Source organism: Microtus pennsylvanicus, chromosome 12, assembly GCF_037038515.1.
Source record: "Microtus pennsylvanicus isolate mMicPen1 chromosome 12, mMicPen1.hap1, whole genome shotgun sequence".
Taxonomy (NCBI): Eukaryota; Metazoa; Chordata; class Mammalia; order Rodentia; family Cricetidae; genus Microtus; species Microtus pennsylvanicus.
Window position 1 is genome coordinate 54,447,452 of NC_134590.1, and position 72,089 is coordinate 54,519,540.

General features: G+C 40.1%; 1 protein-coding gene across 4 annotated transcripts; it reads right to left on the bottom strand.

The window, feature by feature from the left end:
* Window positions 1-4,477: 4,477 nt before the first annotated feature.
* On the bottom strand, window positions 4,478-57,772 carry Cpeb2 (cytoplasmic polyadenylation element binding protein 2). Of its 4 annotated transcripts, XM_075943676.1 has the most exons (12): window positions 55,926-57,772; window positions 53,426-53,707; window positions 52,581-52,670; window positions 44,329-44,419; window positions 32,705-32,755; window positions 24,981-25,004; window positions 16,554-16,724; window positions 15,372-15,461; window positions 12,626-12,744; window positions 12,383-12,497; window positions 9,909-10,090; window positions 4,478-8,460 (listed from the first exon to the last, which is right to left on the bottom strand). In XM_075943676.1, exons 1-12 carry the CDS (start codon window positions 57,561-57,563, stop codon window positions 8,233-8,235), a joined length of 3,081 nt encoding a protein of 1,026 aa, XP_075799791.1. In that variant the 5' UTR covers window positions 57,564-57,772; the 3' UTR covers window positions 4,478-8,232. The 4 variants fall into 4 exon arrangements, with proteins under 4 accessions (XP_075799791.1, XP_075799793.1, XP_075799792.1 ...); XM_075943678.1 differs by lacking the exon at window positions 52,581-52,670; XM_075943677.1 differs by lacking the exon at window positions 24,981-25,004.
* Between the last annotated feature and the right edge of the window lie 14,317 nt (window positions 57,773-72,089).

Genomic DNA, 72,089 nt, shown 5'->3' on the forward strand with positions numbered 1-72,089 from the left:
AACATGAGCTAATAGGCCAAACAGTATTGCAAATAATATAGTTTCTGTGTGATTATAGTGTCTGGGCAGCTGGGAATGAACAAACAGCCTCCTACTACAGGTAAACAATTCTTTTTTGTTTGTTTTTTGAGACAGGGTTTCTTTGTAGCTAGTCCTAAAACTAGCTCTATAGACCAGGCTGGTCTTGAACTCACAGAGATCTGCCTGCCTCTGTCTCTGGGATTAAACATGTGCACTACCACCACCCGGCAGTATTATTATTATGTTTCATTTTTACAAACTATATAAACCTGACTATCTCGATTTTAGGGTTTAAGTTTACGTGTATATTTTATATTTGTATATGTGCATGCGTGGGGTAGAGGGAAGGAAGGGTGGAGGCCTGAAGAGGTTGTTGGATCCCCCAGTGCTGTGCTGAGCTTTCTGATATGTGTGAAAGGGAACCCAACTCTAGCCTCAGGAAGAGTATCAAGTGCTTTGAATAGGTGAGCATCTCTCAAGGGGGGCCCCTCTATCTTTAAGGTTCTGTGAATGCTACATATATTATACACATTCAGAGTTTTATATGATCCTCGGCCCATCCATGACCACTTCACTTCCACCCCAAGGTCTGAACCAAGCAATAACTCCCCAGACTTTGGAAAACTCCATTCTGTTGTGTCTGTAAAAGTCACTACTTTTGGTACATTGTATTATGGAATACTTTCTTGGTTTTGAGCCACTGAGTTATTTTTCTTAGTGCAATGTCTTCAGCGTTCACCTGCGTTATAGAACGTGTCAGGATGTCCTTCTGAGAGGAGTAACATTCCTTGCACAGTTAATATCCCAAGTGTTTTGCTGATTTTCCATTGACAGACACAAGTAGCTTCCCTCTGTGTACTGTGACTAGTCTGCTATCATCGTAAACACATAGACTAGGGGCTGGGTACTCACTTGGAGGAAGCTCCCATTTCCTGGCAAGAGTTTTAAAATACAGTGTGAATTGATGTTGAGTGATATCATACAATTCTAAAAATGAAAGAAGTCTTGAAGATCTGGAATTCAGGTCTCCCCCTAAAAAAAAATCTGAGACCTGGGTTTTGAATTTCTTCCCCCTCTCTCTTGTCTTATTATCGGAGCAAGCATTTGCTTTTCCATCTTCCTTAAACTACACTTCATTAGCAAGATATAAAACACGTAGATGTGAGTGGAGAGAAATGCGTCAGGATGCTCACAAGATGAGCCCTGTGGCCTGAGCTGTGCAAGCCTGGTACATCCGAGAGGAAAACATGCTGATCGTAGGAAGTCAGTCATAACTGAGGGGCTGGGAGACAGCTCAGCTGTCCTCTGTTTGACCTCAGGAACCCACATAAGCAGAAGTGCAGTGTGACAATGTGTGTACTCCCCATACCTCATACACCACACACACACACACACACACACACACACACACACACACACACACACACACACACTAAAAACAGTATCTTGAACTCAACTGAGCAAGGTAAGTTTGGTCCTTAGTGATGAGGAAGTAAACTATGCAACCATGTGAAAGAGGCAGAACCTAAAAGATTAAAGTGGTCACCTAACTGAAATAGAAATTTTACTTTGTAATGATACATTAGTTGGCCATCTTTGCCCATGACTGAGACCTAGCACCATCTTTATTTCCTAAATATATCCCTTCCTTCTGGCCTTCAAATACATGTTTTTCTTTTTATTTGTATGTGGAGAGGGAGGACACATACACACACAGAGAGAGGAGAGAGAGAAAGGAGAGAGAGAGAGAGAGAGAGAGAGAGAGAGAGAGAGAGAGAGAGAGAGAGAGAAAGAAAGAGAGAAAGAGAGAGAGAGAATACGTAGGAAGAGGGTATTATATTATCCCTGGAGTTACAGGCACTTAGACCTGACCTGAGTGCTGGGAACTGAACTCTGGTCCTCTGGAAGAGCGAGGAGTGTTTTTAACTGCTAAGTCATCTCTCTAGCCCCATATAGATAGTTTAGAAAGGTTTGTTTGGTGTTAAACTTCTCATCCTCCTCCCCCCCACGGTGTGTGTTGTATATGTGCAGGTCAGCGGTTAGTCTCAGGTGTCTCCAGCTAATTTTTTGATAGATCTCCAAGTGAACATGGAGCTCACAACTGACTAGACTGTCTGACCAATATGCTCCAGGGCTCCTCCCCATTTCCATTCCACTTCCCGCAGAACTATGGTTACAGATGCTTGCCATCATAGCTGGTCTGTACGTGGGTGCTAGGGTTACGGATGCCTGCCATCATGGCTGGTCTGTACGTGGGTGCTAGGGTTATGGATGCCTGCCATCATGGCTGGTCTGTACGTGAGTGCTAGAGCTACAGATGGCTTGCCATCATGGCTGGTCTGTACGTGGGTGCTAGGGCTACAGATGCTTGCCATCATAGCTGGTCTGTACGTAGGTGCTAGGGTTACGGATGCCTGCCATCATGGCTGGTCTGTACGTGGGTGCTAGGGTTATGGATGCCTGCCATCATGGCTGGTTTGTATGTGGTTGCTATGGTTACAGATGCCTGCCATTGTGACTGGTCTGTACGTGGGTGCTAGGGATCCGAGCTTAGGTATTTATGTTTACACAGCTGGTACTCTACCCTCTGAACCATCTTGGGCCCAACTACATTTTTTAAAATAATGCAAAAATTTAAGACATATTCTTCAACATGAATTTAATGAAGTCAAATTGTTTCAAGAAGCAGTTCTCTTTCCCACCAACCCTATTTTCTAACTTGTTTTATCTTCTGTAGTGTATTCCTTTGTGTTTGAACTAAACTGAATTTTCACTTCTACAGAGGGCTATATAAAGGGGAACGGTGGCAAGGATCCTACTTTGTAAGTGTCCAGTCCTTGGGTTGTATTAGAAACGAATTCTTTTGTAGCTGAGTGCCGTGGCTCACACTTGTAATTGAAGCTCCTTGGAGGCTGATTTCTAAGACAGCCTGATTTGGGGAAACTGTCTCAAAAAGACCAAACAATTCTTTTGTTAAGTGAAAGAGGAGCCTAGCAAGTTAGATGATGTGTCAGCATCAGAGAAGCCAAGACAATGTAACACTTGCTATAATTTAAAATACCACAGAATAGATGAGAATCTTTGGATTTTATAAGATTTCAAATAGAAAAACCAGGAGCCTGTGTTGAGATAGAACTAAGTGCAAATCCACGTTTTATTTGGGAGGCTATGGCAATGATGTAGGCTATGGGTGATGGTGGTGATGATGATGTAGGGGCCATAATGCTGACTAACACATTTAGGGGGATTGATCATATTGTAGAATATGGGAAAATGTTAACTTTTACATCTTAAAAAACGTATGTATGGAGATTTTGTCACATGTATGTATGTGCATTTATTGCATGCCTGGTGCCTTTGGAAGCCAGAAGAGGTTGAAGGATACCGAGGCCAGAATTACATATGGTTATGAGTAGCCAGGCTTGGAATGAATATGGGTCTTCTAGAAGAGCAGCCAGTGCTCTTAACCATTGAGCCAGTTCTCCAGCCCAATTTTATTTTTAAATATAACCATTATTTTTGAATATCCATACATGTATGCAATGCATTTTGGATCATATTCACCCCTACACTCCCCTCCATCTTGTCCTGGATCACCCTCCATTCCCTTTTTCTTTTTTTTTTTTGTAACCCACTGAGCCCAGCCAGTTCTGCCTCTATGTACATGATGTAGCCATGGAGTATAAAGTATGGGCAACCTACCAGGACCACAACCTTGAACTGATATTCCCTCCCCCTCCCTCGTGCTGGGTGGGAGACTGTGTGCATGGCCCCTCCCACTGGAAAGCTGACTGGCTTGATCTTGTGCAGGGCTTGTGCCTTCAGCAGCAGGCCCTATGGGTTCATGAGTCCAACAGTCCTCTCTCCAAAAGACAGTTGGACCCCAGTTCTCTCAAACCTCTGGCTCTTACAGATTTCTAAAATATATTTTCATTCTTATTCGTGTGTGTCTGTGTGTTCCATATGTGTTCAGGCACCTGCAGAGGCCAGAATCACTAAAGTGGCATCATTAGACCTACTTTCCATTAATTAACTTCGTTTTTAAACATTTATTTACAGGTCTGGTTTTAAATGCATGTGCATGCCAGTGTCCCAGCTCCTGTGGATCTGGAATTACAGGTAGTCGTTAGCTGCCCAACTTGATGTTGGGAGCCAAACTGGAGTCCTCTGGAAGAACATCAGTGTTCTTGACCTTTGCACTGTCTAGGCAGCCTTGAGTACTGCATCAAGTCAGATGAGGTGACACTTCTGGGGGCACTGTGAGAGATTTCTAAGGTGTGCGAGGGCTAGGTGCAGGAAAGGGCACGAATGCAAAGCGGCTTCCAGGCTTAAATACCGAGGAATTCTGCATAGTCCCAGCTGTATGCGGCACTGTGGAGTGGCCTCTGAGCAAACCACCACTTTCCCTGTCCCAGGCAGTGTGTAAGATGCGAACTATAAAATAAGGTTCCACAGCTATGCCAATAACTTAATAGTTTATTAGTCAGTCAACAATATTACAAATATTTAAAAATTACTTAATATAAATAGTTGGCAGCAAACTATTCCATTACAGAGTTAAATTACCAGTACAACAGACAGACTGGAGATTTAGACACCTGGAAGATAACAATAAAATAAACTAAATTATTTAACAAAAATTTTAAGCTGAAGGCGTTTTACCTAGTGTCCATAAAAGCATGGGTTCTCTTTTTATTTAGAAAAAAATAAAAAACGGCTTTAACACCCCATTAGGAATATAAAATAAAATCAACTGAAAATATTAATTTGCATATCAAAGAACCATTTATAGTTACAATCCAAACACTCCATAAACCACTTGTGCGATTCTATACAGAAACTGGGAATTAGAAACTAGTTGCTTTAATATTACAAAGATTTCAGCTCCAAAAATAATTCAACATAAAATAAACTTTAGCAATTAGTGTCATAAAATTATATATTTTCACATAAAAATACAAAATAATATTAATGACAAGAATATGAAAAATTATTCCAAGTATTTTACTACTATTAAAATAAAATAAAACCCAAAAAAACAAAATAGAAATATGCATGAAAAAAGTCTCTCCTTTTGTTAGCAAAACACTATCCAAAATAACTACAATCATTTACATCAGTACAAAGATTTCTGGGTTTAAAAAATAGTTGCAATGACAAAAGGGGCATCTTTTCTGACAGTAAAAAATGACACTGTGGATAAAGTCTGCAAAATATGCAATGAAAAAAATAAATTTGCATTAAAAAGGTTTACACTGTATCTTTATACAAACATTAGAAACAGTATTGCACATCACAACACAGAATCGAGGTTAGTCAGCCTTCCAAAGTGTGTTATATTCAAGTTTTGCGGCATCTGTGAGGAGAGGCTCGTGCAGCCAGATGCAACAGGGATAAAATATCAAGTGTTTTCCATACACAAATATATAAATGCTAAATGTCTCCTTCTTAACAAAAAGGGTGGACTTTTAAAGTACTTTTTCCTCCACAGTCATTCATACTTTTGGGCAGCAATATGAACATTTAGGGAACACAAATGAAGAAGCTTTGAAATACAAAAATACAATCAAAATTAATAATTTTCTACAAAAATAGTAAAATAAATATGATCTGTAAATTAAAAAAACTCTAATACAGTGTTCAACAGTTAGAAAATAAGAATGTAGTACATAAAAGGAAAAATAATCCCCAAACAGAAAAAGAAACAAATTAGAGGTAGGGGTGAGGCAGGGGGAACAAAATATTAGACCAATAAGCTCTGTCCTAACAGAAACGAAGGTGACACAAACCAGCATTTCTGTCGCGGTCACCCTGGTGGGAAAGGGCACCATTTCGTTTCCCTTCATTTCAAAGTTGATTCTGTTTAAGAAGGGAAAATGATTTTCGGTGTCTCCAATTATCACACAATTTATTTTAGAGTTCATTATTTAATACATGAAAAGGCTCTTCAATTTTAAACATTAAGCAGAAATTATGAAAATAAAGTTTAAAAATCTGCGAAATTAAATATCTAAATAATTAACATTGCAAAACTACTGATTTCTTTTCTAAATTCCAAAAATTGAGGTATAGCAAAGGAGATGTCATCAGTCAAAAAAAGTGTGCCATAAAATAGCTGACTGTTGGAAAAATCTCTCACAGAGATATAAAAATAGTGCATAACAAATGTCAAAATGGATCAAGGTCTGGCAGGGCGAGGGTAGAAAAGAATGCTCCAGACACTCTGGAGGGTCATGGGAGTAACAAGTAGGGACACTGACAAATAAACTAGTAAAGAGCTCCTCTGAAAACAGCATCAACTTCAAACATTAAAAACTTGAGCCACAACCACAATAAAACAGCAGAGTTAGACATGAACCACGTATTTTTACAGTACAAAAAAGCATACCATTGACAACCAATGTTGAGATCAGCACTTTGCTCATGTGAAGGATTGTCCCAAGGGCTTGCTGCACAGACTATACCCTTGTAATTTTCTCTCTTTAGAGTCAAAAATCTTAGTTCTGCATTAAAATAAAAACAAAACCAAAACCAAAACCATTTACCATTGTGGGGTGCTTTGCTTCCACTGCAGAGTAACTCCTACATCATCAACACAGGGCTAGCTGCAGCTAGGATGCTCTAAAGAGGAAAACCACCACGAACCATGTTCTAGGTCAGAACTGTGCATGTTTCCACGCAACTCCCTCAACAAAGAAAAAAGAAAAAAAAACTGCAAGCAAAGTCATTACTGAAATTCCTTCATCAAAGTTTTAAAAAAGCAATTCTTAACCATTAAGAATAACAATGCTCCATGCAACAGTGACCCCAGTTTAGACAGAAGACCCCATATACATAGGTCAAACATATAAGCAAATTGAAGCCAGATTTCACCACTGTCTTAAAGGTAAATTTTATGCAACTAGCCATCTGGTATATTTTCCCATCTCCATTTTGACTTCACTAGAGTTCTGTGTTCTTCTATAAAACCCTCTTTTTAAGTATGGGCTTCTCATGGGTCTCACATTCGGTGACTGGTTAGCAGTGTGCTGGCCATCTTTGGTTTTTAAAGGATATCTTAACCATGAACTATCAAAGGGGCTAAAATCAACTTTCTTTAAAATTCCTGTGTTTTTCTTTTATTCAATCTTTAATCTATACTATATCACTGCACATGAATTAGAACCGCACATCACAAAATTGCACAGGGATTACAAATATTACATCCAGTCTGCATAAAATCGAATTCCACTACTGACCAGATCACAAAATGGCTGCACTCTCTAATCTAAAACTAATTTGCATATTGTACACAAGTAGGACAACATTTTTAACTTGAAGTCACAAGAATGCATGCAAGTTTGCTGTTTTGTAAAGAAACAAATTTTATAATTTGTCCATGCTACCTAGATTCAAGAGAGCTTTTTGAACATTTGCAATACCTCACCTCATTAGTTAATGTCCTAGTGCATGCATATGGTGGACACAGGTTAAGTAAACATGCATTGTTTCACATTCTAAACTATGGCAGTTTCGGCCATATTGTGCTGCCTGCATTTCATCCGCAATGCAGTGTGTCTCTAACGTTTTCAATCCCGTATTAATAGGTGACATTTACACATAACACCTATATAGCAGCAAAGCTAATACAGCTTGTGATTAAAAATGTTTAAAAATAGCTAATAAATCAGATTATCTTGAGGTATTATTTCTTGCAAGTCAAAATGGAGAGCAACAAAATCAACCCTAATTTTTAGTTTATGTACACACTGAAAACAGCAACAATAAAAATAAGCATTTGTAGCAGACATATTCCATCTTCACTATTATTTTGCTACCTTTGGTAAAGTACTGGGGCAGATCTTGAAGTTAAAAACCCATGTTAAGAAATAAGTGCACGCTTCACCCACTATATAGCAGCAGACTGTGTTGCCCCTACGCAAAACATTCTCATATCTAATTTTAACTTTACATATAAAAATAACTTGGAGAAAATACAAAAAAACATTTTATTTTAACATGAAAATATCACAAAAATTAGTAAGCCTGAGATGTAGGGTTTTGGTGAAAAACAAGAGGCTTGTAGTGTTTGGCTGCTGATAACGATGCATGTATTGAGAGCTGGGTGAGAAGCAGAAGAATGCACTTATCTCTTCTGCAGGTCAGTATCTTCAGCACAGTAAGCCACATGCACCCTTCCTTTCCTTGGTAGATGGAGGCCAGTTTGCTCGCTTAATTCCAGCGGAAGTGGATCTGACGTGGGCGATCAGCACCTTCCTTCACCAATGGCTTATGGAACTCACGTCCTGCACGAGAGTGGATATTTGCCCAACAAAACTCACAGTAATACTGCAGGCAAGTGACATTGGCACAAAAAAAGGGGGCAAATTTTCCACCACAGCGTGCGCCCTGGCATTCATCACACATCTGGTCATCCAGCACATATGGCTTTACCTCCACCTACAAAGACAAGAGGTAAAAAAAAAAAAAAAATCTGGCATCTGCTTCAGAAAAAAAAATTGGAATGATTTTAAATGTTTATAGTGTTTTAGAGAAAAGTAGCAGTGTCTTAGGGAAGCCGCTTTCCCCCACTGGAGGGGAAATGAAAGCCAGCTTGCTTCTGTGCTGAGTACATTTGTGTATCGTGTTTCAGGTTCATAATTGGCTGTGAGCTTAAGTGGTTAAACACTAATTCACTGATTTCAACATGTTTCCCTCAGAGGTCACGGAGAGCTATTTAATCCTATTTTCCAAAGAGAGAAAAACACTTTAAAAACTAAAGATCGAAGATATTCTAGTCTCACTTTTGTATCTTTAGAACACCTGTATGCTAGCATTAGTCTTTTCAAATTGTGAGCAAAATTCATAAGGGATTATCATGGGAGACTCATTTCTTGCCAGATTTTCCTCTCATTACGGTATCATCTGTAGCTGGTGAAACTCAATAGCCACCAAGACTGCAGCAGCCTTCTTTCTTTTCGCAGGCCAGGCTGCACCTTGCTTGCAGTAGCTGCTGCAAACAAGTCAGAACTGTGGCTAATCTGATCCAGGGCATGTCCAGACCTCATTATAAACTCATAAGATATAAAGCCCCACTGTGAAGGACTGATTGAGCAGATGATGTCAGGTTTGAGGGGACTCTCTTGACCTGTTTCCACATCTGTGAGAATGCAGACTCTGCTGGAGTTGGGAAGACTGAACACAGGGAAGGTGTAAGACCTGGGAATCGCTACACTGTGGATCAGTGTTGGCTGCTTTACTGCAGCAGCCTTGCCTTCTTGTAACTGAGGAACACCCTAGGCTGTTGTCTCTGGCTGGCTGGCTGGTGTCACTGTTTTAGAATCGTTACTGATGTACAATTCACAGATTTTGGTGTGAAACTGATATGTAAATGAGCAGCTTTTCTCCTATTTTAGATGACAATCAGAGCTCACAAGTATTCAGGAGGACGGCTTTCAGCTGTCATTCACAGACTTCTATATACAGACCCAATCTATGCGCTAATAAACCAGTGTTTTCAATTTTAGGTCAAATGACTTACAGAAATATACACAGTTTCTGAATTTTAGTTTTTATAAATGAAAACTAGCTCTTAACTAGCACTTCCTGTGGTTCCAGGCACTCTGTCTTGAGCACAAGGTTGTATAAACTGCTCCACAGCTAGACGGATAGCTGGGACCAATAGGCTGCTAAAAACTTCTGACATGGCTTTAAAATCACATCTATACTTAATGGCTCTTATGTAATGCTTCAAGTTTAAAATACATTAAGAACTTTGTATTTCAAGGATATAGTGCTAGGAGATAAAGGAAGATAAAAGTGTTTGAGCCATGTTATCAACTCCTTACGATAAAAAGCACCTATACGTATTAAGTGAGACACGGAAGACTTCCCGCTATGTAACTTACGCGTTTATCAATATCACCATGCTGAAGCTGAACAAATCGAGCACTGATGGCAGCAATATAGCTCTGCTGATTGGAGAAAGCAACTCGCCCAGCACCTTTTGGGTATTTTAGTTCTGGATCCGTATCAATTCCTGCGTAACACACACCACCATACAGCCGGTCCATGATCATAGCAAGTTCCACTTCAAAAGAAAAGACACTCAGGTTGAAGGTGAGAAGACAGTAAATCAACAGTGAGTTAAGAGAACACTAACACAAAGCAGCTGTTAAGAGAAAGCCTGGGAGCCAGAGCTTTGCATGGGCTGGCAGGCATTCGACACCTGAGTTACATCTTAACCCTCACAAACAGACTAATAACCCCAAACCACTTCTTACTGTAGAGTTACACGCATTACCACCACACGCACTGTCTAATAATCTGGTGTGAGACAGAGTTTCATGTTCTTTCCTTAAAATCCAGCTGTTTCACCTGCCTATTCATCTCATACACTTTCTTCAGGGAAGGACACTGCTTTGGCACCTCCTCTCTCCCACAGCTCAGCTTTCTTCTCAAACTCATTTCTCTTCCTACAAGAGAATCTTGTTCTCTCTAACAGAGCATTCAGGTTGGAAGGGAAACACAGTATGGTGAGGGAGGCCAGACCAGCTCAATCACCCTGGTGACCAATGGGGAACAGATTTTGTAGCCAGATTGACCCCCTACCTATCTGTACAACCCTTAACGATTCGATTATCATCCTGTGACTTCACTTTAATTGATCTTTTCAAGATCAACTTTCCCATCTCTAAGTCCAATGCTCAATCTTCTTGCTGGAAGCACTGATCATAGCTAATCTATTACTTTGCCTGGAATTTTTTTTGCATATGAATTGCAAGGCATTTGATTCTGCTGATAATTCACTTCACTGACGACTTCTTACCCTCACTTTTCAACGTCAGAGCAACGTCAGGCTCTGTACCTTTGTCTACACTTGGGTTTGGGTGATCCCATTCTATGTCACGTGTTTGAATACCACCTGTGGACCTGAAGTTGTATCTGAATTCCATACTCACAAACAACCATCCACCAGGCAATTTCAAGTGATACTGCAATACAGAGCATGCTAAAAAGAACCACACATGAACACATTCTTCCTCTACTTAATAAAACATGATCTGATGAGTTTTCATTGACTCAACTGGGTAAGCAACAGAGTTTCTGCCTTCATTCTTCATTTTCACTATACAGATAATTTCACAGACTTGCTTTTCAGAACATAGTGACAATCCAATTTGCCCACTTCCATCAGTCAGGTCTGCTTTAAAATCCAGCATTTTTCATTTGGTTAACGGAAACAAGCTTATCTGCTTGTCTTCATCCAATCCTTCCTCTCCCATTTATTTCCAAAACACTAGAAATTTATTTTTTAAACACTTTACTAGATGCCACATTGTTTAGTTGAAATTTCCACTGCAGATTTCTGAATGGGGCCATGAACTTATATTCATAGCCCAAATCCCAATCTCCTTTAACCTGCCTCTCCTTGGTTGTTTCCCATAGCTAGTTACAAGCCACCACCAACCACCCAACAGCACTTTCTGCCTAAGGATTCAAATATCAGACCAACTGGTTCTTTCTCTACCCCCACTAGCAATCCCATACAAGAGGCCCGTACCTGGCCTACCATTATTTATTTGCTCAATCTCTTCTTCTTCATGAATCATCAGCTTATCTGATCTTTCCAAAAACAGGCCTATGTGATTATGTATCTCTTCGGCTTAAAAAACCCTCATGTTTTAATGATCAACATCAATTAGTCTATTAGATTTGCATGATCTAACTTCTGTTGATTTCTTCCAATATCATTCTGTATCTCTTCCATAATAACTCTATGCACCCTAGGTCATCCAGTTATGCCTTATGCAGTCCCCCCATGAATATCCTCTGCTGCTCTGCACTTGACTTCCAAATGTGCCGTTCACTCTGTCATTGAAACACACGCTTCACAATGCTCCCGTTGTCCAAACTCTCTTTAGTTTTTAAAATCAGCTTAAATATTTTTAAGATATCACACCATAGTATATTCCAAATATGGACATACCGCATTCATATATTTATAAATATATGAATATATAAACACACATGCATTCCTACTCCAATCATCTTTCTTCATCAGCGTTTATGCGTGTAACGTTAATTTGTATCTCCCTGACTTGAGGAGGCTGCTTTCAGAGACAGCAGTCACTAGCTCCTTCAGATGGTGTGACTCTACATAGCATGCACATTCAGAAAATACTCACACATATAATTACACCCCACCTGACAGTCTGCAGAGTTTTGGTTACTAGCTACTGAGAAACAGAACTTTGTAACTCATTCATTTAAAATACTAAGTTCAGTTAGTAACTCAAATGCAGAAAAATGCGTACTTCCTTAGATACCAAAATCAACAAAAAGAGAAGACAAATTTGTATGACTTAGGGAGTCTACTTACCAGCCCTTAATGGCCTAGGAACACCTCCAACAAAAATTGTTTTTCTGGGATCCAAAGGCTGAGAACCATCCATGACGAAATCACTATCACTTAAATTCCAAGGACGGATTTGAACCTGTGGAGAAAATTATTTATTTTACTGTTTAAAATTGTTAGTGCAGTCTTAATTTTTAAAGCAGTAATTTAAAAATACTGTTTGAACAGCCTTCTTTATAGGCCACAGTTCATGTGCTGTTTACTTACAGGCTTGTCCTTGATCGTAGGGCTGGAAACACACAAGTAGAGCTTTCCATCTTCTTCAATGCAAGCATCAATGAGTGCCTGAACTGAGCTCTCTTCTTGAAAGAGGAGGAATGCATAGCCTGGAATAACCATAAAAAATGATGCATGTCAAGTTAAGTGACTTTACCTCAATATAAGTACTGTTAAGATACATAAAGCCAATCAAATAGGTTTGAATCATTCTGTTTTCCAGAGAACATACTATCCCATCTCTCTCTCTCTCTCCTCTCCTCCATCTCTCTGTCTCTTTCTCCTCCCCCCTCTCTTTAACACACACACACACCAATATTGCAGGGCAGAGGCACAAAACTTCATGACGAGAGAACACTGTACAGAGAGGTCCTGGAACAGACAGTACTGTGGGACTGGGAAGAGGATGAGGAATAACAGAAGCAGCGAGAGAGATGTGAGATCAGGTGGGACAGATGCAGGTTTGCCTTTACCCCAGCAGTGAAGTGTTTAGGAACTGGTTGTGCTTTCAGAGACTGCTGTGTCCAGACCACGGCAACAAGTGAGAGAACACAGCATGTAGCTGCGGAAGAGTGGTGGGAGCAATCCAGGTGGGGATGGGTGGCAGCTCAGAGGTGCCTTATCCAGACTTGTTAATCCTCCCAGCCATGAGACTTTTTCTAGACCTGTTTTAAACTAAAAGTTCTTCAATGTATCCCTCTTTACTCTTTACTATGGCTAATTTGCTGTTTGTAGTTCTGAATGAGCAATAACATCAGCTCTTCTTTACCCTTTCTTCCTATTGTTGGGAACACAACCTCCTTTCCCCAGGAAACGTATCCTTGATGACATGACTTGTACAGGAGCATAGGCATGGCAGGGACTTCTGTGTAGTGATGAGCCACAGAATTATCCTCGCAGTAAGTGGTCCAAGCAACTACATTTATTCCTCACATTTTTTACCCTTTTAAAAAATTATTTTTAGCTAGTTGACTAAGAAACAGGTTTCCTTAGCGCAGTTCACACACATTTGGGCATTGCTGACGGCTATGCCTCCAAAGCCCTTACTTCTCTCTCTGCTCTCACCCCACTCCAGCCCTTCCACCAGGGCTCCTCCTTTCACCCCAATGCGCTCTACCATCCTTTCCCTTAGCTCCCCTGACGCCTCTTTCCCTTTCCCGTCTCATGGCCCCTTTCTGGTTTTCTGACTGCAATACGCACTCGTTTCCACATAAATATAGAGATACTAAAAATCAGAAACTAGATCTACATATGAAGGAGACAGTGGCATTTGTCTTTCTTGCTGAGTAACCTCACTTAATATATTTTTTACTTCCACATATTTTTCCAAAATTTTCTTAATTTAACTTTTCTTTCTGGTTGAATAAAAGTCTACTGTGTACTTGAATGTCATTTTCATTATCTCTCCGCCAGGTGAGAGGGAGCCAGACTAATTCCCTTTCTCAGCCCTCATAAACAGAGCAGCAGTAAACAAGAACGTGCAAGCTGTCTGAGGCTTAGACAAAGCCCTCTGGGTGCATGCCAGGCAGTGGCACAACTGGATCAAATGATAACTCTACTTTTTATGTTTTGAGAAATCTCTGCACTCATTTCCTTGGTGGCTGCCCTGAATGTGCTCTGTCACCAACATGAGTGGGCTCTTCTTTCCCACATCCCTACAAGCATTTGCTTCTTTTCTTGAAGATAGTCGTTCTTTATTAGAGTGAGATGAGATCTCAAAGTAGTTTTAATTTGCATTTCTCTGATGATTAAATTGCTGCATGCTTTGTAAGTTACTTATTGTTCATTTGTACTTTTTTTTAAAAAAAATCTATTCACTTCCTAAGTCCATATTTTGGTTTGGTCATGTGCTTTCTTGTTGGTCTGTTGAGTTCTCTGTGTATTTATTCATGATATTAATCCCACATCACAGGTAAAGTTGTGAAGATTTTCCTTCCATTCTCTAGCTGAAGGCCATCCCTTCACTTGGTTGTTTCCTTCACCATACAGGATTTTTTTTTTTTAATTTCATTAGGATGGTGGCCTATTTCCTGAGCAACTGAAGTCTCATTGACAAAGTCTGCACCCATGCTCCTAGGCCGATGTGTTTTGCTCCTTCTTCCTCTGGTGGTTTACTCTTTTATAAACACTTGACAGTGAGTTACAAATGCTCCCAGTGCTGTGTCACATCATCACCTGCTTGTGTATTTCTTGGAAATTATGTAAAAGGTTTTATCTTATAAAATGTAAACGAATCACTTCATGTGTATCTTGATCTCATAGAATGGAAAATAAGTTTGAATCCATGTGACTTTAGACTAATGCTTTAGGCAGAGACATATTCAAACATATACTCATTTGAATTTATTAAATCATTAGAAAGTTTTGAGGAAAGTGTATCAAATCTTATGACTCCTTAACAGCTTCAAGTGAAACTGGAGCAGTTCTTAAAATCGCTCTGCCTCACTCCACTCAGACTGACGGTCTCTACAAAGATTAATTTTAAAACAGCTTTTATTGATTATCTGTATGGAGATCAGAAAAGAACTTTCAGGAACCCGTTCTCTCCTTCTAGGGTAGAACTTAGGGTTGTGTGGCGAAAGCCCTCACTGGATAAGCCATCTGCTCAGTCCATAAATCATTAGTATTTATAGACAGGTACTTATGCTCAATTCTAAAAGAAGGCCCCAAATAAGTAATTGATATTATTTCTTTTGCTCTCATACAACTTCGCAAATATTAGTAATAAACCTCTTACCTTTTGGTGGAAAGTAGGATTTGCTTTCTGCTTTATGGGGCCAGTCTACTACCAAAGGTCCAAATCTTCTGAAGCTGGCAGTGATCTCATCTTAGAAAAGTATAGCATGTGCATCACAAGTTAGTTCTTAGGATTCATTCCAAGAAACCCTGTTTCTAAGTACCTGGAAGACTTATGTCTAAAGAGTCAAATACCTTAAGATTAACTCTAATGTAAAAAGAAAACAGATCTTTACTAAAACACTATATAAAATTTCACTGTTGTAGTCAAAATAAATTCATTTTTAAGCAGCACACTAGCTAGACTAAGGTATCCAATGTGGATTCTATTATTTCATACATCACCTGAATACTAACAACTTTATATATAGTATACCCAATCAGACTAGCGCTGGGCTGAAACATGCCATTATTATCAAGTTAATTAAAACAGCTATTGGTGTTCACAAGTGAAACCATGTTCATGTTAGGATAAGGTCTACTGAAACAAGACTAGCTATAATGTCAGTAAAACATGCCACTGCTAATATAACCCAGGAAATTTCATTGACATTCAAATACTGTACGTTCAATTTCAATGATATAGTCTATGTTAAGCTGATGAATATGCAGAATATATTTGCAAATATATGAACAATAACTGAAAATATTCTCTAAATGTATCAATATCTTCTCTGTAGGCTATTAACAAATGGGTAGATTTCTCATGACATTATGAGCATAGTTTAAATATTTTTTAACCTCTACCTTAAGTTATTTTTCTGTATTATTACATATTAACTAACATTTGCATAGTACTAATTTCCTATTTTATGTTTTATTTCCACTTCCTTATTGGATTTCACACTGTGTTTCTGTATCTTTAAGTAAATTGATAAATTTCAAGAAATTTAACCTTTGATTTTTGCACACTACAGATAGAGATTCATAGCTGGTTCCATCTATTGCACTGTGTATGTGTGCATAGGAATGCCACGTGTGTGTTACAGTCACACAGATATTGGCATGTGTGTTCCGCATTAAACATTAGGATATGGGCTAGAACATAGAGACCTTCAAAAAATGCGCACAGTGATGATGCATATGCTAAAAATATCATTAGAACTTCAAAGTACTTGTTCAAATAATTCAACTCAAAAATTCCTTTTTACTACATTTTGTTTTTAAGGTTTGATGAACTTACCTTCATCAATATCTGGAGGAAGCCCACCAACAAAAACTTTTCGAGAGAAGCGTTCTATTCGTTCTCCATTTTGATGAGCTGAATAACATGTGGGTGAATTTAAAACACCAACTTGATCACTGTGACCATCATCCAACAAGCTATCATCTATTGGAAACAGGGACGATCGACCTAAAATACAAGGGCAGATATAAACTCAATCTCTTATAGTAAAAATGACAAAACAAAGGCAAGCAAAAAGATGCCACATGTAAGGGGTTAGACACTAAGCTGACAGTGTCATAGAAATGACAGGAAATACAGACGGCAGAACAGCAAGGTTCAAGAGAGAAGTGACTCAAGTAAGGCCTAGAGATAAACAGTCACTGAGCTGAGGAAGTGGGTCAGGAACAGAGGCTTGTCCATCCCCAGCAACAAAAGCAAAAGAAATAGAGTCACATGACAATCACTACAGCACAAAAGAGACAATAAAGTTGCTAGCTCATTTCAGATGTTTATGGATAGCAGAAAGAGCCTAATGTATAGGAAACAGGCCTGATGTCTAACTAAATTCTTTAGACACTCGTGGTAAAAAGGAAACAGTGTAAATTAAATAGGCAAGAGGACAGTACGAAAAAAAAAATCACCACCACCACCAACAAAATAACTCCAAAAAAAACACTTAAGATGCTATAGTAAGCAGCAAGCCATATGTGTCTATAGGTCTTGAAGTAATTTATCACATATGACAATCATACCACTATGCAGAAGGGACTTACGCACATGTGGGAGGTAAAGAACAGCATCTAAGTTCCTATCTGAGCCCACTCTTCAGGAATGCATCCTTTTAAGGGCATGTCTTGTTTAACCCTATTAATTAACGCTGACGCCCTGTATGCTCACACACAAAATATCGTACCTTGCCCTCAAGAAATGCACACATAGGCAAGGCAAGATCTCTACATGTAAGGATGGCATCTATCTCTAAAAAGATCTCTACATGTAAGGATGGCATCTATCTCTAAGAAATCCTACAAATGCTTCAAAGGCAGTAGACTAGGCGGAAGCAGTAGTGTAGTGAATACCATGGTAAGTTCTTCAATCTCCAAGGGTACTAGGTAACAACTGACTGAAACATGCCAGACATAATAAAGGAAAAGCCCTTAGAGGTTAGCAGAATTTACCCTTTAAGACCATATTTTATTGAGTAGGTGGGAAAAAAAAAACAGCAAACAAACATCTAGGTGCAGAAGCCCCAGCAAGAATGTGACATGCTGACTGAGGACTGAGGAAGACAAATAAGCAGCTGAGATTAGGGGAGGCAAGAAAGGCAAGAAAACAAGGATGAGAAATGAAAGAGAAACAACAGTGGACAGGAAGTAGCCAAAGAAAGTCCCACGTTGACTGAATATAAAGAAGTAAATGTCAGATACAGGTACAAGGAAAGGACATGGGTGAAACCACATATAAAGCTGCAAATGCTTCGGAGTGGAGAAAAAAGGGAACTGCCTTTCAAGTAAACAGCTTTCCAAGGAAGAGAATGGAAATATCAGTGATGAAAACTCCAGGAAAAAATGAGGAGGGCAGCTCCTTGGCAAATACAGAAGGCACGGAACTTCCACTACAGAAAGGATGAGAAAGAAAGCCAGAAGCCCAAACAGGACCATGACATAAGCATCAGAGAGGTCAAGAGGGAAAAAGGAAAAGGTAAGCAAATTGGTATGATAATTTCAAGAAATAAAAACTGTTTGAGGGTATCCCAACATTTGTTGGTAGCAATCTTAAGAAGCTGGGTGGCTGCCACATGTAGTGATATGTTATATTGTACATGTTTAGTACAATACAGATATCAAATGAAGCTTAGTCTTCAGAAATTTATTAGAGAAGGGAAAAGGCTAACAATGCAGACAAACTGTTCTTTGAAGATTAAATCAAGGATATATTTTTAGAACAAAGAGACAAGTGTACACTCTAATAACATATACCTAAATCTAGAAATAAATGCTTAATTAAAATATGATTAACAAGTTACCATCTAGAAATATCTGACTCATGATTATGTGATATAAATAAACAAGTTAGGATTATGGCATCTTGTGGAGAATTGGATGGGGAAGAAGGGGAGAGCTACATACCTATAAAAATAAACAAGCTAGTCTAAAATGGAGTCACCAGGGGGAAAAGCCACACAGGCTAAAGATTCTACAAAGCTGACTGACTGAGTATGGAGAGCTGGAATAGACTCTACAAACCTAAACTAATTATATGCATCAGACAGCATCTGATGCTGTCTACAGCAGACATCTCTCACTTTGCTGTAAAATACCTTTTGACACAGCAACAGTAAAGGCCCACTAAGGAAAACTAGTTTCTTCTTGTCAAGAAGATGGAATCTCTGGCCTGGGTGAAGAACTACCTCCAAGATACCCAAAACATAAACAAGTTAATCCAATTGTGCCACCTGTCTAAAGTTCACCCCTCAGTAGGTAGGTTTACTTCAGGCTAACACTAAAGAGACTGGTGGACTAATCAGCCTTTTAATGAGATAATAAACTTTTCCTTCCCAGAATCGCTTCCCCCAATCCCTTATGGGATGTCATCAAGTTTGTCTGGGTTTGTGCAGCAGACTCAAAAGTGTAACCATTGCAATTTTTTTTTCTTTTTTCCCACTGCCCGCCAGATCCAAATATGCCTTTTCTGGTACTTGGGGTTAATTACACTTTCTCTGCACTTAGTTCTGTCCCCACTAAGTGCTTGTCCACTCCTTACTGCATTAACTAAAGATCCTGGCTATTTCCCTTCTCCACTTCTCTTCCATTGGGCAGTTGCTGAGATTATGGCTTGCCTTCCCTAGGGATTTTTTTTTAAACTCCAATGAAATTGTCCTCTTTGAATAAATCTTGCTTTTGCTTGATTTTCCATTTTTTATTTGGTCTTTAATTCTTTAGTCTTCAGACAAAACAAACTTATTCCTGTACCCCTACAAAATACCACTGCCTGATTACTGCCACCAATTTACTTGACTTCCTTAGTTCTCTGACTATGAAAGCCATATAAGGTCTCCCACACTAGCCCATACCAGTTGAGGCAATCTCAATTAGTGTTCCTGGGCTTTACCCATTCATATTTGGTTCCTAAATAAACTATCTCATTCTCCTTTTGAGGTGAGAACTGTATTTGCTGCAGACACTAACTAGAAATATGTTGGATATAACTATGTAAAATTTATAAGCTATAACAACAGGAAGAAAGAACCTCCAGGAAACAGGAACTACTCCACAGATGATTTCAATTGAAACAAGACGTTCTGAAAGAGACCTATGTTGAGTAACAGTTTAAATTCCAAAATTTTCTGTTATTAGAAATAGGGGACAGTAAGAAATAAATATCTATATTTTCTTTGTGATCAATGGAAAAGTTCTTCAACAAAAACATTATAGATCAAATATCCTTTCTCTGAAATACTTGGGCAAGGAATGGTTCTTGTTTTGTTATTTCTTAGAATTTGAATTTTCTGACTAAGAGTACCCATCTTGTCTGTCTCCCTCCCTCCCTTTCTTCTCTCTCCATCTGCCCTTTTTCCTCCCTCCCTCCCTTCATCCTTCCTTCCTTTTTTTCCCTCAATAAAATGACCACCAACAATATCCATTAAATATTAATAAACTGTGAATTAATCACTCAACTTACCTTACTTTAATTGAATAATTTTATATTTTAAAAAGAGTTAGATGAGTAGGGGAACAATTGCTTAGATTTTAGGGAAATTAAGATGACTATCCAAATGCTGGACTGAACTTAAGACATGCTAATATTTTGCACACAGTATCATTTTGAAGTATTTTTATACAAAATTAGCAATCCATAAATACAATAAAAATTATAAAAGAATTTTCTTGGGAAAAAACACAGATCACAAATATTTAGAATCTAAACAGTAATAAGAGGTGACCCAAAGTGACTTAAGATATTTCCTAACTATAACGTGGTACATATACTTCATGGTAAATGCGCTGCAACCTTACCATTCACTCAGTAACTAAGTGTTGTGTTGCTCTAACTGTGTACAGAATGTACAATCCATTAACTAAAGCTCCGACGAACAAAGGAAGCAACAGAATGGCTGAGAATATTTCACATACTGGCCACATTCATAAGAATCTTCATTTTTAGAAAACAATGATTGCTTTCTTTCAAAAGGTCATAAAAACAATGAATTTTAATACTTACTTGAAAGAGTAATAATATATAGATCATTGATTTAAAAATATAAGTATATGAAAATATACTCCAAGTTTATCATTCTTATTAGGGAAATGCAAGCTGGATGCTCAATGATATTGGTACTAATGTTGATGGCCGTCTCCCTGCTCCCATCTCATCCACCTGTGTGGGCAGTGTGTGCGCAACACATACGCGCACGGCAGGGAAGCTGATGCTGATGCTTTGCTAGCGTACTCAGGTTTGGTTCTACTTGAGTTTTCAGATTTTGAATTTATTCTAGAATGTAAGAATAGACATTTCTCAACATATCAATGAGGAGATATGGAAGGGAAACATATCTGTACAAATCAATCAATTTATAGTTTGACTCTAAGCACGATTCTTTGACTTTTATAGATTGTTCCATAATCTTATTTATAGAATGTTGTGAAATTTTAAAAATACGAAAGCACAGAAATTTAAAATTAATGGGAACCTGAATATTCTTCCTATCTTCTAGGATGGAAGCAGTAAATACCCTCTAGTATGATACAAGTTTCCTTTTTTTTTTTTTATCAGTACTTTTGAGTACTGCCAATTCGAGCAACCAGTCCTTTACCTGGTATGTTTCTTCAAAGAAGGACAAAAATCTACTACTTAATGTACAATGATTATTTTAAGATATTTTGCCCCAATAATAGTTTGCCCCCTTTCTTACTTGCCTTAAAATTAAGTACACTAGAATTTTGTTTTCTTTAAAAATTGGTTTGGCAGGGTACAGCTTGTAGAACAGCCTCTTTGGAGCTGTAAATTACATTTTACAGACAGTATACTCTACTACAATTCAACTCCACTATCATGTAGCTCCAGGGTAGGAAACAAACTAAACAAGACAAACAAACAAACAAAAATAGTAGATAATGCCAGTGCTGCTGTGGAATCTAAACACCGCAGAAACACGAGGCTGTGCCCTCAGGCCAAGGCAGGGCATCTAGGCAGCTACTATAGGGATGTTTTTTCATGCTTTAGGGACTCCGGTCCTTTCTCTGATAACTATTATAATTACTTATCAAAGATGTGGGAAGGTAGGGCATGAATACACATTTTCCATTCCAGTTCAACTTTAAATAAGCAATGCCTTCTATATTAAACTGTCAGTTATGAACAGTGGCACCGGATTGGCTCCACACTGTGAACATACCAAACCTCAGCAACTTCCAAAACTCACTCCCTCTAACATTATTTCTCATATCCTCTCATTCCATATGCAAGCTACCAACTTTGGGATTAATTTCTAAAGAAAAAATGCTTCCTGAAGCTTAGTAAATTAGTTAAAATAAGTTCTTTATTTCTACTATTCAAACTATCCTATATGGTTTTTTTTTTCTTTCTGGAAAACAATAGCTGTTTATTCTTCTATTAGAAAGAGGAATTGTCCTAACTCTTTGGTTGGTTTCCAGGAACCTATTCTTATACTGGGTTGCCTTGCCAAGCAAGGCAAGGAGCTTAGTCCTACCTCAACTTGATATGCCATGCTTTGTTGACACCCATGGGAGGTCTGCCCCTTTCTGAGCAGAAACAAGGAGGAGTGGACTGGGGGGGATCTTGGAGGAGGGAATAGGGGGGAAACTGCGGTAGGGGTTTAGGATGCAAAATAAATGAATAAATTTAATTAATAATAATAAAAAGGAGGGATTATGACAGAAGTAGAAAATTCTGAATGACAAGAGTTTAACTAGTCCTATACACGTTTAGCACAATCCCGACCATATTCCATCCCAGACCAGTATGCTCATTCTCAGAGGGGGATGGAAAAAACACTGAAGAGAATAGTAACTACAAAAGAAAAGCAATTTTCCTGATGTCAAGTAGTTTCCATGTGCCCTGTTCTTTCTTAATGCTGCAGAGCTTCCCATGGCCCCAGGCTCCTGACATTCAGAGAAAGGAATCTTGGTTTTGCTCGATTACTTCTGGTATAATTATACTTTGATCATCTCTAAGGCTTATTTCATAAATCAATATCTAGAGCCGGCTTGATGTAAAGTTCTTATTGACACTATTAAGGAACTGGAAATATATCAAAGACATTTGGCAGTAATTTAGTTTAACTATAGTCAAGTGGGAAGTCTTTAAAACAAAAAGTACTGCCCTATGCTTCACTAAGAGGTCAATCAAAGGTGGAAGGAAGAAACCAGTTCTTTCTAAAATCAAATGGCTACTGGAAGCCAGACTGCCCTCTGACATTTGATGCTGCCCCACCCCCAATGTGCTGGTGCCAACCAGGACTTGGTTTTGGCCAATCGTGCCAACTCATTTTGACACATCCCTCAAGAACAGAGAGGCTTTATTTATTCTAACAAAAAAGAAAGACCAAAATGAACATACACCATTTTACTAGCCCATCAAATCCATAGCACAAGTTCATAATAGGGGATTCCTGGTTGGCTAGGTTTAGAGATTGGTCCTGTATCAGCATGAGGGGAAAATGAAGAGAAAATAGAAAGACAGCCAGGGAAGCATCTCTACTTCTTTCTGTGCTGTTCTTCTGATATGCAGGTTTTTCCTGTAAAATATTTCTATTATTGACCAAGCTAGCTACTACCAAATGCAAATAAAATCTTATAGCAGCTAGACTTCAAGACTAAACCTTTCTATCTGGCCATTCAAACTGAACTGTGGCAGCAGATTTATGCTCCATTACAGCTGTGCTCACAACTTGAGGGAAAAGGCTGCAGCTCCCTTTCTACTGCACCAGCTGTGTGCAGAGGCTGCCAGCTCAGGACAAGGAGAGGACATGGAGTTTACACCTGCCTGTGGTGTGCCTAGGTGGCTCTGAAATGGGGCGCCTCTCTTTACAGCTCCCCAAGGAGACACAGCTAGGCAGGTAACCAGTCTCTATCCGAGCAGCAAGGAATTAAATGTCCGTTTTCCTTCTTTGGGTAATAGTCTGCAGTTACTGAGATGAGCTATAATAAGAAAATCCCTGACCCTGATACCTTGCCTTTAAAAATTTAGCATATTATATTTATACAGAGTATGCCCAACTGACAAGTTACTAGAGATAAAGGAAAAATGTTTCAGACATGAAAGGAATTACTGAAAAATCACAAATTGGTAGATAGTTATTTTCAAGACAATCAAAGTTCCACACTTGATTGTGAAGTGAACTAGGTCACAGATCTAAAAATTGGTATGAACACTGTAACCTTCCCACTCTCTTCTCAGCTCCCTATGAACAGCCTTTAGAAAGTAAATCAGCCTCACTCTCTTCCAGTTTTTTGAAAAGTAAAGAATCCAGAGATTCAGTCAAGTATTTGGAGATACTAGCAATAAAATTGAAATATGGACTTTGAATTACTGCTTGTGAACTTGAAGTATTAGCATTGGTTGTCAGTGATGGTAACGGGTTTTGCTTTTGTGTTTTTAGGGAAGGTACTGGTCAACAAATAAGGACACTACCACACACGTGTATATTATAACCAAGGACACGGCTATTACTGTATATCTTCCTTGGCTTCAGGAAAATTCTAGAGGTGAGAGCAAATGCTTTTTATTCAGTGTGCAGAACTATAGAAATATCAGGTAATTTTGCTTCTTTTCATGTTGGCTTGGGCAAAGTTTCCGTCACAGAAGGTGTTCCTGTGTTCTGAGCGAGTTCAGTGGTAGCCCCATACTATAGTCTCGTCCCTTGGCCCCAAAAAGAATGCTCAAGGAAATCCTGTTACGACGGAGGAGGTGGAAAAGGACAGTGGTGTGCAGGCTAGACAAAGGGGCTGACAGGATCACAGCTTCACAGAAACATTGGCTACGTGGTTTCTGCCAATGACAGTATCTACTTACACAGGTGTCATTTCCAACTGGATCAAACAAAAATCACAATCATTGATAAGACAATTGGTTATACAGTAGAAAAATCACATCACATGTCACTCTGGTTAATACTAAAAAACTTATTTCTTAGGCAGATAAAACAACTTTATTTTAGAAGATATAGATATAATTTTTAATAAGAGTTAAAATTTTGACAGTTTAAGGAGGATAAATTTTATTTAATGACCATTAGTATGAAAATACACCATTGTAGGTTAAGAATTAGAATCTGAAAAGTTGGTAAGTTCTCACAACAATATGTGATTCCTCTAGGAGCTTTCAGACATTGCATAAAGAATTCTGAAATCAGTAATTATGACATTGATCAATACAGCTCGATTAAAAACAGATGAACTATAGCAAACAGAAATGAATTACCTCGTCTTCGCCCATAACTCCTTGCTGCATGCAAACAAAGGACAAATTGTAAAATGTTAGAACTAAAAATAAGCCCACACATACAAATACCATGATATGAAAAGTCATGTGGGCATTTAGATACTCTATTTTAAGACATGAGAATGTCAGCAATTAAAATGTGCATATTTTATCATTATAATTATACATACATACAGACATACATGTGATATGTCAGATATATCCTTTTATAAATATTTTGTACACATGAAATCTGAGTCATCCAAAGCTGTAAAATTTATCCTAGTTCACATTTAAAACTCACAAGTACTTGTTTCACCTCATCATTACAGAAAGGCGTAACAATTTACAGCTAAATTCCCAAATCGCTTTCTCAATGAATGAAACTATCTTGAATTAAATTCCCATTTTTCTTTTGATAAAAAGTTGTATGATACATATTGTTCATCACCTATGTAGAATCCACCTGCCGCACCCTGATTGAGGGAGGACCAGAAGATATAGATTGTTAAGAGTCATGATTACTGAGATAGAAGTCTAAGTCCTGTAATCAAAACTGAGCTCAAAGATGCTTAGGGAAGCAGTAAGAGACTGCAGCAAATGACATAAATGATACTTTCTAGTCTTCTGACAAATTTTATAAGAGCAACTGACTATGTGCCTGCCTCTGGGTAAAAGGAATTCTAGTGCTAATTAAGAATACGACCCTCACAGAATGATAAATACTAGCAATATGAAGTAGAAAGGAACTGATAGTTTATATTATCCCTGTGGATAGTGTACAAATATGATTTCTCTTTCATAAGAAATTACCAATATTGAGAAAATCTTTCCCTTCAATCAGTGCATACAATGAATGTTTTACTTAATAATTTATATAAAGCAAACAATAAACAAAATAAAATGAATGCTATAAGACTGAAGTTTTAATTTATGTTTATAAATTAGGAAGCAAGAAAATTTCAATACTGAAAAAAAAACACACCTCAATTCACAATTTTTATTAGAAATTGCCAGAAATATTCTCTCTCTAAAGTATAAAACTTAAAGGTCAAAAGTTGTATTTGACACACTAAGTATGTACTGTGTTGTATAAAGTTTAAAAGAATATATCTTGAACTTTGCTGTAAAGAAATGCTACCATATGCCAATATGACATAAATTCTATAATGATGAATAGTGCAGGCCAAACATGTCAGCTATTATCATTTCTATTTCTAAGAAATAAGTCAATAAGCAGAAGGCATCTACCATTCTTTTAAGGAAGCTAACGAGCTTTATCTCTGTCATTATGGTGTACACTCAATCTGCTGTTGAGTGCACATGGACTCAAAGTCTACAGATTTGCTGCACACCTTATGACATATGTGTCATTTTACTGTGAGCGTAAAGGTAGACAACACTTTTAGAATTTTATTATCAATTCTTAAGATGGAAACAGGCTTCTAAAATAGCTTCATCCTAATGAGAAACTAAATGTAGAAGATCAGGTTGAAAAACAGAATTTAAACAGAGCTATTAAGTGAAGGAGAATGAAATTCTTTAATTCTTAACAGTTATATTAAGCCTTCAAGTGATCAATGGGCCCCACAACATAGCATAGATGTTGCACAGCAAAATCTCGGGAGCTGGGTTTTTTGCTTTTTCTCGGGGTGGGCCAATAATATTAATCAAGTTAAGTTTACTTTGGAGAATTTCAACAATGATTCAGAAATCAAAGATTCATAAAACAAATGAAACTATTTTCAACAAGTTTGAAATCAAACTATAAATTGTGATGAAGTCAGAATGTGGAAAATAATTCCCAACCTAGTAATGCAACACTAATCCTGCTAATGTTTTTAACTTTCACACTCTTAGATGGGGCTTCTCAATACTAAAATAGTGAAAACATAAAAATATTTATAGCAGCTTAAGTTTCATGCCATTCCTGGATTTGAGCTTAGTCATTTAGAAAATTTTCCCAATTATCTCACACCAAAGGAATTTCTGAATCTGGACAACTCTCAGATTTGAAGTTTCTTTATCACTATAACCAGAAGTCTGTCTAGTGGGTTAAGGCACTTGCCATGTAAGCCAGAAGGCCTGGGTTCAATCCTGGGAACCCAACCTGGAAGAGAACACCTCCTGGCCTTTGTCCTGACTTCCACAGGGACAATATGGCATACACACAGCCCCCACACCCTGACACTCACATGCATGGTGTGGGGAGATGAATAAGTAAGAGAGAATTGACTACAAGTGAAGTTAAACTATGCAAAATATTTTCTACCCTATCATGGAAATCACCATTTTGCTACCGCTGTACTGAACATGATGTGTCTAACACACGTTTCTAATAATGTTTCTCTGTGGAGTTCTGGGGTTTGTTTCAGCATAACTCTGCAGCAGAATAGTCAAGTAACTCTACCAAAAACAGTCCACATGAATATTATGTTTTAAAAAAAGCCTTCTTTGGTTGTGAGCCTAGCCTTTAACAAGTGAGCCAAGATGCAGATATATATCCACAAGTAAGCACTGGGCTGAGCTCCAGGAGCACAATCGAAGTGAGGGAGGAGCAATAATAACAAAGAGGTCAAAATCACGATGAGGAAATCCACAGAATCAACTGACAAAAGCTACTGGGAGATTACTGAACCCCGACTAACAACTAGGCCCCCTGAATACAGGTGTCAATGGCGTGTCTTGGATAGTATATGAGACAACTGGCAGTGGGATCAGGATCTAACTCTAATGCATGAATTGACTTTCTGGAGCCCATTCTCTATGGAGAGATCTTGCTCAGCCTAGGTACTGGAGGTGGGGGAGGGGGCTGGTCCTCCCTCAATGAGGTGATGGTACATATTTAGTTGACTTCTTCAGGGGAGGCCTTATCCTCACTTTTGAGCAGATGGGTGGGGTGGGGGGGAAAGTGGGGAAAACAGGAGGAGTGGAGGGAGGGGAAACTGGGATTGGTATGTAAAAGGAATACTATCAAAATAACAAACAAAAAAGCCTTCACTGAACAGTCTGAACCTCAAAATAAAAATGGTTTAAAATGGGAAAGGGTAATGATTTACTCTTTTAATTTTTTTATAAAAATAATTTATAAAAATGTAACAGATTAAAAAGCGAAGAATTGCCGATTTTGTCATGTAGGAACATTTAATAGAAACATATGCCTATATTACTGATGCTGTCTCAATGTATAAAGGAGGCTCAGAAGTAGCTTGAAGTCGTCTATACAAGTGACTGTAAAATTTAGGAAGGATTAGCAATGATCTAATTCAGGTTCTAGCCACAGTAATGGTTTTTATACTCTGTTTAGGGATGTCTGTTCTTAAGTACTGGTTCTCAACTCTATAGCTAAATTACTTTAGCTAAAAGGTAGCATAGAAAAAAAGACAAAATCAACTAGAAATATGTTAATGTTCTTTTTGGTGAGAAACAAAAGTACCATTTCTTCAGCATAAAGAAGGCAAAACTAAACGCACACACACACACACAAAACCTATGACTCAAATAACAGTCCTTTTCAAAACCCTACATCTTCATCCACTCCCTTCATCCTCCTTGGTTTCCTAGCTCCATAAATTGATACAGCATATTTGGAGCATCTGACTTTAGAAGTATAGGATCAATAACAGTCTTGTCTTTTGAGATGGGGTCTCATCTAGCCCAAGCTGGCTTCAAATTCACTACACAGTTGAGGAAGGATTCTCCAGCCTCAACCTCCCAAGTGCTAGGATGATGGGCATGCACCAGCATGCCAACCTTGGGTACATTTCCTTAATTAAAAGATACCCAATAATTCATTTCACTCCAAAAATAAAACAAACTCTGAACACATAGGTGGTTGTATATATGATAACAAATGCAAATTTAAAGTCCAAACTAGTTTGCTAATACCTTTTCCCTCACACGATACTTTGCTCTGTTGGTTCCCCTCTTGTGAGAGGGTACTAATAAAAATATGTTATTTTCTTTGGGAAAAGTGGGGAAAATGCAATTCAATCCAAATAGAGACAAATACTTGACATACAGAACCTTGTATTTTTCATTATACTGCAGAAAACACACAGATTTCTGGCACTGACTTTACTTTTTTCTCCTGATACTATATGTGCTAGGTTTATACACTCAGATATGTAAACAAACTATCATTCTAATGATTTAAAATTGGGTTTTTAAACAGTCTATACCTGCATATAATGTGACTTTCTTAAAAAGCCGATGAACACTAACTGTGGGCACATATCAGAGACTTACAATAACAGTGACTTAAAATAACCAATAACTGCAGTCTCTACATCAAGTCCACTTGATTCCAAACATACCTGAGGAATATGGTTTATTAGGAACAGGAGCCCCTCTGTGGTTACATTTATATTCCGTTTTTTTTTTTCTTTTGAGGCAAGGTCTCACTATGCAGTCCTGGTTAGGTGGAAGTTGCTATATAGACCAGGCTGATCTCCAGCTGACAGATCTGCTACTCTCTACCTCTTGAGTGCCACAATTAATGCTCCACCTTATATGGCATTTTATGTTAAAAAATTTTTTTAGTCCATTAACTCCATGAACTAAGTGGGTGTGTATGTGTAGCTGTATCTTATATTAAGGGGCATCTGAATAGCAGAAGCTTAGAGTTATAAGTTCAGCAGAGGCTCTCCCTAATGCTAGGCCATGTGATCACCATCCTGGTTGACTTCCTACCCCCAGATTTATTTAAACCTTTATCTGAAAGCTTTAACTACAACTCATAAGGAGGAATTATAAGGCCTTTCTAATGTTAGTTTATCTTATTGGCATTATGTTACTATTATTTATATCATAACTATGCTTAATTAAAGATATTCAGGCCTAATATCACTGTAATCATTTATTTCTGTCATCTATATAGATTTTTTCAAAAATGCTCTTAACTGCAACAGTCATGCATTTGCTTAGTAATAGTATGTCTGCATCACTGAACTTTATTCTGTTTACTCCATGGAAGAAAGATCCACACTGCAGAAAACAAGGGACCCAAACTTTTCCCTTACAATTTCTAATGCAGCATCTTTCCTATTGGTTTCCTGCAATAATAAAACAAGTTTTCTGCTCATCATATGCAATAGCTGAAAACATCACGTATGTGGTCTCTTCTTGTCATGCTATCTGAAGCACTCGCCCAGCTAACTCCTCCTCTGTTTGAAGGACCCGACTTTAACTGATGATCTTTGCACTGATTTCCACTACTCACTCTCTCCAGCTAATACTTACTCACAGAAGCTGTTCTAAATACATGCATGAATTCACTCACTCCTCTCAACAGTCCCCTGCGGCAAGAAGTATGCTCTGGCTTAGGTATTAAGAAATAAAGTCAGGGTCAAGTTTGGCATGTTGTTCCAGGTTGTACAGAAAGGTAAACTAGCTATAGAGTCTGTGAGGATACCCACACACCTCACATAGCACAGTGATGTAAAATGTAGTACTCAAAACTGATCTTTAAAGTGAACAGTATTAGTTATGCTTACAACAATAATAATGGTGAAGCAACTTACTTAACAGACTACCCTACAGTGAGTTCAATCTATGACATAAGATGCTCCACCATCAGTCAGTAATATTTAAAAACTACTTACTGTAGGAAGAACCTTGTATTACCATCACTTAATTCTTTGGTTTCCAGGGAACATAACATGCTAAACATATCTAAGCTGCATTTCTCCTTATCAAGTGCTGTTAACTGCCTTTGTTCAGTATCCTTAGTATCCTTGATGCCTCACTCTATAAGACTTCCTTACCTCACCCCATGGATGTACCCAATTAAGTGAATCTTCTTTCACCTCTTAACTGTTTGTCCCCAGTGAATAAAAAAGGACATGCTTCTCATTGGAGTAAAGCTCTTGTCCTGACCTGAATATTTGTTGATGCCCTAGAGTCAGTACCTTCTTTTGGCTTCCCTAATTCCTTACTAAAAAAGTATAAAACCCCCAAGTTGTCTTTCTTTTCCAAGTAAGCACCATCACGGCAAATGCAGACAATTAAAGAGTGCTCATATTTAAGAATAAAATAAATATATTTTCTACTAGATGTAACTTGCCTGAAATAAAATATTTTCATATCTTATTTATGAAGAAGCATAATTTAGTCAACATTTATAAAACTTCAGGCAGTTTACAAAAGCAACTGATTAATAACCTAGCAAAACAACAACAACATCATAAACTGCAAAACTATTGTGCCTTTCTAAGTTCCTTGCTTACATGACTGGCATTCTATCATAACCACCTGGGTTACTCTTCAGTCAACAACGTAAGACGAGCTATAAATAATACAACTCACACATTTTTGCAGGGTACTTCTTTCAAATGTATTTTGACACATGAAAAATGGGAAACTTCAGTGACTTTTTCAGACATTAGAATAAAAAAGTTATTTATGTTTATTTTCTACATAGAACATTTAAGGGGAGTGAATCCATATATAGTCCCCTATCCTATTTCACAAATCAAATGTGAACATTAACAATAAGCTATTTTGTAATGACATTCAGTTTCAACAGCACCATGCTGGCCATAGACCGAGAACCAAGGACTAGAAGTGGTCTTTGAATAACATTTCCAACATCATCGCTCTACTCAAAGACCCAGTGCTTAGACTAGTCGGCTACATGTTTAGATTAGGTTAGACCCGGCTGCCATGTGTCTGGCAACCCAAGGCATTATACTCAGGTTGTGATCAACCATCACCTTCCCTATCACTGTGTTTCAGTATTTTCTCATTCCAAAATCCTGTCTCCCCTGACACTCCTCAGGCGACAGGCTTCCTTTCTACCCTTCTGTCTTTTCAGTGATTGTGTACATGGCCTGACTTCACAGTGACCTCACTTTCAGATTTGCTCACACACCTTTATTACATCCTATTTCAATAAAGCTTTAAGTGGAAAGGACCCAAGCCAACGTAATGATGCAATTTTGAGCATGTATTATTTACAGGTATCCCTCTTCTTTGCCTCTCCTTGATTGTTATTCAAGATTCCTCTTTAAAAGGACTTTCCCCCTCATCTCCACTCCCATAATCATGCTTATGCTAATCTTGTGACTATAAATATATTTATATTTGTCCAATGTCAAGATAAACATTTTAATCAAAGTTTTATTTTTCTGACTGATGAACTTCTAATTGGAAAGTTACAATAAGTTAAATCAGCGTGATTACTACATTTATAAATTCACCGTTATATTCCTTAAAACAAACACAAGTGCTTATACTGAGTACTTTGCAAACTTTATCTTATTTAGTCCTTAGAAGTTGTCTTTATCTCCAGTTTACAGAGTAAGAAACAGGAAACTAAGAACTTGGTCTTAGGTCACAACTTGAAATAGAACCCCATCATCCCAACAAGGATTGCTCCCGATGATGGAGTGGTTGAATTATACTGTCACAATACACTTCTCAATGACTACTGTTTTCTGGGACAAAACATGCAGATTCTTAATCTTGCAGCTTTACTTCATGTTTTTATAAGATGTGCCTCCACTCTGCTACCCAGGATCGTCTGTATTTGATGGGTCACATGATGCTCATTCCAGTATCCCACAGAGCTGGGGCTACAGGTGAGTATAGCCATACCTGAACACTGTTTTATTTTTACGACACAACTCAACTATCTATATGGAGGAAGGTTCAGGAGAATACATATTAAATCATCTTCATTTGTATGAACCAAATGGAAACATAAAATTGTTGGTAAAACTTACCATTTAACATCAACAGATTGTCAGTTCCTGGATGTGGATAGCTCAAACGACCTTTAAATAGACAAGAAAAGAAGAATTCAAAGATTATGAAGCTATTTGACAAGAAAAAATATGGCAGGGGTAAGTAGGGTAAAGAAAAAATTTTTTAAGCACTGTATAGTTTTTAAAACTAAAAAGTTTATCTTTAACTCAAAGCATATTATCTCTGAAACCTGAAAAAAACTTTGAAAGTTCATCTTAGTTCCCATGCCGTAAGATCACAATGATGAGAGCAAATGCAAACATGTGTGTTTCTATCTGTACTGTAAAGGCATCATGGGAACTCCGGTTCTGAAAACATGTTAAATGAGTTTTTAAAGTGTAGTCAAACAGTTGGAATTTTTCTCTAGACTTTTGTCAAAAATAAAACTTTGAGGAAATAGATTTAACTTTGAATCCAACAATAACTAAAATTTTATAATGTAAAATTAGTACAAGCCTTTTCATTTTTTAAAAATTTAAGTCAATGTGGTTTTTATAATGTCAATGTGGTTTTATATTGTCATGTTTAAATAAAGAAATTCAAAGAAGACATCCTAGGCTATTATTATTACTAATATCATTATAATTATACTTCATTTAGAGTTTAAAAATTATTTATGAATAAAAAGGGAAAATACTAAGGCTTGTGAGAACAGTAACAAATTGTCTGCTCTAAGTTGCTCTCCTTGAAGGCTTTGCATTTAAAAAATTTGAAGACAACAGTATCATACATGCTACAAACACCATACAGAAAACACGCTATAGTTCAGTTACAATTTTCACACCAGAGTGTGTGTTTGGCTACCGCCAACAGCAAGGGTGGCCATTATTGAAGCTCACTGAAAGACAGGAATGCATTCATTTAACTCTGATACTTCATTTTTAAGGCTACATTCAAATGTAGTACTGGGATTGAATGCATTCTAGTCACTGACGTAGTTTCTCTTTAAAAGGACAATAACCCTACATGAAATTCACTGCCATCAGAAGGATAAGCATACACACACAGAGATTAATGAAGTAGAGATTCACATATAAACATGCATAATATGATCTCTGGCACACTGTCATTTAGAAAAGTAAGCAATTGTTCCTTAAAAGGACAATTTATCACCTCTTTTTACTCCCAAGTTTCATGAATTAACTAAATGAGCTGCTCAATAGAGCTTCCATAATCCAGAAACACACAATTTTGTCTACTGCTCTGAAGAGTGAGAATCAGGAAAACGCACAGAGAAGGTACAAACTTAAGAGACCTAGGAAACGCAGCTTTTAAGCGGCGTTTTAGCAGCATGTCACAAAACTTTCAAGGAGTCACAGTTTATTTTGGAAATTAGGACTTTCCTAACATTTTGTTGCAGCTGACCAAATTTAGAGAATAATGTAAAGCCATCATCAAAAATTGCTGATTTTCTGACATGATATTTAAAATAGAAATTTCTTCAATATTGTTGTTGAGTGCAACAGTTCTTCTCTCCTGATAGAATGTAGAACACAGAAGGTAAAATGAGAAACAAGACACGCCTTCCCTGCAGTGTAGTCAGAAACACAAACACAAAACTTCAGTAATGCCTGCCCACTGCTTTAAGAATTATGTGTGTACAGTATCTCACAAAACAAAACACAAAGAAGCACTTAGCTAAACTCAGGAATGGAGGCCTGCATACTAGAATGTTACATCAAGTAAGCAGAGCCTTTGTCCAGAGGTCTTGCTTAAAGACAGGTAACTTTATGTGGATACAAATTTATTCTCTAATAGTTTCACTATTCCCTTGAAAGCAAAACAGTCCTTTTACACTCTGGCATTTGAATGGACTTTAAAAGGCAACAGAAGAAAATGAGTTGGTGAATGAGTGTATATTTAAATATATATTCTAACACTCCACAAATAAATGAGCAAATTGAGACTCAAATGATCCAATTACTTATCATCTACTACAGTGAAAGTGTTAATATTAATTAGTAAGTTAACTTTCAGTTAATGCTTTACTTATATCAAAACCACTTTGATTAAGAATCTGCCAACTGAAAGTAATGATGACCAACATTTGTGGGCTTATTATATACAAAGGGCTTTTATAGATTCATCTGTCAATTATTTACTCCTAGTAACAATCATTTGAATTTGATTCATTTTTTTTCATTTTAATGTGAATATACATTATCACAAGAAAGGTTAAGTCACTTCATCATTGGTAGGAATGACTGCCAGAATGGGAACCTAACTGGCTTGATTCTCTTATATTGCTTTGATACTGACCCTATTGATAACAAGATATAGGAAAAAGAATGCAACACTTAAACTGCAATAAAAAATATGCATAAAAGAACACATGGCTATGAAAGTAATTCCTCGCTCTAAGTCTAAAAGGCTGGCTGTACATAAACCGACACTAAGGCCCACCTATCAACAAGAGAACCCCAATTTCTTTTATGGAGTGGGGGGAAGGCCCAGAGCATAAAAAACTCCTCTTCTCAGTTTTTGTCATACTGTGTAAGACCTGGCCAGAAGATAAAAGTGGTATGTACAATTTTTGGAAAATACGCTTTAAAAGGGAGTAACTAATTTTCTTCTGCTTGCTGAGATGCAGATGGGTAAACTAAGGAAATTTTAGGTCAGGAGGCAGAAACAGGATTTTTCAGATAACAGAAAGGTGAAAAGGAACGCAGACATCTGTCTTGGTCATTGTTCTACTGCTGTGAAGAGACACCATGATCAAGGCACCTCTTCTAAAAGAAAGCATTTAATTGCAATCTTGTTTACAGTTTTCAGAAGGTTGGTTCCTTATCATCTTGGGGGGAACATGGAAGCCTACGCACGATGCTGGAGAAGTAGTTAAGAGCTACATCTTGATGAGCACGAAGAGAGGAGGCACTAGGCCTGGGGTGGGCTTTTGAAAGCTTACAGTCCACTCCTAGTGATATCCTCCTCCAAGGCAACACCTGCCCCAACAAGGTAACACCTCCTCCTCCTTCCCAGTTTATTAACTGATGACAAAGCATTCATACATGAGCCGGCAGGGGCCATTCTTATTCAAACCACCACACTCTACATGCTCCACTCTACAAAAAGAACCTCCATCTCCCCAAAGCTGACTTTCCTGATAACCCAAAGGATCTAAGTATACAAAGTCTTGAGGCAAGTCATTCATTATAATTGTAATCAAGTTTGTGAAATGAACGTTTCATCAAGATTTTAAAATATCCATAATGCACATGTGCTACTTTTAGGCAAGTCTATTTTAACATTAACACGGGGTTAGTGGGATGACTTAGTGGGTAAAGGTACTTGCTGTCAGCCTGAAGGCCTGAGGTGAGCCCTGTGACCATTGTGGTAGGAGGGAACTAACTCTTACAACTTGTTCTGTCTTCCAAATGTGTACTGCGCTATGTGTGCACATATGCTTCATGCACAAATGCAAATAATTAACTGTAAAAATGACAATATTAAGTAATTTAAAATATTTTCAAGAATGTTCCTCATCAATAATGAGAAAATTGCTAAAGTACAATGTGATGCATTTTGTCAACATTTTTTAAAGAGAAAACTAAATGACAACATATATAATAATCATAAAGAACCTAGATTAGAAACACACAAAAAGGTGCAATGGTTAAAAGCACCAACTCAACAACTATCAAGTTCTAATACTTATTAGCAGTAACCATTAATAATAAGCTACTGGTATCCAAACATAAAGTTTGAACATGGCTGAACATGCTGGTTGTGAGGAAAAATAAGCATGATGTGTGATCACTGTATGGGCATTTTAACACCCACAACTGTGAATTCTTAACTGCTTATGTGCTTTCAATAAAGCTTCATTCTCACTGTTTATCCAATAGTCTTTTGCAATCTACATTTCACCTTTACTTCCATGTCTAAAGATCTGTCATGAAGTTCTGAAAATCCACTTAAATGTAGTCAGTACCAACACTGAATAATTTCAATTTTTAATCAATTCCAGTGTACATGACAGTCATTTTTGACTCCACTCTCAAAGCTTCACAAATTCCCCCCGAAGCCCTAGGAATAAGGTCATAAAATGTAGAAAGGACCCTTAAATGGAAAGAGTGGACTCCATGAAAGCAACACAACCACGCTTGACATCTAGCTTATAAAAGTTGATGTCCTCTGAGTTCAACTGCTCACTCTTAAATCAAGGTCCTATCATATCATTTTTGTCCCATTATACTATGCTTTATTTCTTTGTCCTATTATCACTTTACACTATGAAATACAAAAAGTAACACCAAGAATCATGTAGTATAACTGTTTGTTTCAAGCAAAGTATAACTAAGAGAGAGAAGAAAACACTAAATTGGCTATCTAGTAAAATGATGGATTATAGTTACTACATTAAAATGAATATGAAAATGTTAAAGTCAAGTTGATCTGATGGCTGTAAACTTTCCATTATAAATTTGTTGAAATAAAAATATTCTGATGGCTACTAAAAATAACAAATGGGAGACCAAATATTTTAAATGGCAATGATAACTGGTATAGTTGGCAATGAGGACATCCATGATTTATAATGGTGGAAAAAGCTACCAGATTAGCACTCCAGGTTTTGCTTTTAGTATAGTATTCAAGGAGGGATATTCAATAGTTCATTTTTCTGCCATGATGGGGATGAGTCCAGGACCTTGGGCATGCTAGGTAATATGAGCTCCATCCCTCAGTCTTACACACTTTATAAAATACTGTGTGGTAAATGCTCTGCACACACTTGGTAGATTAGGTGTGGTAAATACATTTTTGAATAATAATATTTTCAAATTATAAGTCAAGGTGCATGTATGTATGTATGTATATATGTATGTATGTATGTCTTCAGTCACAAAACTAAACATTTAGTATAGCCCATGGAAATAAATATAGATAAAAATGCACGAGATTTTAATTTAACAGTTAACTGTAGTGAGGCCTGCTGTTATACATGCACAGATACCATACATGATGATTCTAGACATTCTGAACAAATATCTGTGAAGAATAAGAATTAAAATACAACATGTTCACTTATATAAACAATAGCGCCTATGCCTCTATTTGCTTGGCATTTTCATCAATATTACTGCAAAGTACAAACAGATATATGGTCACTGTTTCCATGACATAGTATCCTTTGAAAGATACTTAAACTAAGAAGTTGATAGAGCTCAAATAAATGAGATACTCTGAAAGGAACCTGATTCTTGGAGTCTTTTATACAATTTAATCTACCCTGGGTAGGGATGCAGGGGCCTCTTCACTCAGGAAGTACAAGTTGACTAGGGACCACAGAATCTTCCAGTTAAATGTGGAGGAACTAATACTTTTATTTACTTCTTTAGCTTTTTGAATCACCTAGCATGGCCTCTGTTGACAGAGAAGTATTTCACTAGGGCAAAGACGAATGGAACAGAGCGCAAAAGAACAACATTAGCATGTTGCTGGAAGCTGAAACTTTTAAAGTGTCACTGACTAAACCATAACTCACTGAAGGCACAACCCCAAGCCACTCTGTGCACGGGAACGTCATCTGGAAACAAACAGACCCCCGGTGAGAATCAGCGCCAAGAAGCTCTGGGTAACCCTGAAGGTGGAGGAGAGGTAGAACTGAAAACAGGAAGGCCACTAAATACCCATTCATTTTAAAAAGCACCAGGGATACATGGCTACCTTTTTAGTTCTTCAAAGAGAGCTGCAAAGCTAGACTCAACAAGGTCTCACAAAAACAAGTGGAAGATACCAAGGTGGACTTCCCAGCCCACAGTGAAATACTGAGAAAAAGACCTTGTCAGTGTCTCATATCATTTGCTTATTGAAGTCACTATTAGTTACACCTAACTGCATGCACAGAGCTTCCCATTTCCATATTAGTATTTTACTTCTAAGCATGGATAGCAAGCAGTCTCTATCTGACGAAAGCATCCAGCATGAGATCAAAACAAGAAGAAAAAAAGGATGTTGAGAAAGTATAAACAACACTATAACAGAATATCAATCAGACAGCTAAGATGGGATAAAATTAAAAGACAATTAATAAAGTTATAAAAATGTTCTCTAAGAGGGTCTTAAAACTGCAGTCATGTGACCTGAGAACATCTTACGAAGAGTTCAGGAGTGAACCAGTGACAGCATACTGCTCGGTTCTCATCCCACCACACAAATCAAAACAATGGGAACTGTTTCTTTCCAAACCAATAGATTATGAGTGTAGGAGGCTTAACAATTAAAAAATTCCCACAATGGTAGAAGGGGTTGAATTATAAAAGAAATCAAGCCCCAACTTTCTATGAAGTAAAGAAGGCTGTTTGTGGATCCAAAGGAATATGCAACTCAAAAAGTAAGAGAAATAGAGGCAAGTGCATATGCATGTTTGTAACCTATAATAAACCACTACCGTGGAACTTCTGAACTACAGGCATGACAAATAAAATAGGGCCCAAAAAGGACAAAAAAATGTTAAGACAAACATAGCATCGTGCTTGACAGCCACCCAGGAACTAAAAGAAAACAAATTGGACATTATAACTCTACACTGCTCTATGATCTTATAAAAAAAAAATCAGTACAAACAAGTGTTCAAAATGGATGTCCCATCGCGGGAGGGTAATGTAAAGCGGCCCAACAAAACAAGATCTCTATACCATTAAGACAAAGGCATGGCCTCTGAGGAGATATTAATGGCTTCCAGTTTAGTGTTTTTATGGGATTCCTAAGTGTGTGGATGAGTGGGTCTGTGATTATTGTGCCTTCTCTTGGCTCTTTTCCTTCTGTTTTTTGTCTTGTCCAACTCTGATATGTTAGTTTTTCTTTTACTCTATTATATCATATTCTATTTATATAACTATGTTCCCTTAGAAGCCTGTTTGTTTTCTAATGAGAGCTAGAAAGCTGGTGGATCTGGATGGGAGGGGAGATGGGGAATAACTAGGAGGAGTAGAAGGAGAGGAAACCGCAATCAGGATATAGTCTATGTGTGAAAAGAATCTATTTTCATTAAGAGGAATATTGCTTTTAAAAAGTCAAGATTTTAAAAAAAAGGAATAAAGGACATGAAAATCATACGACAGTGACCAGTGACAACACAGGGCTAAAAATAAAATATGCAATTGTGGGAGTGGATCTGACACAAGCTTGAGAACCTCTGCCCACCACAAGTTCCTAAGTCCTAGAATACGATTTCTCCACAGGAGGCTTACAAACTCATCTAAGTTGCTTTGTGGCTTTGAACTTTATTTCCTTTCATAAAGTCAATGAGAGAAACAGAGGGCAAAATAGGGCGACAGCAAGAATCTGGTACTGCATAAGCAGCGTCATGCGGCTCCCATCTCTCGGGGCAGGTACCCCAATGTCACCAGGGTTTCTTGCTTCTAGAGTCATAAACACAGGCGTTTTTCAGTGAGGAATAAAGCTGATACTAGGTAATAGAGACTCAGGTTCTTAGAGCCTTTGAAAAGTATGCACTTCAAAATGTTTATTGGCATAAAATCCCATTCTAAGCCCTTGTTTCTGGACTTTCTTGAACTATTCAGGGAACACTGGAAAAATCATTATGACCAGCTGATCATCTCAAGAACTGTTACACAAACTGTATTTCTCCCTATAGTCTTTAGGTCAATTTTTATGAGCTGAAATTCAATTTTTTGTCCTTACAGTTCGAGGGAGGGAGGGCGCAGTGTTTAAATCTTACACAGTAAGACCCTTTTCACAAATTGTTGTGGGCAGGAGGGAGGGTGGCTTAACAATGATCTGTCTTGTTCTTTTGTTTAAAGGGAAAGAATGAACCAACTCATACAAACATAAAAAGATCACAGATTATTTTAAGTACATATGCAAATATAAAATTGCAAAATTATGAAAGTGAACTTGGCAAAGCATGATTTTTCTTTAGCTACTTAAAATTCCACACTTATTCTTCCTTTGAAAGGAAAGCAGAGTGTGCCTAGAATCAAGACAGCCATTAAAAAGAGTGTTCACAGAGAGAACACACTGCAGAAGGACACAGAAACTCCGTCAGAGGCAGAGTGTACACACAGAGAACACACCGCAGAAGGACACAGCGGCTCCATCAGTGGTACTCGGACTGAGGAAAGCACACCCAGTGTGCTAGTGTTTCTGATGACAGACCATGCCTCACATTACTGAATGAGCGGGGTATAACCAACGGTGCCATGCGGCACTAAACAACAAACTGGGACCAGTCTTTCAGTTCTTCAGAAGTGCCAATCTCAAGTTTGCTTTCTCACGCAATGACACTTCCTCCCAGTAATTCTTCATCAGTGTTCTACTCCAGCTTCATATCAGAATTTCCTTTATTCCATATATAAATTAGGAATAACTTTCCATTTACCATACTTCTAAACATTCTCTCCTCTACAGTAGTTCTAGCTTCTGCAGATACATGGAAAGTTTTGGTATATGATCCTTCTGTCTTTCCCCAGCAGGTTATACCTTCCTCAGGGATAAAGAACTTGGCTTTCCTCAGTGTCTGTCCTCACAGTGCACAGTGAGCAAAGGGTACAGAGTTGGCACACGGTACAAAGTTCCGTGTCTGGCCACCACTTGCTATCTGTCCATCTCCAATAAGCTGAGAGCTTCCCGTTTGCTACACAAGACCATAAAAACCTCCTTCTTAAAACATGGAGGTGGGTGCTGGAAAAAGTGAGTAACTAGAGCAAAGAATTTTAGATGACAGCGGGAGGAGAGGTGGCTTCTACGGGTGAAGTCGCTTAGTTCCTAGCCAGATCAGTAATCATCTACTCTTTCCACATTCAATACATCCACTCGACTGTTTCCTCCCTGCTGACACCCACTGTGAGAAGTTTATCTTTTGCTTTAATCTTATGAGTGGAAGTAAATATAAACTTATAGATCTGCCTTTGACTCCTGAAATAATAAACCTTCACAATGGTCCCCTCCAGCCCCCGTCTCTTCATATTTACATATCTTGAGCCATACTGTGGAAACAGCGGTGCGATGCTTCTGAGGCTAGGCTGTAGAGCGCCCGGGCATTTGCACTGATCTGTGCCATTTACTCTGGGCAGCAGGGGTAGGCAGACATGGTCTTAGCAGTCATGCTGTAACTTTCCTACCACATGGAAAGGAATTCTTTAGCCTAATAAGGTTTCAGGCTGTAGGATCAACCAATTTCTTGGCTGCTACCTCATGAAACCCTTAGCCAGAAATAATCAAGTTGCTACCCAATTCTATGCTTGACAAATTATATAAGGTAAATGTTTTAAGCTCTTGAGTTATTTTTGCAGCTATATATAAGTAATACAATCTCTTGTGACAATAGAAAGAGACCAGGGAACTCATGTTAAAATTTTGCACTCTCCCTCTCCTGTCTATTGGTAGATCTTATGAGGAAGATGAAGCAAATGATGGTTGAAGAAGATATTTTAAGAGGATAAAATAAGCTTCATCTTGCTCCTATGAGAAACATGTTGGTGGTTTGTGTATTAAACAAGGGAAAGATTTTCTGAGATAAGAAGAGAAGACAAAGTGCTCTCCTGAAGGAAGGAAAGGAAAGATGGGAAGACAATATATGCCTTGGTTAACCCTGGCAGGCTCATTAAATTTGCAATCACCTTGCTTAGACAGATTGGATAGAGGTCCAGCAACCCCACTCCCAGTAGAGTGTAATGATCAGTGTGTGTGGAGGAAGAAAATGTGTCATGATAAAGCAGGAAGCGGTGTAATGAGCCAGTAAGAAAGAGAAGAAAATCTAGTGCTGGAATGCTCAGGTCACAGTGCTGATAGCTGTTTTCACCATGGCAGTAGACGTAGCCCTATTTCTTTACAGTACATGGAAATGTTCTCCCAAATGCTCAGTTTTCTTTTCCCTTTTCTGCCATAATACATGTGGAAAATGAAACGTTCCAGTTAGAAACTGGCCAACATGGCGATCCATACAAGTCGCTGAAGGCTTAGGTTTTCCTTTCTTTTTCAGAGCCAAGGTTAATTTTTTTCTATCAAGAGATATGAATTTCTCATAACTTTTAACTCATTACTCTTAGCATTATTCTGTTGCTACAATTCCTTTTAGGTCCCCCCTCGAGATGCCCCTCTACCGTAAACTGCCTAGGCTTGAAAACAGATGAGTAGTGTTGGTAAGAAACATTTCCTCTAGCATCTTCAAGAAGCTTTATAACAAAGACCAGGAGAAATAAGGAAAGCTTTTCATATGCATTGGTAACAGTGAACTAGCTTGATTTTACTTTATAATTCCTAGGAGTTTTCTTCCTAGAGAAGACATAATTCAATACAGAAATTCTTAGTTGTAAACTATTAACAATTCTCTTCTTTCTTATATGTGTGTGTGTTTACTTTTGAGACAGTCTTGCTACCCAGTCTCATGAGTGCTAGTATACAGTCATATGCCACCAGACCCTGGTGTGGATTTTATTCTGAAAGGAAGATCCAAGGTAAATTGTGAAATTGAACAGGACATCAAACAGAGAACCTTACAATAGAGGTAAAATATCAACAACACCCACAAGAAAACAAAAGACCTAACCATATTAGTTTGAGGATTAGCCACCAGTGTACATCAACAATCATAACATGCTCCTTAAAATGTGAGGATTAGAGAGACAAAAAAAAAACCCTATGTATAAAACTCAGAAGCTGAGAAAGACTCTGATTATTGTTATCAACTTAGCTGCCAACAAAACCGTTTTGGAGTTTTTAGGACAAAATTTTCTAAAAGAATTACATTTGCCAGACAGTGGGGGCACACACCTTTAATCCCAGCACTCAGGAGGCAGAGGTTGGTGGATGTCTGCTAGCCTGATCTAAAGAGCTAGTTCCAGGATAGCTAGGGCTGTTACACAGAGAAACTCTGTCTCAAAAAACATTACATTTGTAGGATAAAAACTGGAGAACTTATAAAGAATTCCACGGTTCTGACTCAATGAGAAGTATGGATCTAGAAATAGCAATTATTATTCTGGTGAATTCACAATACACTAACTGTGCTGGCTACTGATTTGTCAGCTTGACACAAACTAGAGTCACTTGGGAAGAGGGAGTCAATCGAGAAAATGTATTCATAAAACTGATGATAGATATGGGAAGGCCCGGCCCATTATCTGTAGTGCCACCCTTGGGCAGCAGGTCCTGGATGGTATAAGAAAGCAGGCTGAGCAAGTGACGAGAAGCAAGTAAACAGTGTTACTCCGAAGTCTCTGCTGCTGTTCGTGCCTCCAGGTTCCTGTCTTGTGCTCTTGTCCTGATTTTCCTCCCCAATGGACTAAAAGCTCTAAGCTGAAACCCTTTTCTCTCCAAACCTTTGCTCTTGGTTATTGTGATTTACCACAGCAACATAAACCCTAAGATATTCACATGGTGTGGCAACAACTACTTACTGCTGCTTTGAGTGGCTAAAGTTTGCATGACCTGTTACACGCATTAGGTAACTAGTACTCCTGTTTCCTCAAGGTGATAAGATTGCAATATAAAGGACAACAAGAGACAGAAAATAATGCATATGAAATAATGTTGATATTTCTTTACATATCAGAAAGTTGGTTTATATAAGTACTAATTTTTCATAAGCAGACAAACCAATGTATGTATGAAACTAATGCTGTAAATTGCCGCGTACCTTTGAGAGGATCATGCTCTGCTCTCATGATATCAATAAGGGAATTTTCCAGAGAGTGCATATTCAAGCTATCATACATTCTACTTCGATCCTGGAAGACAGAAAAAGAAAAGATATAAGATCTATGTAATTTTAAAAGTAAAAGTTAAAAACATATAATCTTTCTTATATAATGCAGGACACTTGATCAATGTATTACTACTTAACTTGTATCCCAAGAAAATACTGATATTTAAGTATCATGTCAACCACAATGTCTCTTATTAAGGGACAATATTTTTAGCACATTCATTTCTAAAATATATAAAAATTAATGTAATTTTATTGGAGTATTAGCTGAATGCAGTGAAATAATCTCTCTGATCATTTTTACACATATTACACACAGAAAACATTTTCAGTTGCTTAATGTTTCTCTCATATATCTAGGAAGACAGACATTGGCACTTAAAAATGAGCATCTTGAGAAGAATTTAACAGTTGCACCACACTTTAAACATCTATCACACACTTAAAACTTGACTTAGTCTTCGGAATTGCAAAACAGTGAATATGTAAGGATTCTATACACAAAAATTAAATGTAGGATACTAATATTAGAAAAGAATGTCTCATATATTTACATTCAAATCTCACTCTCCAAAGTGCTTCCACTTTTTGTAATCCTCCCTCTCTGAACTCCACTCCAAATGAAGGCAGAGAGGGCAGTGGGGAGGCACTTCAGTTCACATCCCCTTCCCCAACTCTGAGAAATTCCTTCTATGTTGACAGCAGCTTTTTTTTTTTTTGCTGATAATACAATCCCCTTGCTTTATAGAAGACATTTAGTTCTTTAATGTCTAAGAATTGATATTATGTTCTACTCAACACAAACACAATGAATAAGCAATTAACAAGGGAAACGAGACAAACAAGCTATGATCCATGCCCTCCAAAGAGTCTGATGTCTTTTCTAAAATATGTCAAAGCCATCCCCACCCACTTGTTAGATGCATGAATGTACAAATTCGAAGCAGGGATAGGTCATCTAAACTCTCAAAATGATCAGCACAGGAAACCAGAAAAGAATCAGAAAAGTAAACTGACAGTTTCCACAGAAATCCTAGTAAAGCATTAACCTGGAGCCACATGATTCAAGTCATACCAGAAGTCTCTAGGATCATATGCACCCGGGGACATTTACATATATTATTTCATTAAGTAATGGCTTATAGCCCTCATGATTTCCCAAAGGAACCAACAACCAGAAAATATTCAGAACTAGGTCTTTGGAGAGCTAAAGAAAAACATAAGGTTTGTTTATTTCTTCTTCTTTGATGTCTAACTAGGGTTGTATGCTTTTTAAAGCCAGGGGCCAGGATCAGCACTGTAGACTAAACAAGGCGCTATCAAGGAATTAGGAAGGGTGAGTAGTAACACCGAAAGAGGCAAAGCTGCTAGAGAGGAGGCTCTTGCTCCAATTAATCACTAACTACCTACAGAGGTCCGATTCACTGATCTTCAAGGGAAAGATCCTGAACACACAACATACCTATCCGTACTGCTTCACTAGAACAGGTGAACCTGGTAGGGGAGTGGGAGAGAATCAATGAAAAGGAGCAGTGCTTCCCAAACTCGACATGCTGCAGAATTACGTGAAAAGCAGGTTAGTACACACAGGTGCCACATCTTAACTCCTCTGACTAAGGAGATGTTAGGTGGACCATGAAGCTGCTGGCCAGCACAGTATAAACAGCACCAAGCTTTGGGATCTTCTACACCACCGAACCTCTTTATACTCTGCCTCCATCTTCTGGAAAATAGCCAAGTCAGACTGAACAATGCCTACAGACCACTTGAACACGCAGATAAAGTACTGTTACAGCAAATGGCATAAGATGGGCGTGAGAAGAGGATGGCCTTTGTGCAAACAAGACCTACATGCTTCCTAATGCCTCCATTTCTACCCTCTCTCCTTCTGCTCGACAGTGTGCGCATTTCCTGGATTCGTCCACTATCTTCTAAAGTAATTAAGGCTAGGGTCCTTCTAATCACACCCATCTAGCTTTCAAATGTCTGTAAAATGAATACCCCTTTATCATTACCATAAAACTCTCTATAAAACGTGTAAGTTGAGCTGAATGAGTGTAAAGACTACTATTAAGATGGTAATTATAAAGGACTAAATCTTAGACTTTTCTATAGAATCTGCTAATTGACTAAACTGGAACAAGTATAAGATACTAAAATAGATTTGTTATCAGATGAATTTCTAGCTACTGAATGGAAGAATATTGTAATATTCAAGTTCTTAAGTATATTTAAGTTAGGAGTAATAAACTATCAAAGCAAACATTAATATTCTTATGATGTACTGTGTAGGCTCTAAAAGTATAAGTACGTAAAATATTTTATGTTCTATACCCTAAATATTTAGAAGAAAACATTCTACAGTTCATAACTATCTTTTAAAGGCAATAGTTTAAAACAAATTGTATTTAATTATTCATATTGTGCTATAAAACAAATGTGTTCTTCTACAGTAAGGATACTAGGAACAGATTTACTCATCTAAATTGTTATCCGTTTAAATCTATAAGGAAGACTTGAGGCAATTTAGAAATAAAGATGTACACACAGTCCTGACATACTAACAAATACAGAAGATCATGTTAGTTTTACTATTACATGGCTGCTTGAAAATTATTAAGACATTTCAGAAAAACTGAGGAAAAGTTCATATACCATAGTCTAAAATATTAAAGCCATCTGGTAATCAGTTAATTGGAGTTTTACAGAAATGAGATGATAAGAGTCCTACAGTAACAAGAAAAAAACAGAAGAAATGGAAAACGATAGTAGCCTCTGAAAGTTTACTGCTTATGTGACTATTTTTCTGTACCCATATGTTAGCCATAAGCACTTATGAAAGGGTAGACAGATAATATTCCAAAGACACTTAAAGGACTGAGGCTAAGACACTAAATACCCAGGGAAAGCACCTACTTACTGCTCAAACAAAAGAGCTTCTTGACTTTTAGCTGTGTGTGAGTTTAAAGACTCCTACACTCTCGAAGTTCAGGCTCATGAAATGCGGGCCTTGCTTTTCTACCACACACTACTTCTGAGGGAGACCCATGAAAGTGTCAAGTGACAGACTTCCCCTAAAGAAGATCTCCAAAATGTGATTTATTACTTTATATTAGTTTGGATGGTTGATTGATAGAAAATATCTTTAACTAGCTCAAGGCCGTTTCCATAATATGCAGCAAATATCCTGCACTGAAAACATTGAAAACTGCCCAGAGAGAAGATAACATGTACTGATAGGTTTCTCAGGGCATACTGCAGAGGTGCCACATATAAAAACATGTAAGTGGTAAACAACCTAAGTTAAAAGGAAATTTACATTGATTTAAAACCTCCAAGTATCCACAAATAAACACATTGTGATTTTTTAAATGTCTCATGGAAAATTCTATTTTGAGGAAATCAAGAACAGTTTTGAGTATTAGTTCTTACTAAATGCTAAAAGCATTTTCAGATAATAAATTCTGGACACACCTAATAGTTTCAGTTCTCAAGTGATAGAGACAGGGATCTGTCTAAGCTACAAAGTAAGATCCTAGTCCCAACGGCAAAGAAAAAAAAAAACAAAAAGGAAAACGTAGTTCTGAGAGATTAGTGGAACATTAGGGGTTGGGCAGGCAGTTCAATGGTAAGGTGCATGCCTCACAAGCATGGGGCAATGACCTCAAAAGCCATGCATGGTGGAGAGACAGGTGGATCCATGAGACTCACTGGCCAGAAAGCCTTGCCTTTGTCTAATGGTGAGCTCCAGGCCAATGAAAGGCCCTGTCTCAGAGGAGGTGGACAGCAGTCCTGATGGATGACACCTACCATCCTCCTCTCCATGTGCACACACACCTGCACACACACCTGCACACACCTGCACACACCCTGTCTCAGAGGAGGTGGACAGCAGTCCTGAGGGATGACACCTACCATCCTCCTCTCCATGTGCACACACACCTGCACACACCTGCACACACCCTGTCTCAGAGGAGGTGGACAGCAGTCCTGATGGATGACACCTACCATCCTCCTCTCCATGTGCACACACACCTGCACACACCTGCACACACCCTGTCTCAGAGGAGGTGGACAGCAGTCCTGAGGGATGACACCTACCATCCTCCTCTCCATGTGCACACACACCTGCACACACACCTGCACACACACCTGCACACACCCTGTCTCAGAGGAGGTGGACAGCAGTCCTGAGGGATGACACCTACCATCCTCCTCTCCATGTGCACACACACCTGCACACACACCTGCACACACCCTGTCTCAGAGGAGGTGGACAGCAGTCCTGAGGGATGACATCTACCATCCTCCTCTCCATGTGCACACACACCTGCACACACACCTGCACACACCCTGTCTCAGAGGAGGTGGACAGCAGTCCTGAGGGATGACACCTACCATCCTCCTCTCCATGTGCACACACACCTGCACACACACCTGCACACACCCTGTCTCAGAGGAGGTGGGCAGCAGTCCTGAGGGATGACACCTACCATCCTACTCTCCATGTGCACACACACCTGCACACACACCTGCACACACATGCACACACACCGTGCACACACACCTGCACACACCTGCACACACACCTGCACACACCCTGTCTCAGAGGAGGTGGGCAGCAGTCCTGAGGGATGACACCTACCATCCTCCTCTCCATGTGCACACACACCTGCACACACCCTGTCTCAGAGGAGGTGGACAGCAGTCCTGAGAGATGACACCTACCATCCTCCTCTCCATGTGCACACACACCTGCACACACACCTGCACACACCCTGTCTCAGAGGAGGTGGGCAGCAGTCCTGAGGGATGACACCTACCATCCTCCTCTCCATGTGCACACACACCTGCACACACACCTGCACACACCCTGTCTCAGAGGAGGTGGGCAGCAGTCCTGAGGGATGACACCTACCATCCTCCTCTCCATGTGCACACACACCTGCACACACACCGTGCACACACACCTGCACACACACCTGCACACACCCTGTCTCAGAGGAGGTGGACAGCAGTCCTGAGGGATGACACCTACCATCCTCCTCTCCATGTGCACACACACCTGCACACACACCTGCACACACCCTGTCTCAGAGGAGGTGGGCAGCAGTCCTGAGGGATGACACCTACCATCCTCCTCTCCATGTGCACACACACCTGCACACACACCGTGCACACACACCTGCACACACACCTGCACACACCCTGTCTCAGAGGAGGTGGACAGCAGTCCTGAGGGATGACACCTACCATCCTCCTCTCCATGTGCACACACACCTGCACACACACCTGCACACACCCTGTCTCAGAGGAGGTGGACAGCAGTCCTGAGAGATGACACCTACCATCCTCCTCTCCATGTGCACACACACCTGCACACACACCTGCACACACCCTGTCTCAGAGGAGGTGGGCAGCAGTCCTGAGGGATGACACCTACCATCCTCCTCTCCATGTGCACACACACCTGCACACACACCGTGCACACACACCTGCACACACACCTGCACACACCCTGTCTCAGAGGAGGTGGACAGCAGTCCTGAGGGATGACACCTACCATCCTCCTCTCCATGTGCACACACACCTGCACACACCTGCACACACCCTGTCTCAGAGGAGGTGGGCAGCAGTCCTGAGGGATGACACCTACCATCCTCCTCTCCATGTGCACACACACCTGCACACACACCTGCACACACCCTGTCTCAGAGGAGGTGGGCAGCAGTCCTGAGGGATGACACCTACCATCCTCCTCTCCATGTGCACACACACCTGCACACACACCTGCACACACACCTGCACACACCCTGTCTCAGAGGAGGTGGGCAGCAGCCCTGAGGGATGACACCTACCATCCTCCTCTCCATGTGCACACACACCTGCACACAGATACATACACACATGCATTAGGTAAGCCCTGATAGCTCTTTTTAAAGTCAGGAATGTGCATCATGCTTTAAAAATGTTTTAAATTCGACATTTTTTCCATAAAAAATATTTAAAATAAAAACCAAATTATCAAATTTTACTTGACACAAATGAAATAAATTAAGCTATGAAAATATTTTTCCCATTGACTGAATTTAATTGCATGCCCAGATCTTGGCATAGGTCACGTCTGAAGTATCCTGAATGAAGATGTTAGTTCTGTAACTTACTGGATTGTAGACCTGATTCATTTCAGACTGAAGTAAATATAAACCATAAACTAAAGTTAAATGGTTTAAAATAATATACTTGTTAACAAAAATTGCTAATATTAAAAATTCTAGGATCACAAAATAAAATCTCAAACTATGTAAGTGATTAAGCATTTTTAGTATTTTAATTTTGCCAAATAGTCTATATTTTACACTACCAGTTTACATGGCTGCTCTTGTGTTTTTAGGACTCCAAATGCCACAAGCATTTATGGAAAGATGGAAACATAACAGAATGTATAATAAAGACCATCTGATCACTTAAAGGCAGCAATGAGGTCATATTGCCCATGGGTGCTAAACCCCTCGTTTTAGCCTGGGGACTGGAGGACTGTGAGACCAGAGAGGAAAAGAAATGGCAAAACAGATCAGAGATTGTAAAAGGCCTGGGCAACAAAGGTTTTACATGACATTGTTCATCAAGATCCTTCTTTGTTGATGAGGCTATGACCAAGAGATGAAAACCCATGGCCTGTGGTAAAGAATGCATGGGAGATGATGATTCCAGTTTTGGAATGACTTGTCTTCCAGTTCAGTTCAATTTCTATCACCTATTTTTATCCACTATCACATCACACTTCTGCACAAATACTAATTACTCAGCAGTTTACCAGAAACTATATATAAACAGTCAGTTGGAAAAAAAATTCTACCTAAAATCCTAAGTTATCAAACAGGCAAAGGCAGAGTGGCATTGAAGATGAAGTAGGAAGGGTAAAGCACTGTAGTCCTGTTAGTCCCAGAACTGAGAATAAATGCCCCTTCACCATCACCTCTGTCTACTCTAGCGGCAAGAGCTCAACTCAACTCTAGCCCCACCTACCCTGCAAATACAAAGGCTGCTGTGTCATACAGGGCCACTGCTTTTGTGCTTACACTTACTCATTCGTCTCTGAAAATATTTCCCCTTTCCCCTTCAAAATAACTACAATCATCTTTCTCTCCCAAACTATTTTTAAGCAATCATGGATTCCGTCTGAACAATACCAGAATAGAGGTGAATTGGGACAGAATGAGAAAGAGACTAGAAAGGGATGAGTGGGAAGCTTACATTAACAAGATAAGAAGCTAAACACAAGATAACTACCATTTCTATGTGAGATCCTGGAGGGACAACTTTGATAAATAGTCAGGATTTTCCTAAAACAACAGCTAATGACTGATCATTCAAGGTAGTGCTAGTCCCCCAGATTAGAATGCTATTTATAAAATGTGCTGTTATTAATCTGCCTATACAGTCTTTGTAAAAAATCAGTTCATGCTGATAAATTACTTGAGGAAGTGCCTTAGCTATGGATTATATAGCGCCACTCACAAAATCTCAAAACAAAGGTCAAACTTGAGATCTCTAAGAAGATCTCCTCATATAAAAGGACCTATGTTTTTATGTCCTCATAATAATACTCATGATCTCGTACCAGAATACATTCAAATTCAGTCTGCAGATAGGCAGCATCTTTAAATCACAAAGATCTTGAAGATATTTTAGAACAAAATTTAGAATAAAATACTACACCACAAAAGTTTATTTTTATAAAGGTAAAAAAACCCTAAATTAAAACAGGAGTTATTCAGAGGCATATCTGACAAACATTTACAGGAAGATTCCTTAAAACACGAAATGTAAAGCTGGATGGTAAACACACATATGAGTTTGCATTTTCATTGCGGATAATTCGGAAAGGAAGACAGTACCTATTCAGTTTGATTGATGTTTAAAGTCGGGTGCTCTTAGATACATGATTAATTCATTGTAATCAAAACCAATGTTTTTATGATTTCAAAATATGAATACAAATCTTCTGAATTTGAAAATAAATGGATTAAGAATTTAAATCGAGATATTTAAAAACTAAATTGTATTAATAATCTCTGGCATATGCTTATATAATTGAAAAGCAAATGATCACTCGCATTCATACTGTAAACACTACACTCCTGGCCAGGACCCTGAGAAGCACACACTGTGCAGCCTACCTGGTCTATTCTGGATGTTCCGGCTGCAGTGCACCAACTATCTTGGAGTGAATCTGAGCCCCAAGCTGGCAACTGCAAACTAGATCTCACCTTCAATAGCATAGAAGTTTGCATCAGAAATGAGCAGTTCTCTTCCCCATCCCACCCAAGAAAAACCAAAAACCAAAAAACAGAGATAGAAACGAAAAACAATCAAAGTTCTTTTTTTCTTAAATTTCTGTTCCATCCTTTAAAGGTTTTGATGAAAATTAAACCTCATTTACTAGAGTCACTAAATATTAAACAGGCCTGGAAAAAACATCTCCTCCATTAATATTAATATTAATATGCGGCCTAATCCATATATCCATATGTATATATTTATAGACACTGAACCCATTGGAGGCAATGTGAATTATATTCAAAGGGTCTTAACATTACTGTGGCACGATCACAGCTGCATGAAGAACATTCTAATATGTGAACAGCTTGCCACAGACAAACCTATCTGCAACTAGTTACAGAAGGTTTTAGCTTATATTACCAGAAAGGCAAAATTTGGTTGTCTATTAAGAAATAACTAACTTAGACATTTTTAAGGAATTGCCAATTAAAGGCTTCAAACTGTAATGGTAGAAACTTTTTTTTAAAATGTTTGGAACCTTATTTCCATTCATTGCGTGTTTACAGATAAATTCTTTTATCTCCATTTTCTCTGTGTTTTACCCTTTAATAATTAAATGATATGCTTAAATTTTATCTTTAATTCTGTTAATCTTCCTATACTGCCATTGCTGCCTCCACCACCCCACTTCCTATTCAAAAGATAAGCATTAGGAATAAGGACAATTACATACCATTCTTACCTGTAAGGGTAAGAGTGTGTTACTATTGTTGTCTGTCCTGAACACATTATCTTCAATCCAAGACTTTGGAGTCAGTGATGGTGTAGAGCGAGTAAATTTCGGTGGTGCTATAACATTACCAGAAAATGGTTTCTTCAGTGGAGATATCTGATTCATAGTCCCTGGAATTCCCATGTTTCCACTTCTACGGTGATCTCTGCCATGCATTGCTCCCCAGGACATGCTTGCAGTGCCCCAACCACTGCTCTGATGGTTGCTCCAAGGAGATTGTTTCAGAAGAGGCTGAGGAAAACACAGCTATTTCAATGACAGGCCTTGGAGAGCTTAGCATTCAGATTCAAATTTTAGAACTAAGAATTTAATAAAAAATAAAAGAAAAAAATCATTAAAAATGAAACACAAAAGCCAACAGAGTATTTCCTAAGGGTTTACAAAAGAAGCGTTCCTAGTTGAGATCCTATTTACTTAGTGTTCGGGAAGTTTTTATCCCCTATCTACAATAAATAGTGATGTCTCATGACAATTACTAAAATACTCTTCAAAGCTTAAGTTAACTTTGAAGAACCTGAAAGCAACCTATCTTCTACTAGGACTAGTTAAATTAGTATTAGTTAAATGGTCTTAATTATCTCAGCTATGAAAGCAAAATTTTTAGATCTTAGGCTTCCCAAACAGCTCGGGCTACTCTGAACAAACCAACAGAGGTAACCATTCAGCGTGGACTGAAGATGCATTTCAAGGTCAGGTCAGTCCAGGAAGAAATTATTTTCCTGAACTGTTAATTCAACGTTTATGGTATTTTATTTTGTTTTCTTCCAATATTTCTTTAATTAAGTTAAATTATCCTTGAACTGTTAAAGCAATTATCGGATGCTACCTATAGGTGGATCCACTGAGATATATAAACCACAGGCTTGGCTGATTCTTAATAATCTTAATGTACGTCTCTTAAGGTAACTGACATTCAAAAGCAAAATATATCCCATCTAGAACCTATGGTGAGAAAAGTCATCAAAAAATGAAAAATTCACAAGACATAATACACTTTTTTAAAAAAGGAAACTATGAATTGCTAGTATTTCTGTTAATAAGCCAACACTAACGATTTTTCTGCTAAGATTTAGACAGTGAAAACACAGACCATGTCATTTCTAAAACTCAGTAAATACTGTAATCCTAAAATTAAACGTTTTTCTTTTACGAAAAATTTAAAAACTTGATATCCAGTACCTATGGGTGTTACTGCAGGATTTGAAATGCTGAAAATCGTGAACATAAAGCCTCTTCTCCTTCCACACAGTTGAGAAGCACAACCAAGGAGTCACAGCAGAATTACCCCATGCAGTAGCCTTGTTTTGCCTACCAAATGACTCACAGTTCAAAGTTCTTTTCCAATGACCTAAAATTCCATTTGAAAACCATGTGACCTCTTACACTCCGAGGTAAGACCCATTTCTTTTTGTTTATTGGCGCATATTGTAGTTAAAATATGAATCACAACATACATCCTGATAACGTTCTATTTTGACTTTGGAAATTCAAAATTGCGTATAAATTTCCGCGGCAAACTTCAAGTTAAAAATGAAGAGCCTGACACACTAAAGACAGTTGCTCAAGATCATATAAACCATGGGAAATGGAGCATTACTTCAAAAGTCGGTATTTTCCTTCCTTATAGGTCACATTTCCCATTCTTGGGGAGAAAACAGCGATTAGACAAAACTGTTAACTTCTACTTGGGTTAATTTCGATTATCTGTTGGCTGATACTTTGGTTAATTTAAACAGCATTCACTTTTGAAAACTTTGGTCAACAGAAGTTTGAGAAGTAAGGACCGGTTAAAGTCAAATTTTGATTCCATGACAATCCTTTATCTTGACATTGAACTTCGAATGATCACCATAACAAATGCTAATTCCATTAAATAGCAACAAAACTCTCAACACCAAGAACTCAGCGGCAACCCAAAATCTGCACTGGGCGGGGGTCGGGGGGGGGGGGAGAGCAATAACAGAAAAGACCCTGAGTCTAGGGCACGGACTAGCGAAGAGTCTGCCTGGCTGTCATTTCCAAAAGCCACATACCCCCATGATCCCGGTACACCACCCCATGTGGAGACGTCTAGGAGAAAACGCGTTAATCCTAGTTTCAAGGGTGCCTTGGTCTTCAAACCCACAAGATGAGACAAATACTAAAAGAGCAGACACCTAGGGCACCCCCAACCCCGCAGCCGAGAGCCGCGCGCCGCCTGACAGTTCCTCCTTGCCGGTGACAGTCCCGGGGTGCGGCTGCAGGTGCCGCCTGGGCTTTCCCAGTGCTGCACCGAACAAACTCCAGAAGGGAACAGCCTCGGTTCCCGTCCGCCCCGGGCATGCCGGGGACCGAGCAGCCCCAGCCCACCTCTCTCTGCTTGCCCAACAGAGCTCACTGTCCCGGCCCCGGCGCTGGCCGCTCGAAGGGGCGGCGGGGTCCTGCCCCACCGGCGCCCGCCGGACCGTACCTGGTGGTGGTTGTACGAGTTCCTCTGCTGCAGGAAGGCGGCTGCGGCCGCCTGGTGCTGCTGCTGCAGCTGCGGGCTGACGGGAGACCTCCGGCTCTGCGGCTGCTGCGGCGCCGCCGGTGGCGGCTGCTGTTGAGGTAAATTCATGGCGGGCGGCGCGGGCACCGCGGGCGCCGAGAACGGGCCGCCAAAGCCACCGCCGCCACCTCCGCCGCCGGCCGGCACGCTGAGCCCCGCGCAGCCGTGCGGCGACACCGGCGAGAAACTCGGAAAGAAGGCCGGGTTGATGGACGACGGCAGCCCGGGGTAGAAGCCGTTCTCCGAGTCCGGACTGGGCGGCGGCATGGCGCTCAGAGAGCCGCCCGCGCCGCCGCCGCCACCGCCGCCCGGGGTGGCGGCCGAGGAGCCCGGAGGCTGTGGCTGCGGGGGCTGCTGGGGTGGCTGCGGCGGCTGCTGGGGTGGCTGCTGCTGGGACGCCGGCGGAGGCTGGGGCGGCGGCGGCGATGCGGTCTGCACCGACCAGGGGGTGCCGAAACCGGGCAGCGGTGGCGGAGACGCGGAGCCGCCTCCCCCTCCGCCTCCGGGGGGTCCCCCGCCCCCGCCGCCGCCGCCCGGGTGCGGCAGGTCCGGGCTCTGCAGGCTGCTGAAGGCGCTGGTGCCGAGCGCCGCGCCGGGCAGGAGGGTGCTGGGGCTGTTGAGCAGTGGGTGGTTGGGCGACTCCATGGAGCCCGGCGCGGGGTTCACCGGCGGCGTCGAGGGGGGCAAGCCCGCATTGGGGGGCTCGGCGGCGCTGCCCTCGCCCGCGCCCGGGGTCTGGCGAGGGCTTCCCGCGCCTCCGTGGCGGCGCCGCGGGGCTGCGGACGGTGAGGGTGGGAGCTGCGGGAGCGGGGGCAGCTCGGCCGGTCGCTGCCGCGGGGCGAAGTCCTGCGGCGGGAGGTGCTGCGTGTGCGGGAGGCTGAACGGCTGCGGGCGCTGGGCGAGCGGTGCCGACTGCAGGAGCGGCCCGGGCGGCGGCGGCGTTGGCGGCGGCGAGCTGAAGCGACCGGGGCAGTGGAGCGGCGGCGGCGGTGGCTTCGCGTCCGGAGGGTGGGGACGGTGTGGCGGGCTCAACTCTTTCCTCTTCTGGCTGCTCAGCTGCTGCTGCTGCCGCTTACTGAAGTCCTGCGGGGAGGAGGTGCGGCAGCAGCAGCAGGAGGAGGCGGAGGAGGAGGAGGGGTGGTGCAGACTCGGTTTGAAGTCCTGGGAGGGGAGGAGGTGGGTCACACCCGCGTTCGTGCCGCCGCCGGGGAGGTGGCTGGGGAGCTGCTCCGCCGCCGCCGCCCCCGAGAGCGGCCTCGCCGGCTGCTGGGTCAGCCCGAGCAGCAGCTCATCCTGCACGGCCTGCTGCTGACGCGCCACGAGCGGGGAGGAAGAGGAAGCTGCGGCCGGGCTGGCCGCGCCGCCGCCCGAGGGGATGGCGAAGGGGGAGGCGGCCTCCGAGAAGCCGGTGACAGGCAACGGCGGTGGCGACAGCGGGCCGAAGGGCGTGGTGGACGGCCCGGCGGCGAAGGGCCGGTGTGAGCCGCCGCCGGGCGAGGACCGGGGGCTGCCGCTGCGCAGCAGGGCAGTGTGCAGCACCCCGAACCCGAAGTCCCGCATTTATCAGGCCGGCGGCCGCGGCAGGAGACGCACCCCGTCCCCTGCCCCGCCTAGGAAGACCCGGGAGCCGTGGCGGCGCGGCCGTGGTGGAAGGAGTAGGGGGGGGGCAGTGGGAAAGGGACACTGTGACTGAGCCAGGGCACACCGACTTGGGCCCCGCCGCCCCTTACGGAGGCCACCGCCACCTCCCGGAACCGGCTCCGGCACCGCCGCTGCCTCGGCCGCCGCCGCCCTCGCCGCTTAAGAACCCCGGAACGAGCGTCAGCAGCCACCTCACAATCGCCCCGCCCACCGCCGCGCGCCCCGGCACGCGGGAGCGCGCCGCCGCCGGCCTCGCCCCGCCCCTCATTAGCATGCGTCCTGGAGGCTGCCAGGCGGCGGGCGCGCGCAGCGTGTCCCTCGGGCCCGGAGCTTGCCAAGGGCGGAATGGAGAAGAGGCCGGTAGAGGTTGGAAGAGGCGTGCGCGCGCGCGTGCGCACGGAGGCGAGCACGCGCGGGCGTTGCGGACGGTTCCTGGGCAACCGCCCCTCCTGCCCCGGTTGCAAGCGCCCTCCAGCTCAGGTCCCGCCCTCTCTCAGCCCCTGGGGTCACGTGAGGGACCGCTGTCGGGGAGCTGCACCGAGGGCACGGGCGCTGGGCTGCTGGAATCTGGGAAGGTCCCGCGCTCGGTGTTCTGGTGCACCCCCAAGCGAGTTGTCACTGACTGTCACTGACCCCTGCCGCCGCGGGAAAGCTTTTATTTTTTTCCAGGGTAAACCGCGGAGCACCAGCGCACTGTGTAGCAAATGTGTTCACCGCAGAAAGGGGAACAAAGTCTGGCGCTGTCCCGGCTGTGCGCGGTTATTTGCACACGCCTGCGCTGAGTAGGTTCCCAGCCTTGCTGCAGCACGCCTTGCGTGCGTTGTCACTGTGATCCGGGTGTGCCGGACTCCTCTACAAGTTCATTCTGGCGTCCCTCCCTCCTTCCCCCGGGAGACTCGAATCAGAACATTTCCGAAGCTTTATTAATTTCCAAGGGAGAAAGAGTTCTCACATCAGGGGGGAAAGGAGGTTGTGACTCAGCAACGGACTTGTTGAGGCTTGCAAAATAGAAAAGAGCTTTCCGTGCAGAGCTCCGAGGAGCGCTGGAAGGGGGACTTAATCCTGTGTAATTCCTTCCCGCAGGAACATCTCACATAGAGAAAAGCATGATTAACAGTAGTTCAGTAATAACGGATCCACACAACGAAATAAAGTAAGACTTGTATGTTCTTGGTTTTCAATTTTAAGTGCTCTTGATGTCTAGAAAGTGAAACTACTGAATCAATTCCAGAAATAATGTCTAACCTCAAGAGTATACAGAATGTTGATTCTGAGGGGACTAATACTATAGTTCCTCTTAGGGGTGCAGAGAAACTTAATTCTGAATCCTCATTCGCTGTCAGTTAAATTGGCTCCCCCATCTTGTCTCAAATGTATGTAAGTCAAATAAGCAGATGACAACAGCATTGCAGGAAGATTATTTATAATGTTTATGTGTGGTATACTAATAAATTTTCTAAAAACATGTTTTGTAGAATTCACAAATGCTTCACAAATTAAGCCGGTAAACAGAAAGTTATTTGAAGTTAACCTCAAGGTCCTATTTAATAACTAAGGTAAATATGAATCTGTAGAAGTAGTTCCTTTACATTACAATATGAAAAAACCGGCATACATTAGGATTAAAAGTATATCAATAAATGTCAGTGAGGCTTGTGCCTTGTAATCCCAGCATTTAGAAGAAGGGGGTAGGGGGATTGCTGAGGGGTCAAGGTAAGTCCCAGGCCGGTCTGTCGAACCCCTCCCCCAAGTCTATTTCTAACCCACCTATTGAAAGATTTTAGATATTATTAATATATTTTTCAGGGATAAAGTAGACAACTAAAATCAAAGAAGTCCTAAAAACAGATTTTTTTTTCCTGAAGTAAAACTGTATTTGTCTTCAAAGAAAAGAGCATGGATCCTCTAAGAGCAGAGAGAGTACTGCACAGTGCCCTTCTATACCAGGGTTTGAACACAAGGCTTCTCAGTGCTAAGTGTGCGTGTGCAGTGGGGGTTTGTTTTAAAGGGCAAACGTCCATGGAATGGGCAAGGACCATCACCTTTGTTGTTATTCATGAGGTCAAATTTCATTTTCAGTACAACAAATTCTAAACCCTATAGGACATGTCCTCCACTTATTAATACCTTGCAGAGTTTTGTAAAGGCCCCGTTTTTTATAGCAGGGAAAGTTACCTTCTGACTTCTAAAGCTTTCAAGCTGTTAAACTTCTCCTGTGTGAAAATGTTCAGAGAGAAAGGTTTCCTGTAATGTGTAGGTGGGTGATGGTGGTAGGAAGGGCTTGTGGTCTTTACAGCAGGTTCCAAACTCAGACTGCATGAGTCTGTGTTGTGTTCTAGAAGGATTTGCTGGAGTGGGTGTTGGAAGGTGGGGTAGAGGAGGGCCTGTGGTCTCTGACAGGTTCCAACCCCAGATAATATGAGTGCATATTATGTTCTTGTTTTCATCTGAAAACATGTTTACTTTATGACCATTAAGGAGATAGATTCAGACTAGAAAGACTAGATGCTATAAGGGACCATTGTCTTCTGGGTGTATATGACTTCATTCTCTGTTAGCTAAATGTGACATTCACTTCTTGGTATCTCCAATGTATGTAAATCAAAATAGGCAGTTCATTCATCCGCTCCCACCATCCTGGGCAAGCACTGAAAAGTATATTTTTGCTTCCACTTTATATGCACTCAAACCCACATATGTTCATGGAGCGAAAAGATTTTATTAAGCAATTCTTAATCTTGGCAGGTGTGAAGAACTCCCTTTTTAGCTTAAATTTATCTAAATTATCTCAAATCACAAATCTTAAGATTCAGAAATATATCTCGAGACAGAATCTAAAAGCCAGAGTCCCAAAGTACCTCATCAGGCTTTCTGCTCTGTCTTCAAACCCTCTCCTCGTGCCTTCTCACCTAGCGTCACCTTCTGCTGCTTGCCTGAGAAAGGAAGACAGTCCTCAGAGGAATTCTAGTCTGGGGACACCTGACTTTCCTCCCTTGCTGCAATGCCTGTTTACCGGCCTAAGGGCAGTATTGGCTCATCTCCCCCCACCTATTCAGGTCCTAGTTCCAATAGTTCTCCCGTACTTTTCTCATTATCTCTCTCCTTGCTTGGAATGACTTTCAGGTGCACTAATGTATACCAATGACCACTTCCCATCTTTGAAAAACAAAACCCAAGCTGCTTGACTTTTGATTCTTTCTCTTTAAGTTACTGCTCCCCTTTTGCTTTAACTGACCAGAGCAAGTACCTGTTTGAATATCTCTAAGTAAATGTCTCATCAAAGACGTCTCAAATTGTTGTCCCGTTTGCTTAGGTCAAAAGCCTTGAAGTCAACCTTGACATCCATATTTGTAGCATGTCCAAGCTGTCAGAACATACTGCTTCTCCTAAAGTTATAGCCAGAGTTCAGTCACTTCTCAACATCCCAACCACACACAATCTGGTCCAGGCCAACGCTCTCTCTCCCCTGGATTGTTATTCTCATTGTCTAAGTCTCCAGTCAGAAGAATGTGTCGTAGGGAGCTCTGGCGTGTAATATTCCTGATTCTATAATCTATTCTAAACATGATAGTCACAATGCCCTTTCTAGAATGGAAGACAGAACATTTCCATTTATTAAATATACTTTTTCAGAATAAAGGAACAGTTTCAATAACCCAAGGTTCTTCCTGATTCTAAACATTCCAGCCAAGCCAGCTCAGCTCACTGCCTTTTCAGCCTCCACTGTCTGCAATCTGTCTTACGAACACCAATAGGTTGGGTCCATCACATTGTTCTACTTCTCTCTCTTGCTTTCTGTAGGTCTCTGCTCCTGATGACTAATCTTGGTTGTCAACTTGATTGGACCTAGAATCAACTAAGAGACAGACCTCTAGACAGGCCTATGAGAGCATTTCCTAGAAAGAGTAACTTAAGGGAAAGACCCTTTCTCACAGTAGGCAGAACCTTCTAGCAGCGTCCTAGATATAAAGAGTTCTGAAGGAAATGCAGGGAGGTTTTCACCGGCCTGCCTTGCTTGTGTGTGCACCTGCTCTGTTCCTGCCCCTGCTGTGTGTCTCTCACTGACTGTGGAACCCAGCTTCTTCGGCCTTTCCACAAGCACAGATGACTAGCAACTCACCAGGAATCCTCCAAACCTTCAGCAACCAGATTAGGTCTGCTGAGGCATACTGAGGCATCTCATCCTGTGTATCAAATAGTTAGCAGCTATTTTTTTCTGATCTCCAGCAAGCAAATAACCATTATTGAACTACCCATCCCATATTGGGCAAGTCGATCTAATCAGCCCCTTTGTAATCTATATTTATTCTATCCTTTCTGTACATCTAGAGAATTCTGTCTACTACTCAAGTTCATTTGCTCAGCCCTACCTTTGCTGCCCACCCCCGCCCCCAGTAAAATATCTACCTCTCTTCTTCAGGCTCCCTGTTGCCCCTGTACTGTGTGATTTTTTTTTTCTTACCTGACCAACTACTTCCTAACATACATTTCTGACCTTCCAATCAGACCTGAAGCGCACTGGGAAAATGCATTATCAGTTGTATTTACTGCAGTATCCTTATTCCATAAAACAGGACCTGATACATAGTTGTCAATGGCATGCGCTGAATGAAGGGTCTCTTGTATTGATGGAGGACCATGCAGGAAATAACAGCAGTACGTAGACCGTGGAATATATATCTGCCAATTGCTCATTCGCTAGCAGGAGCTTCTCATATTAATGCTACCCAGGATCCAAAAGCAAGCCAAGATAGTTCTAGGCATCAGTAGGCTCAAGAAAAATTAGATTTCTTCTTCGGTCTCCAGAACTAGGAATATTGAGAAGCTTGAATAGAGAAGTTGAAACTGGCTGCCAGAAACAGCGAGCCAGTTGAAGAAGAACAGCATAGGCCAACTCAGTGCCCTGCCTTCCAGATGCTTCTCTCTCATTATAAAGGTATCTGGGGGCCCTGCCAGAGTGAGACAAGGCCAAGTCTTTGGGGGGGGGCTGATTATTTCTGCTTTGGGGTATAAATTAAGATTCAGACTGACCACAGACAGCTTCTGCTCTATTGATACAGTCTCCAAACTTGTTCTCTTCTACTTAGGACCCCATCTCATCCTGCATTTTAACCCCTACTCTAATTTCAACTGTGTCAGCCTTTTTCTCTGGGTACCTGTTCAGGTAGGAATTCCTTGACTCCTTCCTTTCTCAGTGTTCTCATCAATGCTCATGTTTTAATGTATTGTTCATGTGCTAATACTTTCCACATCTGCCTGGCCTTGAGATTAAAGTCAGATTTTCATCCTCCTATTTTAATTTAGCTTGCTTAGTTTGCCGTGACGTATGTGTTCTGAGACATAGCAATTGCAATGTGTGTCCATGCCTACGCTGACGCCTTCCCTCAAACCTGCTTCTCCTCTTTGGTTCCTGGACTGCGTGTCATCAACACACCACCTGTTTCACAAGTTGGCAACGTGGCTCATCCCTTCCTCCCCCACCTCCTCTCCTGCCCTCGAGGTCAGTTCTGCTGCAAGCATGTTTCTCAGACCCGGTCTCTCTCTCTCTGTTCATCTCTACCCTTTGCCCTCCCGTCTTTCCTCTGTCCTGCCCTGGTAGCCTTTCCTGCCCTTTCTTCTCCTTAATCATTTCCCTTTAGTACTCTAGAAAACTCACCATATTCCTGTCAGATTGTCCTTGTTGGCAACCACCTATCCAGGGCTCTAAACAATATGTACTTCTTTGGCCTGGTGATTCTCCCCAGTATCAGGTTCAAATTTGTGGGTTTTTTTGTTTTGTTTTGTTTTGTTTTGTTTTGTTTTTTTTTTTTGGTTTTTCGAGACAGGGTTTCTCTGTGGCTTTGGAGCCTGTCCTGGAACTAGCTCTGTAGACCAGGCTGGTCTCGAACTCACAGAGATCCGCCCGCCTCTGCCTCCCGAGTGCTGGGATTAAAGGCGTGCGCCACCATCGCCCGGCTCAGGTTCAAATTTGTGGAGAACTTCTTTGCAATGTGTGTCTTCATTCTTATCCCCCATCTTTGTCCATCTTGGAGTCCAACATGTCTTTCCCCAACTCCACTTCTGCACACGTTGGTACTTCCTGAAACATCTCTTGCTTCTGTTACCTAGCTATCACTGTCTTACATTCCTGGGCCGGCTCAGATGCCTTAGTGCTTCTTGTATTTCCGAGGTAGAGTTGTATCCCTTCTCTATGTTCTCACGTCATGTAACAATTCTTTTTCTCCCCACTTTGGGCTAAGATCAAGTGTACTATTCCAATTAATTTTTTTTCTAACATCTGTCACGTGGACAGTGATGATGCTGCGTTTCCCTCACTCGTCACAGTATCTGAATGACTAGTCCTTGCTGACTAGAACTTGCCTAATGAACGCTAATGAAAAAGGGATGGAAGGAAGGAAAGGAAGAGAGCAAGGTGAGAAGGGAAGATGAGAAGGAGAGACTCCCAGAACATCTTTGCAGCACGATGTGCCCTTGTGTGGAGAACCACGGCATTACTAACATTTGTCTGACGATGGAAAACAGAATCTTGGACAGGCCATGCAAGCAAGGAAAACAGTCAAAGATGAATAGTAATTGTTTGCTTGCAGATCCAAGCCCAATGTTTTGTTCTAATTTTTGCACTATCCAAATGTAAGCTCATGGACAGAAGAAAGCGTGAGCATCTTTCCCAGATGAGAAGGTGTTCCCAAACAGTACAAGATCTTTGAAAGGAGATTTACCATTCAGCTCTGATTCCCACACCCAGGAAACAGGCATCTAACTCCTGCACAGTCTTCCTGATCCTGTCTGGATCCTTTTTCATAACTAGCAGCTCGCTTGCTGTCATCGTCTCTCTTTAAGTCAGGCCTGGTCAACTGGATTGGGTTGGAAACAGCTGAGGTAGGTGCCACATTTCACACATTCCTTTGTTTTCACACTCTTACTGATTCATAATGTGTGCTCAGAAACCATTATCTGAGTTTAGTCAAGTTCCCACTGTGTAGCAGGTGGTCTAGGCCCAGAAGTCATACTCAGACACAGAACTGAAAACACGATCATTATTCTTGTTTGTGGTCACAGAGGCTGTATATGAATGCTGTCATTGATAAGAATTATGATAATTTGCATCCATAATTATATACATAGAGTCATAAACAGTGAGATTCTAGACTGAAACTAGCCTAATAAGTTGGACTATGCTTGATGCAACACCATCCTGCTCGGCTGGTCAGGGGTGGAGTCCACGGTGAATACAGAATACTGAGTAAAGCAGAAGCTGTTGAGAAGGCAGAATACACCCAGATATATCACAATCCCGACCTAAATTAAAAGTTATTTTCATCTTTATTTTCTTTTCTTTCAGTAACATCTTTTGAATAGATGAAGCAAATAACCCTCCTGTTCTACAGCATAAAAACCGGAGATCAGGAACAAAGAAGGTTGTTTCTGGATGTTTGCAGAGACTCGGCTTAGTGTGCCCCAAATGCCCCCAGCTCTCTTTCATGGTGGTCCTTCAGCTAAAGTTCAGGGGTAGAAAAAAAATAAAAGCTATTGCTTTCCCAAGGAGCCACAGTGACAGGTCTTCCCTAGAAGACAATATTTGGGTTTTTTCGTGTGTGTGTGTGTGGTGCTAGGGATCAAACCCAGGACCTTGTGTAGAGTAGGCGAGCACCCTTCCACTGAGCTAGGCGGTGTATTCCCCTCTACCCTACTTGAACCCATGATGTTGAGGAGATAGCCACACCTAACATTCACTGCAGCTTTATTTACAATGTTAAGTCTGTGAATCATGCCAAGTATTCATCAAAGGACAAATGGATGAAGAGGAAAAAGACAAGTAGCTCTATGTCCACAGTGGACAGCTATATATACACAGGAGAATGTTCTCCAGCCTTGAAGAGAGATTATTCTAGGTGAGATACATCTGCCAAGTAAAAAATAAGCCACCACGTGTTCTCAAGCGTATGCGGAATCAAAGCCACTTGAACTCATGAAAGTAGAGAACAGAATGGTGGTTGCAAGAGGCTGGCTGCTAGGGAAGAGGAGCTGACGGCCGAGTGAGAGAGTTGCAGTTAAACCTGAAGTGATAAGCAATTAAGAGGACTATGGTGTTAATAATCCTGATTGACTCATCCCACTAGGTACGTGTTACTGTGTTTGTTAGTCTCCGCGGTGTGATGAAAACACCTGCTATAAACAACTGAAGGCAGGAAGGACTTAATTTGGTTCATGTGTTCAGACAGGTCAGCCCATGGCCATTTGGCCCATGTGCTTGGGCAGAGAATATCGTGACGGCATGAGCATGTGGCAAGGAGGTTCCTTTCAGTTCCCAGTGGATACGAAGTGAAGGGAGGGAGTGCTGCCGTTCAGCTGTCTTTCTCTTTTTATTCGGAGCCCCCAGCTTGCAGGAGGGCACCATCCTTATTGAGTGGGCTTTCCCTCCCTCGATTAATCTTTTCTGGAAATGACCTCACAGATATACACAAAACAAGGGTGTGCCCTCTCTCCTAGATAACTCTAAATCCAATCAATGTGACAATGATTAACTAACCCAATAACATCATAAATATTAGGTGATTATAATTGTAAAATAGCAAATGCTTCCAGAATCTTGAAAGAAAATAAAATGACAGTTATTTCTACTATAAAATAAAGGTAGAAAGAATAATCCTTCAAGCCTTCACATTGACTTAAGAATAGTTGGTACTGGTGACTGTTAAGATAAAGCATTTTATTTTGAATTGTGCATCGTGCAACAACTCAGAGATGGTCATCAATGTGCTGTTCCATTTCTCTCTATCTGATTAGAAGAATGAACCCTGGTAGTATGCATTAGATAAACTTCACGTAGTTCCTGTTTCTCCCTACATTCTGCAAAGCACTCTCCGTCAATTGTTAAATTATTCTATGTAAAGAAAAATGAGGGCCCATTTTTACTAAATGCTCAATATTCAGACCCTGTGTGAAAAGTATCGCCTCTATCAGATTTGTTCTTAACATTTGAGGGAACCCAGAATGTGGAAATTTAACTTCGGTTTGGAATCTATGAATGCTCAGTTAAAAAGAAAACCATCGAGTGTGTTTAGCAGGGTGCTACTACCTGGCATTTGTGCAAAGACTGATTAGACACGTGGGGCGAAAGCATTCTGAGCAAAGAGCGGTGATGTTGGACCTTGTCCCGGAGAGTGGGCATCCTCACTGCTGCCATGTGAGGGGCCCTCAGGAATTTATAAAGGTTTCTCTGTGACACCAAGCTTCACTTATATGTCTGAATCATTCTAAATTTGAAGAACATAACCCATAGCAATAGGAAGTGACTTGCTTTCAATGTAAAAGGGTAACAGCAAACTTACATAGCAAAATATTTGAAATATTTTCACAATGGCATAAATTCTATATAGGAGCACTGTGATGTTTCTGAGGTGCGCACTTAGCAGTTCTGTGGGAGGCCCCGGAGGAGATGGAGCCAGGGGTACTTCTCTAGTGCAACACCCTCAATTACTTGTAATTTTGGCAGTAAACTGAGAACCTCAGAGTTGTCATCTGCGAGGGTAGTGACAATCTTAACCTTGAATTGGGGATGATTATGAACATTTAAGTAGAGAACAGGCTATCGTGTTTGACACAGTCTAAATGGTCACATAGGCAAACCAACAAAAGCAACTGAGGCGTCATCTGCTACGCAGTGTATGGAAAAGTATGGGCTAGATAGCCAACTGGATGAAAACAGAGGTAGGAAACGGAAAAATGAAAATAAAAGTCAGTAAACGGTACACAAATGGATGACAACCTTGGTCGCAGGTTGCCTAGGTGCCTAACTGCAAGTAGTAGAAGAAGACATCCAAATGAAGAATTCAGAAGAACACTGAATTCCTCCGGCGTTCAAAAATGAAGAAAATTCTGACAGTTAAATACATGCAGGGAGTGCTTGATCCATGTAAGGAAGATATGTGATGTAAGTTGGGAAAACTTATCTATAAAGACAAATGCATTCCAGTGATGATATTGTCACCTACAGGATGGTGTTAGTTCACCTGGGCAGGTTTATCATGATTAGTCTTTCAATAGTAACAGTGGGAAAAAAAGTGAAACCTGCTTCATGCGGGAAGAACATTGATCCTCAGAGTAAGATACATCTAGATCATCATAGTCCAATAGATATATAACATAAACCACAAGGTAAACTACATGTGTAATGTGAAATTTTCTAGTACCAGTATTTTAAATATAATGATATGCTTTGTTAACCTTATATATAAACTATACTACTACGTGATGCCTTTACAAGTTATCATTCCTTTTTTCAGATTTGAAACCATCCTTGCCTTCCGGAGATGAATCCCATTTGGTCATCATGCATGACTTTTGATATGTCATTAGTTCTAAACTAGTAATATTTTGTGGAGGATGATTGTACCTTATTATAGGAGTTCTTCAGATAAAGGCATTGTTAACTGGTTGTGTCATTCGGAAACCCTGTAGTTATATGAGCATCAAAGCATATACTTACACAAATTGAAGGCATTCGCAGCATTGCTCTGTGATACAGTTTTATGGAATCACTCTCATGCACAAGGTCCACAGATGTATGAAATATTATTATAGACAACGTGAGTGTACACTCATAAGGACAATAAATTGTAAGGGTTTCTCATGATGTTTTTGTCTGGCATTAGTGTAAATAATACTCTCCTCAAAATTAGGAAGTGTTCCTTTCTTTTGTATTTTATCTCTTTATAAGAATGTGTGAGAGATTAATAACCATTCTTCATATTTGTGGTAAGAATCAACTGTTAAGCCATCTAGGATAGGGCTCTACTCAACAAAACCTTTTAAATTGCTTTACTTATTATTAGTCTATGATTTGTGGATTTACCTTTCTATTATAGTTGTTTAGATTTATCTGGAAATTAACACATTGCATCTGGGTTATGAATTGCCTGACATATTATGAATAGTAGTCTTTAATGGTGCATTGAGTTTCCACGAGGCTAATATTGAGGTCCCTCTTTTTAACTGTTTTTTTAAATAATTCTAGTGCTCTCTCTTCCTTTTCTTTTTCTCTTCCTCCCTTCCTTCTTTTTCTTCCAATCTTCGCATTCTTTCCTCTCTCTCTTACTCCATCTCAGGTGTTTTAATTAGGACTTCTACTGCTGTGGTTATAACACCATGACCAAAAACAGCATAAGTAAGAAAGGGTTTATTTCATTTTAAAATTTACAGGCCACATCCATCACTGGGGGAAGTCAGGGCAGGAATTTAAGGCAGGAACCTGGAAGCAAGAACTAAAGCAAAGACCATGAAGGAATATTGCATACTATCTTGCTCTGATTTATTCTCTTATATATTTCGGTACTATCTATACATGGTGGCCTTGCCCACAATTGGGTATGACCTTCCCACATCAAGCATCAATCAAGAAAATGTTCCATAGACTTGCCTATAAGTCAAGCCTATAGAGTCGTTTTCTCAATTAAAATTCTTTTTTCCAACCACCATCTCTTATGTCAAGTTGACTTAAAAACTGGCCATCACATCGTTCTTTTTCTTTCACTTTTATCAGGTTTATTGATAATCTAGAACTCTTCTATCACAGAAGAAATACGAAGCTGCAAGAAACTGCCATGGACTGTTGATAGGGCAGAACTTAGATAGGCAGGGAAAACTAAACTGAATGCTGAGAGAAAGGAGGCAGAGCAAAGAGAAGTCATGGAGCTGCCAGAGACAGACATGCTGAAAATTTGCCGGTAATCTACTGCCACGTGTCACTACACAGATTAATGGAGATGAGTTAAATTAATATGTAAGAGTTAGCCAATAAAAAGCTAGAGCTAATAGGCCAAGCAGTGATTTAAATAATATAGTTTCCATGTGATTATTTCAGGAGTCTGGGCTACAGGGAAATGAACAAGTTGCCCTCCCTACAACATAACAGGTGTAAGAGGGAATCTCAGGGTTGTTTTGATTTGCATTTCTCTGATGGCTAAGGATGTTGAGCATTTCCTTAAGTGTCTTTCAGCCATTTTAGATTCCTCTGTGGAGAGTTCACTGTTTATGTCTGTACTCCAGTTTTTTTTTTATTGGATTATTTGTTTTTTTGATGACCAATTTCTTGAGTTCTTCCTATGTTTTGCAGCTCAGCCCTCCAATGTGGGGTTGGTGAAGATCTTTTTCTACTCTGTAGGATGCTGTTTTGTCTTGTTGACCATGTCCTTTGCTTTACAGAAGCATCTCAGTTTCAAGAGGTCCCATTTATTAATTGTTTCTCTCAGTGTCTGTACTACTGAGGTTATATTTAGGAAGTGTTCTCCTGTGCCAATGCATTCAATCCTGCATTCTCTTCTATGAGGTTCAGTGTGGTTGGCTTTATGTTGAGGTCTTTGATCCATTTGGACTTGAGTTTTGTGCATGGTGATAGATATGGATCTATTTTTATTCTTCTACATGTTTATATCCAGTTATGCCAGCACCACTTGTTAAATATGCTTTCTTTTTTCCATTTTATATTTTTTGCTTCTTTGTCAAAAATCAGGTGTTTGTAGGTGTGTAGATTGCTAACTGGGTCTTTGATTCTGTTCCATTGGTTTTCCTGTCTGTTTCATGCAAATACCAGGATGTTTTCAGTACTGTAGCTTTGTAGTACAGTTTGAAGTTGGGGATTGTGATGCCTCCAGAAGTTCCTTTTAATGTACAGGATTGTTTCGGTTATCTTGGGTTTTCTGCTTTTTTATATGAAGTTGAGTACTGTTCTTTCGAGGTCTGTGAAGAGTTTTGTTGGAATTTTGATGGACATTGCGTTGAATCTGTAGATTGCTTTTGGTAAGATTGCCATTTTTACCGTGTTAATTCTACCTACCCAAGAGTTACTCTGAGATATTTTATGCTATTTGTGGCTATTGTGAAGGGTGATGTTTCTCTAATTTCTTTCTCAATCCATTTATCATCTCTGTAAAGGAGGGCTACTGACTTTTTTGAGCTAATTTTGTATCCTGCTACATTACTGTGTTTATGAGTTTTAGAAGTTCCTTGGTAGAATTTTTGGGGTTGCTTATGTAAACTATCCAGCATATTATTCTTAGACCAAGTAACAGTTCATCAATTTTACCTAGATTTTTTTAAAAAAAATTAACTCTTAGCTTTACAAATCCTTGCTATTAACATTATATTCTTTGTTTCATTTCTTTCAGCTCATCTTATTTGTAGTTCATTCCTCTTTTGCTAGTTTATCAAGGTGCATGTATGAGTTATTAATATGAGATCTTTATGTAATAAGCATTATAATCATAACTCCCTCCTACCATGCTGTGACTGAATCTCATGAGTTTTAGTGGGTGATTCAGTCACTTCAAATTATTTTATAATTTGCCTCATTTATGTGTGAATCACTTGTATTTCAGACTATTTTGTTTGTGACATAGTTGTGAATTCCCAAACTATTATAAATTATTCAACTGTAGTCAAAGAACATATTATACATTGCTGTTCAAGGACTCTTATCATATGGAGAATTTTTTTCCTTCTGTGAACTTTGAGAATACTATGATATATTATTACTGATTAGAGTGTCCCATCAATATGTTATAATTAGTAGGTTTCAAGTCTTTCATTTTCTTGGCCTTTTAAAATTGCAAAATGAGCCCTATTTGTAACTTAAGTTATGAATTTCAAGTCTCATTTTTGAAAACTGCTGTTAAGTTCATTAGGTCCATTGCTTGGGCTTCTCAGTGAGCTGACCTAAAAGTTCATTAGGTCCATTGCTTGGGTTCTCAGTGGGCTGACCTACTTACTCTTACGTCTTTTGTCTCTAATAACAAAGTTTGTCTTAAAGTCTATTTCGTGCAATACTAATAGGACCAGTTCAGATCTTTCAGAGTCTATTGTATGGGTTCTGTCTTCTGGTTTTTAATTCTCCATTTATATCTTTTAAGCTAGTGTTCTTTGGAGAGGTCATATATGTGAAGCATATTTGCTCTCTTTTGGTGTTTTGTACCTTTGAATGGAGAGGGATATCATTTTTTTCTATGAGAAGAATGATAATAGCCATAATTTGATAGATGAAGCATCCATTGTTATTTCCAAACTTGTTAATAAATACTGCCATGATAACACATTTTCTTCGAATAATTAGTGAAATGTAGTATTTCATTAGATCTGCATCATTTTAATTCTGTTCTCTTTATAATCCGTTAGGGTCCATTTTATAACTTATCAATATTTTATGTTTCTTGCAGTACAAATCAAGACATGTATTTAAAATTTAAGAAGTTTTATGAAATACAGTGTAATCTGCCTGTTTTTTCAGTCATATACTTCATATAGTGTTCACTCTTCATGAAGTGACCTAAATATGAAACTATATATGTATGTATAATCAAGGACAAAAATACAAAAGATTAAAATTTCCAAATTAAAAGCAAGGTTTTCTGTTTTTAACAGGTACTCACGGATATCAAATAGTTATGTGTC

Excerpts from the sequence above, each read along its gene's own strand:
- Cpeb2 (XM_075943676.1), bottom strand. The coding sequence starts at position 57,563 with ATGCGGGACTTCGGGTTCGGGGTGCTGCACACTGCCCTGCTGCGCAGC. Across the intron at positions 25,005-32,704 it reads CAATCTGTTGATGTTAAATG|CAAGGAGTTATGGGCGAAGA; the intron begins GTAAGTTTTACC and ends GTTTGCATGCAG. Across the intron at positions 16,725-24,980 it reads GAGTTATGGGCGAAGACGAG|GTCGATCGTCCCTGTTTCCA; the intron begins GTAATTCATTTC and ends CTTGTATTTTAG.